At 41.1% G+C, this 69,907-nt stretch overlaps 4 protein-coding genes and 1 long non-coding RNA gene across 7 annotated transcripts; 3 read left to right on the top strand and 2 right to left on the bottom strand.

Annotated features, from left to right (window-relative positions):
* Positions 1-809: 809 nt before the first annotated feature.
* CMKLR2 (chemerin chemokine-like receptor 2) lies at positions 810-1,865 on the top strand (the record flags this gene model as incomplete). The annotated part of the gene is made up of 1 exon (XM_080347224.1): positions 810-1,865. Exon 1 carries the CDS (start codon positions 813-815, stop codon positions 1,863-1,865), a length of 1,053 nt encoding a protein of 350 aa, XP_080203350.1. The 5' UTR covers positions 810-812.
* Positions 1,866-4,971: 3,106 nt separating this feature from the next.
* Positions 4,972-8,692, bottom strand: EEF1B2 (eukaryotic translation elongation factor 1 beta 2). Its single transcript, XM_080346508.1, has 6 exons — positions 8,542-8,692; positions 8,224-8,346; positions 6,771-6,894; positions 6,334-6,400; positions 5,585-5,710; positions 4,972-5,162 (listed from the first exon to the last, which is right to left on the bottom strand). Exons 1-6 carry the CDS (start codon positions 8,619-8,621, stop codon positions 5,008-5,010), a joined length of 675 nt encoding a protein of 224 aa, XP_080202634.1. The 5' UTR covers positions 8,622-8,692; the 3' UTR covers positions 4,972-5,007.
* A 72-nt stretch (positions 8,693-8,764) lies between these two features.
* Positions 8,765-21,429, top strand: NDUFS1 (NADH:ubiquinone oxidoreductase core subunit S1). 2 transcript variants are annotated; one of them, XM_080346507.1, is made up of 19 exons: positions 8,765-9,083; positions 10,145-10,212; positions 10,447-10,538; positions 11,470-11,577; positions 12,749-12,825; positions 12,918-12,999; positions 13,109-13,239; positions 13,749-13,934; positions 14,389-14,523; positions 14,645-14,759; positions 15,740-15,885; positions 16,485-16,613; positions 17,812-17,941; positions 18,401-18,561; positions 18,892-19,046; positions 19,597-19,772; positions 20,363-20,497; positions 20,693-20,765; positions 21,088-21,429. In XM_080346507.1, exons 2-19 carry the CDS (start codon positions 10,149-10,151, stop codon positions 21,177-21,179), a joined length of 2,187 nt encoding a protein of 728 aa, XP_080202633.1. In that variant the 5' UTR covers positions 8,765-9,083; positions 10,145-10,148; the 3' UTR covers positions 21,180-21,429. The 2 variants fall into 2 exon arrangements, with proteins under 2 accessions (XP_080202633.1, XP_080202632.1); XM_080346506.1 differs by having other exon boundaries at positions 8,765-9,252.
* Positions 21,430-27,296: 5,867 nt separating this feature from the next.
* LOC308041826 lies at positions 27,297-29,617 on the bottom strand. 2 transcript variants are annotated; one of them, XR_013922276.1, is made up of 4 exons: positions 29,270-29,617; positions 29,045-29,119; positions 28,771-28,857; positions 27,297-28,260 (listed from the first exon to the last, which is right to left on the bottom strand). It is a non-coding gene; the product is annotated as an uncharacterized lncRNA (long non-coding RNA). The 2 variants fall into 2 exon arrangements; XR_013922277.1 differs by having other exon boundaries at positions 29,451-29,611.
* Positions 29,543-64,176, top strand: INO80D (INO80 complex subunit D). The gene is made up of 12 exons (XM_080346757.1): positions 29,543-29,669; positions 30,885-30,954; positions 38,200-38,295; positions 38,402-38,648; positions 43,827-44,578; positions 47,523-47,631; positions 51,782-52,006; positions 53,968-54,077; positions 55,687-55,820; positions 57,251-57,468; positions 57,853-58,010; positions 58,969-64,176. Exons 4-12 carry the CDS (start codon positions 38,431-38,433, stop codon positions 60,135-60,137), a joined length of 3,093 nt encoding a protein of 1,030 aa, XP_080202883.1. The 5' UTR covers positions 29,543-29,669; positions 30,885-30,954; positions 38,200-38,295; positions 38,402-38,430; the 3' UTR covers positions 60,138-64,176.
* Positions 64,177-69,907: the final 5,731 nt, after the last annotated feature.

The following is a 69,907-nucleotide window of genomic DNA, read 5'->3' as shown; positions in this document are numbered from 1 at the left end:
GTTGTTCTGTCTTTAAAAAAAGGAGGAATGCATATTTTCATCTATAGCTCTTGCAGCGTGTATTATTCTCCTGCAAAGCTTTATTTTCTTTCAACAATTACCTGTTTCTCAGCTCACTAGTGGAAGAAACCACAATTGTATGTATAGTCCCTGAAATAGGTTCTGTATGGTTCGTTCTCTGTGTTAAGGAAATGTACTACATTGAATGCGTCAGAAAATCAGCATTCCTTGATACAAAGATAGATATGTGATAAAGAGGAGTAAACCTATTTAACTTTTGGTTACTGGAGAAATCATTGTTTATGATTTTGTTAACTATAATTTGAGGGGTGTGGGTGGTAATTTTGTAAAAAATCGCTTCCTGGCATTTTAACTGCATTTTTGTTGCCTACAGAGGTGCCTGGTGCTTCTCTAATTTCTGACAGATACAATCCGTAAAACTTGGGTCAAATAGGAACACAGCAGTAAAATATGAAGCCTGACTAGAAAAGAACAGAAAAATCACACTTCAGTAAAACTTTGCAGAAATTTATCAATAATACTGTGCTCAGTGCTCTGTGTTAAGAAGTAAATGCGAGTGGAAGAGTTCCTGGAGATTTCAAGCGTTGTCTTGATTTGAGCATTTCAAAATACTCCATAAGCCTTGTGCTAACACCCGGCAGCTAAAAAATGATAGAGACGTGAAACTAAGTCAATGTTTTGGGGTTTTTATGACAAAGAACTTAAAGAAGTTGCAGGTTACTCTTTTCAACACAGTAAAACATTTCTCCTTTGTTCCATTTCTTTTCTTCCCCAGAAAGCAACTGTGCAACATGACATTTGAAGATTTTGAGAACTACTCTTATTTCTACGACCTGTCTGAGGAAGATGAGTCACCCCAGTCCTCCCTCAGCATTGCCCATATGATTTCCCTTTCCTTTTACAGTGTGGCATTTCTGCTGGGAGTGCCAGGTAATGCCATTGTCATCTGGTTTATGGGCTTTAAGTGGGATAAATCTGTATCCACGCTCTGGTTCCTCAATCTGGCCATTGCAGATTTCATTTTTGTCCTCTTCCTGCCCCTCTATATTACATACGTGGCAATGGGCTTCCACTGGCCTTTTGGGAAGTGGCTCTGCAAAATGAACTCGTTCATCGCGCTACTTAATATGTTTGCCAGTGTTTTCTTCCTGACGTTCATCAGCCTTGACCGCTACATCCGCCTAGTCCACCCAGTCTTCTCCTACAAGTATCGCACTGTAAGGAACACCTTCATTCTTAGTGGGATCATTTGGATGGCAGCTGCAATTATTGGGGGCCCTGCCTTATACTTCAGAGACACAGCTACAATTCTCAACAATGTCACCATCTGCTACAACAATTTCCATGTGAGTGACAGAGAAGTTATTCTGCTGACACATCACATTCTCATTTGGGTGAGGCTTGCATTCGGTTACCTCTTTCCTCTAGTGACCATGGTCATTTGCTACTCATTGCTGATTGTCAAAGTGAAGAGGAGAACTGTCTTGACGTCCAGCAGGCTTTTCTGGACCATCATTGCTGTAGTTGTAGCTTTTTTTGTTTGCTGGACACCGTACCACATATTCAGCGTTGTGGAGCTGTCTGCTCACCACAATGAAAACTTGCACGACTTGCTGCAGGATGGCATTCCCCTCTCCACTGGCCTTGGTTTCATCAACAGTTGCCTCAATCCAATCCTCTACGTTCTGATTAGCAAAAAGTTCCAGGCCCAAGTCAAGACGACGGTCTCAGAGGTGCTGAAGTTGGCCCTGTGGGAGGTGAGCCGCTCGGGGACGGTCAGCGAGCAGCTCTGGAGCTCGGACAACACCCATACACCCGGGCACTATTGTGAAACTGCTCAGTGACTGAGCTTGTCACCATCCCTCTCCAAAAGAGCTGACAGCAGACTTGAAGGTGTTCTTGACTGAACGTCTGACAGTCAGATGTGCATCTTTGCATGTACAAGTTTTGTGTAAACAGCTGGCTTAATTGCACTTGCTGCTTTCCTTGCGAGGTTATTAAAGGACGCATCGTTAGGGTGTGGTGTATTTGCAGTGCACACACAGCCTGAGCTGAGTGTTGTCAGCATAAGTGGAATTGCTCTAACTGGGTTTTTGATGGGGAATGTTGTTGTAATCCTGTTGTTTTGTTGTAGTTCCATACCTCATTGATATAAAAAAAAGCACATAATAATAATATTCCTCCTTGCCATCACTGATGACATGCTTGATCTAGGAATTCTCATCCAAGGGGTTGTGACCATATATCAATGGGTCGATGTCCTTGTTTTGTTAAAACCAGGACCAGTTCTCTTTTAGTGACAGTCTTGACTCCTGATTGTCTCGTATTGCCTTAAGGAGGAATCACCTGGAAATGTGTTTTCTCCAATTGCTCTTATACTCAAAACTAAAACAGGAGAACCCATGTTTTCTGGCCACTTACTCTTGTGATTTTAGCACCAGTTGGATGCAAAATACTGAGCAGATGTTTCATACAGGTATTAGGCTCATTTGAAATGTGCAGAGTAAGGGAAAATGTTTCTTACAGAAGCTGAGATTCAAGGCCTCCCACCATACTTGTTCTCTTTTTATGTTTAAACTTTCAGGCTTAAAAAGGTTCACAACTATCAGTCACTTTTTATTGCTCTGTCAAAAGTAAAGAAATAATATAACATTTTGTTGGCTTTAATGCAAATCTTCTGAAAATGGGCAGAGTGAATTCAACAATATTCTGTTACAAGTCTGCAGCCGTATCTTCAGGTGTATGTTAAGTGGAGTGGACCAGTTTCTGACACAATACCATGTAATTAAAAAGTTGAATGTGGGATAAAACTCCACCGGCAGTAAAAGCATAAAGCTTTGGGTGAATTTGAACTGTTTTTTTTTTCCTTGTTACTGGCCTAGGTATATAGAATAAAACTGCCTTTCAGACAATCTGCCTAGTTTCTATGGCCTGCCAACAGACGTAAGTAGCATTTATACTGTAAAAGAGGCCTTATATGTAAATATATTTGCCTTTATATTATACACATATGCATGCACGAGCCTATCCAGCATTGGTAGGTGTACAAACAGAAACAGCCTGGCTGTGGTTTGTGGCTGTTTCTTTGGGCTTTGGTTTCGGAGTTTGGCAGAGTCGGGCGGGATCAGTGGAATTTCAATGTATTTAACTTCGGGCTGGAAAGTTCCTAAGCAGCATTTTCCTTTGAGTCATTTGCTGCCTGGCACATAGCGACTAATCATAATATTTTGGCACTGTGCTGCTGAATGTGCCTAAGTCAACCGTTTTGAAGTTTTTCTTCACATGTTCCCTGACGTCTTTCTAAGAATGATGTATTAGTGCTACTCTCCTGACTGTACTCCAGGTGAAGTAATAAAATGTTGTTTCTAAAGAGTGTTCATTTGCTTTTCTCAGCAGCAGTGACTGTCTAGGCTTAGAACAGCTCTTTCCTAAAGATTCTGGAAGGTGAAAGCAAGCCCTGACTCTCTTTGCTACAGGAATTAAGGTTTATGTCAGCTATATAAAGGGCTTGATTTTCAAAGGGGCGAACATACACATCTTGCATAAATTATCAGAAATCATAACACTGTGACTGAACTGCTAGAATTGACTTAGCAGAAGCAACAGCTAAAGAATTGGCACAGGCAGGATACTGTGCATTAATTACAAGATGAAGCAGGTCCTTTAGGAGTTAAGTTTATGGACAGTGCGGATGAAGCCCATAATTGTACTTACTTTGAGTTGTTAAATCATCCTTTAAACCTCCAGCAGGCAGATATTACCTTTTTTCTGAGACAAAGTATAAAATAAAGCACTGCAATAAACTGAAGTTGGCAGGTCTTTAAATGAAGAGGGCCTGCTGTGCCAGGTAACCACATACAGATGCTTTATGAAAAAAAAAAAAAGGACAAAAAGAGTCATTTTAGCTGCTACTGTCAGGCTTTGGCACTGAGCGCCTTCATCTCAGAGGGACCAATGTGGCATTTAAAAAGCTTCCACTTCATTATTACAATAAATTCTGTATCTCAGTCCAAGAGAAATCTTATAAATGTGACTTTGTCTAACAGCTTGGCAACTTTGACAGCTTTTAAATTTGTATCATTCCTATGGATAGTTGTTGGAAAACAATTTAGTTCTGATAGGTTCTTTACTCTTAAAAAAAAAAAAAAAAAAAAAAAAAAACAACCCTCAAAAAAAATCAATCTAGAAACCAACCTCAAGCCAAGTAAGCAGATCAAACTGCTGTTAATTCTGCTACTTTGCATATTAATTGAACACCTGTTATTTTGTTCTTTAGCTGGAGCATGCTTCAAGTAAATTCTCCACTTGCATGAGCTGTAGGATGTGTTACCCGCACCCCCAGGCTGGGGGCAGGACAGCAGATGCCTTTGAGCTCTTGTGGAAGGTCCCTGCTGCCCCCTGGTCGCATCTGAGCTCATAGCACCTGGCAGGGTCCTTGGGATGTGAAAGCAGGAGTTTTTATCAACACCATAATTTACTTTACTAGTTAAGCAGCCCTAGAAAAAATGCAAAATTACATTGCACACTTTGCCATCTTTAGCGTATTGCAGCTGCTTCTAACTTCACCTATACTCCCTCACAACAGCCAAGTTTTAGTTTTCAACTAAAGCCACAGTATATTTGGTTAGTCACCACCCTTACTAAACAAAAGGAAAATACACTGTTCAACTGCTAAAAAGTTCCTTGCACTTTGCCTGAGCTCTGTACTTTTCCCTTAAAGCCATCCCTTCTTCTAGAGGAATTAACAGCAATTTCCAAAGATGCAACTTCCCCCAAAATGGAGTAAAGCATTTCAGATTTTTAAAGCCAGGTAAATGTTAAATCTGGATTGACAGCAAATTTCCTCTGGTCAAGCTCTTGGGTGCTACAGTGGGGTGTTGGAGCAACCCTCAAATTCAGTTTTAGCTTCTATCTTACCCAGATTTTGAATTAACCACAAACACAGCCCAATTTTTGCAATTACATTTATTCTAGATATATCAAGACTTAAATCTTATTGAAAGCAGCTACGTCCATTGATTGTACATAATCTTCAAAAGCTGTTATTCTCTCTTCCAGCATATCTGTTCCAACTTTATCATCTTCAACAACACACTGGATCTGAAGCTTTTTGATACCATAGCCAACTGGTACTAGCTTGGCTGAAAAAAAAAAAAAAGAAAAGAAAAAAGAAAAAAAAAAGACATTTAGTACTCCTTGATTGGTAGAATCTCTTCAAAATGCAAATCTAATATAAGCAGTCTGCAGGAATACATAAAAACCATGATTTGTTGCATATTCTAGACTGCCCAATCAAAAACACAGCATTCACTACAAGGTGGTCAGAAAGGATGTTTTTGTGGACCCCCTCAGTGATGTGGGTGCACGATAAAGTTTTAAAGCCCTTAAAATCTGTATTTGAATCTTAACCTGGCCACTGCACCAATGCACCTCTTCGACTGTTTCAAGATCCTGAAGTACTGTATTTTTTAATACCCACATTTTCGGATCAGCAGTGCCCACAAGGTCTTATTAATGCATTAAGGGACCGCACTATCTCCCCTCTGCCTGCTTTTCTACTTACAGGATCCCCAGACCAAGCCATCTGCTTGAATGCTGCGAACGCACTCCTCTAGCTTGGCCATGTCTGTCTCATCATCCCAAGGCTTCACATCAAGCAAGAGCGATGATTTTGCAACAACAGCTGGTTCTGGGGGAAGAAAATCACCATTAAAAGCTGGGAAATTTTCAAAAACTTATCAATATACTTGCCAACTAACTTTACAAAAACTTTTCCAAATTCATCAAGAACCTCCTCACATAGCTGTGACAGGCCTCTTGTAGCACCATACATTTCTAAGTATTTAAGCTATACATATCCTAACATTCAAGATGCAGATATATGTCCTTGAGAAATAAGGCTCAGAAGAAAACACAGCTAAAGAAGCTAAGATTGTTTGTTACATAGTAAGTCCTGCTCAGAGGATCTGAGAAGGAGCTTAATGCTGTGTAACAGTTTCTCTTCCACAGAGGGAATACTGCAACTGTTACAGTTCTCAACAGTTCCAGACCAGTAGCTGTGGAGGGACTGGCATATTGCAGCTTCTCTCAACGTTCAAAGAAAATCCTGGTGTTTTCTCAATTTATACACACAGCTCAGCCTCTGGGTAAGTCAAGCAAGGGTGTATTAAGCAGGACAAAAATGGCCAAGCTCACAGATAATTCAAGTGAAGCTCATTACTTGTTTATCTACTACAGTTAATCAGTGTTTCCAGCCATCTTGTTCAAATATAAGAAAATTAACCTAAGCTTAAAAGTTCTTGGTAGACATACTTTTGGACTTCTTTGATTCATACTGGGCCAGACGCTCCTCCCTCAGTTTCTTTGCTTCTTCACTTTCCTGAAAGAGAATTCCAATATCACAGAAAAGCACCAAAAGCCCGCATCTTTCAACAGTTACCAAAATGACTGGCTCAGGCAAAAACAAATCATCACAACTGTCAGCCGAAAGATGGTGATTTTTTGTTTTACTCATCATGTAACCAGTCAAAGTTAAAGTAGACAGTTCAGCCCACTGCAACACATTCCTTTCTAACCCTGAGTTTTGACTTTCTGAGCTTCTCTGTTCTGTAAAAACAGCTGAATTTGAGAATTCCAAGCAGGATTTGGTTTTAAGGTCACAAATTTAAGTAGCTTAAACTAGTTAAGGCAAAAATCTTCACACCTGGGTATTTCTCAAAACCACAAAAATACAAAGCAGTCACAAGTACCTCCTCATCATCGGATCCAAAAAGATCAATGTCATCATCATCTTTGCTATCTGTGGCTGCACCTGTTGTGTCCTCAACATCAGCAGGGCCGTATTTCCCCAAAGCCTTCTTTACTCCTGGCAAGCTGAAAGGAAACAGCAGGTATTATGAACCTACCCAAATGCCAATTTGTCAATCAACCTACAAGTGCATTAATAGTAACAATGCTGTGTTTAAAAAAAAAAAAAAATCACTAATTCTGGTACTTGAAAACAAAAACTCCCCAAATAAAATCTTCAGCGCTCCTGACAATACGCTAGTTGAGATTACAGCAAATCCCCTATTCAAACATTGCTCCTCTGAACTGACATGATCCTGCCCAACACTGCTGCTCCACCTAAGTATATAGTTAGAAAAAGCTTTCTACTGGAATAATTTATCTGCACTATATTCTGTGTAGGAAGTTATCAACTTCTTGTTCATGCTTCCCTAAAAATGTTTTCATTTGTTTAAAAACTGACACTGACAGAAAACATGTTGTTGCAAGGTAACTCTTTGGAAGTGTCAGTGAATGCTTCTCTCAGCTCTCAACAGCATGGGAAGGACCAGAACCCCCAGAATAAATCCTCTCGTATAGTTCTGTGGTTTTAGCATTAACTGTTTTTCCTCTGAACTGCTGTTAGAAGAGCCATAAAAATCAACTTTAATTTTCAGGAACTAAAAGCAGTTTCCACGGAGTGGACTTGGTGAAGCAAATTAAAGATCTCAGTCCTTTTTAGTATTAAGAGCTTCGTAAATGGACTCGTGACTGAGCCACCCAACTTTATGAGCTCCCTCCAAACAGGACTGAGGCACACAGAGGAGGCAGTGTAGCGATACTGACACTACCTATGCTGTACCTTTTTAGAGAGGCCTGCAGTCTCCATGGATGTCAATACAGCACCTTTCATGAACACTAAAATCACTAAAAAAGAAAAAAAGATAACATTTGCTTTCATATTTCCTCTTCTTTATATGTTTCTGCATTGCAGCCAATTGTTTAATTTTCCAGGACTAAAAACCTGAATGAACTATTCTCCTTAGTTATCATCTATATACTGTATAATTATCTTAAAGACTCCTATAGTACTTTCTAAACCATTTTGGTGTTGCCTTAACGCAGTTTACTGGCAAGTAACTTCCAGCTTTCACCATATTTATCTGTGTAAGTGGTAGCAAGAAAACTCAAACCTTTTTTATGAGCTTCAGCAGAAATGTCAGCAACTGGACAGGGACGTAACCTGGTTGCCTAAATTCTAAGTGAAAAGTGTAATGTGCCGACAGAAGTTGGCTCTGCTTCTAGAGCAGCTCCTGTTCCAATGGCAACACAAGATGCCACGTGGTGCCATTGAAAAACACTTTTGTTCAAATTTAAAAAAAAAAAGTAACCCTTCATAGTCAGCACTTTTATTCCAAATTTGCAGTTCAACCATACCTTGCCTTTTGCTTTTCGTATGACTTAATATGATTGTACCACCGAAGAGCATGACACAAGTCTGCAGGAGGTGGGGTGGCGATCGCTTCGAAGACTGCAATATCAGCCTGAGAAGGGACGTACCTGCGGAGAATAACCCGAAATTAACCCCAGTTCCTCGGGGCACACAGGAAGGCGAAGCAGCGGCTACCGAGGAGCGAAACACTCCCTGTGAAGGGCCCCCCGGCCCGGCCCCGGCAGGCCTGCGGGCCTCACCGCGGCCTGGCCGGGCTCGGCTCGCCTTCCCCAAGGCCCAGCACTCCCCCAGCCGCCTCTCACCCCTCGATATAGCTTCTGTCAGCCAGGAAATCATTGAGGACCCGGAGGCCAGCGGCGGACTTAAGGTCCCCGAAGCCCATGACGACCCAAACACGAGGCCTCGCCGCCGCGCAAAGAGGCCCAGCACGCTCTGCGCCGCCTTTATATAGCACTGAATCCCTCCGCGGTTGCGCACGCACACTTATCCCTCCGCAAGAATGAGCCGTGAAGTAGTTCCCCACGGGTCGGCTGCTCTGGCACAGGGCGTGCGGCGGACAGGACATCAGAGGTGCGGGGAAGGATCGGAGTGCTAAACGTGAAGTTAGCGATAAAGCCCAAGGAGCCCGTCAGTATCACAAGGGTACGGGGACATTTCTTGCACTGTCCCCCCCCGCCCCGCAGGCACCAGCGGAAGTCGTCGGAATTGGAGGACGAAAGGAGCGGAATAAGACGGAAATTGCCGATTGTGGCGTGTGTGACGGTGGCCGAGAGGGCGCTGCTGGAACGGCGGAAATTGCCGAGTTCCATCGTTCGCCGATAACCTGACGGAAATCCCCGAAGCGGTAAGTCCCGAAGATTGCCGAACGCGCACGTCGGAAAGCGACACAGGTCGCTGCGGCTGCCCTTCCGGAGATTGCCGAAGGAGGCTCCGCGCGGCGGCGGAAAGCGCCGAGCCCGCCGCCACAGAGGCCGAGGCGGAGCGCAGCCCGGGCAGCGGCGGGGAAGGCCGAGGTGAGGCGGCGGGTAACGGCGGGGGCGCATCCGCAGCGCGGGGATCTCCCGGTGCCCTTGACGGGCTGGGCGGCGGGCCGGGGGCTGCTCGGCGGCGCCTCCAAGGTGACCCCCCCGCCGGCCGTGCCCTCGGCCCCGGAGCCTCTGCGGGCGCTGGTGAACACGGCCGGTTGTGGTGGAGCTGCCGCCCGGGCTCGGTGGGTTGGTGGGTTGTGCTGGGCCGAGCTGTTTGTCACCGTAACCTTCACTGTGTTGCCTGTAAGGTGACGTGTGTTTATATCAATTGTGGGTAGTTATAAAAAGAGAAGCATATCAAATGGCTTCTTATTTCTCCGCACGCATGCCTTTTTGCAACTGGAATTGAAGAGAAGCTGCCGAATTAATGTATACTGTGATTAAGTTTTAAAAGACGTACCCATCATTAACTAATTGACAAGGGATAAATGCTTTCTGACCACCACGAGGGGACGTTTTTCAAGTTTTAGATCCTTCTGCATGACAGGAGGGAGAGAGAATATTTAAGTAATACATTGTTTAGAGGCAGAGTGCTTAGTTTGTATTTACCTAATAATTAATAGATGTATTGTAAGTAAGAAACCAATTATAACTAACATCAATTATTCCTTAGTACAGATGTACGTCAAAATTTTCAAAAATTGTAATGCATATGTAATAATTATGTAAATATAAGCAACACAAGAGCATCCGGTCCTTGGAGGATGATCCCCAGTGTTCCCCAGCGCTGATAGAATAAAGAATGCTGCTTAACAGTATAACTTACTTCGCTGTTCAGTTTATTTCTTTGTTTCAATATAGAGGTTTTTATTCTGCCTGTTTAAAACCTGTCAGCAAACTGATAACACCTCGGTGCTGTTTTCTCTCCCACCAAAAGCACGATGCTGCGACTGCCGGCTGTCCGCAGGGCCTTAGCTGGGGTCACCCAGGCCTCCAGAGTCTGTGGTGAGTGTCTCTTTTGATACTTGTTTATATGATGATAAAATCCACCTATATGTAATTGACTTATTGAAGAGCATGTATGAGTGCTTTGTTTGCAGCCCTGGAATTGTATATTACCCTGTTTATGGAATTGGAGTTGTATCAGTGCTGTATAACTGTACGATAAGGAGCGTGGGGTCTGATGGTTTGCGTCTGGTGTAACTGAAAGTTTTTGTGTTCTTTTTCCGTGTCTCTCAGGACGTACAACTGCAACAGCAGCCAGCAACCAAATAGAGGTGTTTGTGGATGGCCATCCTGTGTTGGTGGACCCAGGAACCACAGTACTTCAGGTGTGGGGAGTAGCATATGGAATTTTTCTTGCACTCCCCATCTTGCTTCTTGGCAGCATGTTCTACATAGAAAAAAACCCCAATCCTTTGCATTGTTCCTTGCAGTTCTTTCGGAGTGTTTTCACTCTCTGTGATGCAGTTTCCCATGGGAGAAATCCTTCAGGGAGTTCAGTGTTTGAAAAAGAAGCATCTGCTGCATATTGCCTAAAAGTAAATGCACGTGACATGAATGCCAACTTTGATAAATTCTGGTTGGAATTCTGTAAATTTTGTCTTTTATTAAAGTGGTGTCTCAGCTAAATGAGAGATTGTCTCCTTGATTATTAGTTTTTATGATTCAGAATGCGGATCCTTTGCTGCTTTTATTCTTCTTGATGTGGGAAGAAATGGAAACTGGATCTTCCAGCCCATACGCAGCATTGTTGCTTTTCAGGCCAAAATTTCAAGTAGATCTTATTCCAGTCTTCTTTTTAAGAAGCCATTAAATGGGGACATGGTATAGTGAGTTAGAACATTAAAGTACATAGTGTTTATTTCAAAATATATCCCTCATTCTTTGGATATAAGTTTTCAAATCTTCTTTTTATGCACTTCAAAGAGTGCATGTGTTCTTTAAAAATATATTTGTATTGTTAGTGTCCTATCTAGTAGAGAAAGTTGTTATATTCTTGGAGGAAAGAATGAAAGATCAGTTCTTCTTTCTTCGATCAGTTACAAATTTTGGAAAAAATATATTTGGAATTGATAACTTGGCATATTTCTGCTGGAACACAATTTTTAAATTTATGGTCATTTCTTAAGATGAAAGGTTGAATACGCTATATTCCTGAGCACTAACACTGATTCTTTGCAAAGCTGAATAATGTTTTATGAGGTGGAACTGAAAGGTCTAACTAAAATAGAATTTTCCTTTGTTTCTGATCCTTCTTAGGCTTGTGAAAAGGCTGGAGTTCAGATACCTCGTTTTTGTTACCATGATCGTCTCTCTGTTGCTGGAAACTGTAGGATGTGCCTTGTGGAAATAGAGAAGGCTCCTAAGGTATTGTATGTGTTTCATAGGAATTGCAGTTTTCCACTGTGCTTAGGGCCTAGTTTAAATCTTGTAATTCATTGTTTGTGCTATCATTACCGCACAAAGTGGTGTCATTCAGCTGCTCAAAGTGGTTTTTTCCCTTCTCCTCGCTGGACTACAGTGATTGCTTATGGATCAAAGTCACGTCTCAGTATCTTACGGATAATCCTGCTCCTGGACTGAGCATTTGATAGCTTTGCTTTTTCAGTCGGGTGTATTTTCATGTTCTGTAATTCAGGCTTCAATCACACACTTTCAGCTGATATTACACAAACAGTAAACTTCAGATAATGTATGAATTCAGCTGTATGATTAGTGTCTGCAGGTTTGCTCTAGCTAAGAGAGATTGTTGTTATTTCTTAGTTTATGCTTTAATGCATTATGTACCATTGATGTCTGTTGTAAAATAGTAGTTGACTCCTGGACTGAACGCTGTCTTCAGCAGTATTAAGAAATCTATGCGGTTAGTTGACACATTAATTTGGAGCTCAGTCTTGGATTTCACCTTTAGTTTCACGTATAAAACTCTCTAGCTCACCTCAACTCAAATTCCATAGTTTGTGCTTTGTGTCTCTGGAAACGGGTTATCCCTAAAGGTGATCATCTATCTCATAATGTGATTGAAAGTAGAAGGGATTCATTTTCTGAGCAGGAGTTTTTGCTAATTTTGGAGTAATCTTGTGAATAATTTTATTCCAAGACTCTTTATATAGGCATCGACCAAATAAATGTCTCATAAATGATGCATACTCTGAACTTCAGTTCTAGAGGTTTTGCAGATCTCTGCTGAATCTGTTTGATTTGCCTTTATGCCTGTTACAATTGACTTTCTTCTTGCTATAAATACTTGACTGGGAACCCAGAAGTGTAAAATTTTCAGCTTTGAAAATAAATAAATCGTAACTAATATAACCTTTTTATATAGCAGATTATTAAGAAACATGACCTCTAGTGACTTTATTGGTTAGATTTCCTTCTGTTTCTTTTTTTTTCCTTGCAGATACCTTTTTATTTCTCCAACATGTTAAATTAATAACAGATGCCTATGGAAGAATTTGGGGGGAGGGAGAGATGGGGGTTTGTGCCCATGTTGAAAAGAATTTGTTGTGTTAATGCTTGCTTTATCTGATGAATGCAGCCAGTTGCTGCTTGTGCCATGCCGGTTATGAAGGGCTGGAACATACTGACAAACTCGGAGAAGTCCAGGAAAGCAAGGTACCTTTCTTTGAGTGTCCCGTAGCTGATTAGTTGCACTATCTTTTAGATGATGTGCAGTTAATATTAACTTTATTTTGTAAACACAACAGAGAGGGTGTGATGGAGTTCCTGCTTGCAAATCACCCGTTGGACTGTCCTATCTGCGATCAGGGTGGAGAATGTGACCTACAGGTACAACATCCAATTAAATTGTGTAGACTTATGTATTAATACTCTTGTCTTAGATGAAATTGTGCTTTCCAGCAGACTGGGAATATCTGTTTTCTGTTGTCTGTTCTAGGATCAATCGATGATGTTTGGCAGCGATAGGAGTAGATTTAGAGAGGGAAAACGTGCTGTGGAGGATAAGAACATTGGCCCATTAGTCAAAACAATCATGACACGGTGTATACAGTGCACACGATGTATCAGGTAATGTTCTTTATTTTTCACTGCAGAGAGTAGTGAAAACACCATGGCCTCATGGTGTTAGTGCCAGAGTCGATTTTAAAACGTGAAGTGATTTCCTCAGCCACCGCTGCAAGATTTGTTTATTCTTGACAGCCTCTGATAGCGGTACTTATGCTCTTCTGTCGTGCTGAGATTCCATACCAGCTAACTTGAGCCAGATGGCAAAGAATACAATGTACTTGCCTGGCTCTAGAAATAACTTGTTAGTTAGGAGTAAGCTTGGACTCGGACTGTGAAATTCAATGAGCGCTGAACGGCTGTTTTTTGTTTTAAATCTACCTAGTTTTTGTAGCCACATCTGAATGGAACCCTGCAGGTGTCCTGACTGATGTATCGAAACAACTGCTTTCTTCTTTGAGGTGTATAAACTAGTGTTTTATCTTCAGAAAATGAGATAAGGGTTGAAAAATGTGCTGTGTTGCTGTTGGACATCCCAGATTTGTTTTTTTCATTCTTCTTGCATCTACCAGGTTTGCTAGCGAGGTTGCAGGGGTAGATGACTTGGGAACAACAGGAAGAGGAAATGACATGCAAGTTGGTACTTACGTTGAAAAAATGTTCATGTCTGAGTTATCAGGAAATATTATTGACATCTGCCCAGTTGGTGCTCTTACCTCCAAGCCATACGCCTTTACCGCACGCCCATGGGAGACAAGGTATGTATGTTAACTCATACTGAAGATGCAGCTTTCTCTGCTTCTGTCATACTCTTTATCTTAGAATATGTTCATCTATGATACTGTGGGTTTTGTCTGATTTTTATTCTCCGCATTTTTGTTGTAGACTTTCCAGAGGCTGTATCTAAACTAAATTCTGTTATTGACTCACAGCTCATTCAAGGAAAGGAAGAATGTTATTGTTTGTAGGCTATTCTTCCTTTATTTTTACTCTAAAATGTTTTGGACTTGTAGGTTGTACTGATTGCTCAGTAGAAGATTCAAATTTATTAACTCAGTAATTGTTGAGGATAGTATTTAAAATATCTTGTGAAACTAAGCTCTTGTGTATATATAAAGCTAAACCTATAGCCCTTTGTTGTTATTGTTGGTTTGTTTGTTATGTAGTCTGCTGCTTGTATAATGAAAACTGCAAATTTGTTGTACTGAACAGGAAGGTAGAATCAATTGATGTTCTTGATGCAGTTGGAAGCAACATTGTAGTGAGCACAAGGACTGGAGAAGTGATGAGAATTTTGCCAAGGCTGCATGAAGATATCAACGAGGAATGGATATCTGACAAAACAAGGTGTGTGGGAGGTTTTTAACACTATAATTTAAGTCCTTGTAAGCTGTTAGAAAGCTCAGTCCTAGAAAAGAGTACACACAATTATCTTTGCTCGTTAGTAATATTAGTAATGTTCACTCAGGTTTGCTTATGATGGTCTGAAGCGTCAGAGACTTACTCAGCCCATGATCAAAAATGAGAAAGGACTCTTTGTTTATGCCTCATGGGAGGATGTCTTAACTCGTGTTGCTGGTGTGGTAAGAAGAATTTTTGATATATGCAGCGTAAAATTAGTTTCTAAAGCTGACATACTAAAATGATTAATATGAAAACAGTCATATAGTAAGGGGCTTTTTTCCTTTAAGGTCAGAAGGGAGCATTTGACTTTTAATCCATTGTATTTCCACTTAAATGTATTCTTTTGAATATTATTACCCTTTTTGTGGATTAGACCATTTGAGGAACTTCATCTTATCATGATTTCATTTGGGGCATTGGGAGAGAAATTACTTTTATTTAAATAGGAAACTAAACTGTTCCTTCAGAAATCTAGGAGAAGGCAACTTTCCTGAATTAGTCTGATGTATCTGAACACTTATTTAAACTGGGCTATCACCACTTTTGCATCAAAGCCATTAATTCTGTATTAGTTATATCTGAGTTGTGCCTGCCTCAGTGCTTTCTCTATGTGGTGATGGATTCTGCTGCTCAAATGAAGTGCTGCATGACTGCTCTGTATTTTGATTAAAAATTTGATGTGGGACAAAGTAGAATTGAGTCACTGTAATTGAACTTTCCTCAAGGATGTTTTTGTCCATGGTAGAGCAGCAGGGTTTGTTAGGAAAGCTATTGCTTCTCAGAGAATACCTGTGAGCTGAGTTTACTCCCTGAGCTTGTGTCACGGGAGTTTGTATTCTATCTGCACTGTAGCTTCATTAAAATAGGAGCATTTACCAATCCTCCTCTCCACACCAAATGAGAATTGGCCACATCTGAGCAATAACTCAAGTGCAAGAGAGCTGCAGAGAATACAGAGAACTGTTCTTTGGTTATCACGAATTCTGAAGGAGCTGGAGTTGCTGTCTCGCAGGAGTCAGACACCGCTGGGCAGTTTGTGCTACTCCAGGTTGCTCTGCTGGCTTGGGCACATCCTCATGTAACAAACATTCACCTGGGCCAAATGGGAATTTATTTCAATGGTTTCTTTGGCTGATGTTTATGGTTTCTCTTTCCCCAGCTACAGGCTGTCAAAGGTAAGGAAGTAGCAGCAATTGTAGGAGGACTGGTGGATGCAGAAGCGCTGATAGCTCTGAAAGACTTGCTGAATAGAGTAGATTGCGATACGCTCTGCACCGAAGAGGTCTTCCCTACTGCTGGAGCTGGGTAAGAGTTCGGGCAAAGTTTGGCTGTAATAGTATGTTACTAAACTTTCCAGCCTACAGATCATCTCATAGTAAGATTCTGAAATGACCAAGGAGAACAATTGCTGATGCATTGAGCAGGTTTTGTTTGAATTTGATGTTAATTACTAGAGAGTAGTTATGGATTGTGAGTGGATACACAGTCTCTACTACAGCAAGGGTTGCACACTTTACTGTGTGTTGAGGCTACTGCAGTTTAACAGGAGGCTACTGAAAACCAGTTACACTCCGTTGTAAGCTGGATAATTGAGTTTGTTTCTATTTGTGTTGTGAAAAGAGTGGTACAGTTATGACCTTGTAGACTGTAATAGCAGACAAGGCTGAAGATAAATAAAGGAATTACAATGTGGATATTTTCTACATTTAATGTTTTGCTGTGTCTGATAATCACAAAAGAGCAAAGCTCTTTTAATTTGGGTTAGTAATTTGGATTGAGAAATCTCTTATTTCCCTTCCTCTTCCCAAGATGAAAGAATATTTTGAGCATCTAGAATCTTCACTGCATCTCCATTCCTTCTCTTTACTGAATTCTCATCCTCTTCTTAAACCTTTTTGTCACAGCACAGATTTACGCTCTAACTACCTGCTTAATACCAAGATTGCTGGAGTGGAAGAAGCAGATGTCCTGCTTCTGATTGGCACCAATCCGCGCTTTGAGGCCCCACTTTTTAATGCCAGAATTCGGAAGAGGTTTGTATTCCTTGGTGGTGAATAAACACGCAAATCCATCTGGATTTGATCCAGCGCTCAGGTGGAGCTGCAGGCAATTGGTTGAGAGCGTTCGGCCAGATGGACGTGCTGGATTTAGTTCACCTTTTAGTAAAGGGAATGATGTTACATGTGTAGAAAGATGATGTCGCTTCTCCCTGTGGTGTATAGCTGTGATTTGTTCATTCTCGCTCTGACATTTTGTGTAAGTTCATATACACAGACATTTTGTTCCTTTGTTACATTACACAGACACCTCAGATTTTCTCTCTTGTAGAAGTTCTTAAAGCATATTCCTTAAAGAATTATTTTCAGCATCCGTTTGCTGCTTTTCCTATTGTTGCTGGAACAAATCAGGCTTGCCGATTTTAGAAGCAGTCAGTCAAGTTTGTTATTTTCTTTGGCAAGTAATGTGTCTTTCTCAAACTTCTGAATGTAGCTAATTCAACTTTAACAAGATGTCACAACTGAGGTTTATAACAGCCTTGTCCTTCCTAATGCTGGGATCTTCCAAAAGACATCAGTTAAACAATAGTGGTCTTAACTTTTTTGAGAGGAAAAAATGCAATGAAATTTTTGAACCATTTATGCATTTTTATAAGTATGTGGTATGAGAAGCTGCAGAAGTGCAATGTTTCTAACCAGCTGTATTTTTCTCTGTTTATCTAAGTAGATCTCTAAAACCATGAGCACTTGTCAAATTCAGAATGATTTTCTCCTGCAAATGACTTGTAACTTAAATTCTGAAGTAACTAAGAGTTAAGTCAAGCTAAATAAACCTAAAAGTAGCTGTAGGTGAGGGTTTTTTTGTTTGGTTTGGTTTGGCCTAACACTTGAAAAGATAAAGTTGTAGCACCTCATTTATGCAGGTTTTTTACCCACTGTACTTGAAAAAGTTTGAGGGGAGGAGGGAGTTGATATGAACTTGTCATGTATAGTATGTTGCTGCACTGGTCCCAGGACGTATGTAGAGAAAATGTCCTTCTAAAAAAAGCTCAAGCTCGCTTAACAGATAGAATAATGCTAAATTGCATGTTACCAAAGCAATGAATGCCATTTAAATTCCTCGGAAAGAATTTGCATCCTATTTCAAGTGATTGCTAAATTTATAAGGAGTGGCTTTTATTTAGTAAAGCTCTGTATTTCTTTGATTTTTCTAAAACGTTTGCTGTCTTTTCAGCTGGCTTCACAATGACCTGCGAGTGGCCCTTGTTGGCTCCCCTGTGAATTTGACGTACACATACGATCATCTGGGAGAGTCCGCACAGATACTTGAGGACATTGCTTCTGGAAAACACGCGTTCTGCAGGGTACAGACAACTTAAGAGCGTGGCTGTTAAATATCACATGTATTGAATAAGAATCCGAATGCCTCACAGATAGATTCCAAGTACTGGGTTGTATAGGGGGTTATTTGATGAGGTAATGATTAGTGTGCACCTGTGTGAACTGTTAAATATATTCAGGTGTGTAAAACTCTGAAGTGCAGGAAACTCCTGATGTATTTCTTCATATAAAACAGGTTGTTTCAGGCACCACTGTTTCCATATAAATGTCTGGTTATCAAGAGTATAGTTCTGTATTGACAGGATAGAGTATAATTACAGCAGTTTGTCTTTGCTTTATCTCTAAATGGAGCAATTACCATTTCAAAACTGGAGCTTTCCATGGAAGACTTATAGTAGAAATTACAGGTTTTATTACATTATCTGCACCAAGAATTGTCTTCAGAGCCTTGGAGTGGATTGCTTGGTTCTTCATTTGCACAGGTCCTCAACCAGGCCAAAAAGCCCATGGTGGTGGTGGGTAGCGCGGCTCTCCAGCGCGGCGATGGAGCCGCCATCCACGCTGCGGTTTCCACCATTGCACTAAATGCCAGGACTAAGAGCGGTGTTGGTTCTGATTGGAAAGTCCTGAACATCCTCCACAGGTTTGCTTTAAAGCTTTTTTGGGAGCCACTTTCATTTAGGCTGGGCCTGCACAAGTTGTGCAAAACGTGTACAGATTTTGTGTACACACAAGCAGCTTATCAGGTTAGAACCTGGAGGGAATATAAAAAATAGAAGTACAAACTAGGAGAAACTTTCTAATAGAAATGAGTTTCTTGACCTGGCAAACTTTTCAGGCTCTCTGTGAGATTTTATTAATCTATTATATTTAAATGCAGAAATTAAAGTTTAAATTTAGAGGTATAGAATATGAAAGAGAGATGGGAGAGGAAGAATTCTGAAATAAAGTCGTGATGTGTTTGTTCCTACAGGGTTGCAAGCCAGGTCGCTGCTTTGGATTTGGGTTTCAAGCCAGGAGTGGAGGCAATTAGGAAAAATCCTCCCAAAGTATTGTATCTCTTGGGAGCAGACTCGGGTTGTATAACACGTCGGGATTTGCCAAAGGATTGTTTTGTCATCTATCAAGGTAATTACTAGATGTAAATTAAGAAATGTTGTGAACTACTATCTGGAGAGAAAGCCTAAACAGTGGCCTGTTCTTACAAACGTATCTGATCCTTTGATAAATTCTAGCGTTATTTTCTGCTAAGAAATAGAACTTCCAACACGTAACTGAGATGCTGGTTACCTATTTCTTAGCTAAAAATGCAGAACTGTTGATGAGTAATAAGGGAATATAAAGCAGTGTGGTCTTCTGGGGCGTAGCTTCAAACCTGGCAGACAAAACGGTGTCGGTTCCCAGCTGGTCTATCATATGAAAACATGGTTTTATTTTAATTCACTAAGCATCGTGGTTCCAGGAGCACCCCAAAGCTGAGTGACTATAGAGACTGAATTAGCATTTAAAACTGCTTGCAGTCTGTTCATTCTCTCCAAAGTATTAGAAAAGCATCTTAGAAACCCCTGTTTTCTGGGAACACAGGGACTCTGTAATGTGTTAGTCAAGCATTTATCTTTATTTGGACTGACTTATGTCTTACGTGGTTGTGTCCTGTTTCTTCTTTCCGTGTATTTAGGCCATCATGGGGATGTGGGAGCTCCCATGGCTGACATTATTCTCCCCGGAGCAGCATATACAGAGAAGGCGGCCACGTATGTGAACACTGAGGGTCGGGCCCAGCAGACGAGAGTAGCAGTAACCCCACCTGGGATGGCAAGGGAAGACTGGAAAATTATTAGAGCTGTCTCTGAGGTACTGTTGCTGTTAGAAATTGCTCCTAATAAAAATACACTGAGAGGTTAAGTTCCTCATACATGGAAAACTGCTGGAATGCATAATGGGTGAAGTCTTGTCTGCAAATTCTTCTGTTCTTCATGAAGTGTTTTAGAGGAAAAGGGTTAGAGGATGCAGTTTTTTGCTTTTTAGAAAGAAAACAACGTGAACTCTGAAGACAGGATCTGGTATCATTAGATAAGGTCAAATACATGCTTACTAGTCACTGGGAAAACATGCATTGGTAATTGTGTCAACTTTTATCTCATGTAGTGGTAAGCTAGGGAAAGTACAAGGGACATCTGTGTGGAAGGAGAACAGTACTTCTTGTCTCTTTTCCTTTATATAGCAGACAGGATAGCCTTGGTTTTTAACACAGGGAAGTCTTAACTGTAGGCATCAGAAGTCCAGCAGCATACTGTGACTTTGCGTCCATTATAGCTGCCTGTGTTTTCAGGAGTGTAGGTTTTTCCTGATTTTTCCTTTAGGTATGTTAATGAATTGGTAATCTAAACCACGGTGTACTAAATCCCTAGACTTGATGGCATTTCTTTCTGTGAATCTCTTAGCTGGCTGGTATGACCTTGCCTTACGAGAACCTTGATCAAATACGGAAGCGTTTAGAAGAAGTATCTCCTAATCTGGTGCGATACGATGATGTGGAAGAGGCTAACTACTTCAGCCAGGCAAATGAATTGTCAAAGGTAACCAGACCCGGAGTATCTGGGCATGATTTAGTGCTGGTATATAGCTTGATGCTTTTTAAGGAAATGGACCTTCTTCGTATGTAGTACTACAAATATACTTGGACCTGCACTGAATGCAGAATTGACTAAACAGATGCTTTGGTAACAAGTTCGTGTCGTAAAGCTGACTTTTTTTTTCCTTTCCTGTTGCAGTTAGTGAAGCAGCAGCTTCTTGCCGATCCTCTTGTTCCACCTCAGCTCACAATAAAAGACTTTTATATGACAGGTATGTGTAGTAGGGCCTTTCCATTCTGCCATCAGCAACACATTTTACTTGGCTTTACAGTAAGATTCTTACAGGCATTTAAAGCTTTCCACTAAGATATGTAAGATTTGGGTCTTTTGAAGAAACAAAATTTTCCAGTAAAATGCCTTTGAATTTGCATAAAGCAGAGACTATTGAACTACATCTTCAACTAAGCATTTTTCTTTATCCTGTTTGTATGCAGTCCTGTGCTAAATCTGTGTCTGTGTATCATTTTGAAAATGAACAGTTAACTGACTGACAAGTGTTTATTTGGGTTGTTTTGTTGCTTTGTTTTTTTCAGACTCAATCAGTAGAGCATCCCAGACAATGGCCAAGTGTGTGAAAGCCGTTGTGGAAGGCGCTCACGCAGTAGAAGAGCCAGCCAGCTGCTAGAGCCTAATCACACTGCAGCCACCTCCATCCAGCTATTTGTTGCAGTTAACCGCCGAGACTCATACCTTTTTTCCCAAAACCCATTTGCTAGGCTGTTGTATTTTCTTCATTCACATTTTCATATGTTGAAATAGTCCTATAACATTATAGGACTGTTGTGTCTGAGAGGACATGCAGCACTCAACGTTCTATACCCAGAGGCGGAGTATATAATGACTGTACACAAATAAATTATAATACTAACCAACCATTACCTATGTAATTCATACAGCTCATGTTTCTTGCGTGAAAAGAGCTCGGTAAGCGACTCAGGAACAAGTCTACATGGCAAAAATACTAGATTGTAACCTTTGTCCAGCATATCCAGGTATCAAGCACTGGCAAGTGTGTGAACTTGTTATTTATAATGCAGTTTTGGAGCAACTTGTCCCTCTTTTGAGTCAAACAACGTGTTTGTTTGTCAGCGTTCAGACCCACCACTGCTCTAGCAGAAACATAAAGATCTAAGAATAGTTTCTCTGTGCACTGATCTTTTTATAGCAAAGTGGGGGAAGGGCTTGTGTGTGGGTTTTGTTGGGGTTTTTTTAAAGCTTTAGTATTACTTCAGAACAGTGACTTTCTATTATGTTGGTTAATGTAAGTTTGTATATAATGTAGCTTTAGATTAATCCTTCCAGGAATCATATAAATGGGAACAGTATCATAAAGCCCTCACTTTCTTTAAAATAAATTAATTTTGCATGAGGAAATAATAATGAGTTGCATGAGAACGGTGCTCTTCTGGTGGTACAAAATAAAGACAACTATTTGCTTTATTCAAACATAGTACTATGCATGTTAAGGAGACATCTGGAAACACTGCAGTGTATTTTTAATGTGGCAGTTCACAGGATTTCATAGCGTGTATGTCCACGTGTGTCCAAGTACAGCACAAAAGCTTCCTGTTCTTGTGGAATGTTGGGAGGATGAGGGATTCATGGCAGGGACATAGCAAAAGAAGAATGTGTGTGAGAACATATGCAAAAGCAAGGCAGTTGGTTTAAGAGCAAAAGGTGAATCCTGTATTCACTAAAACATTTGCTTCTCAGGTTCCTAGGATGAAAACCTTATTTTTTTTCCTGAAAATCCACGTTGTACAAACACAGATTAATTGTTTCAGCTGTGGAACAGGTCAGGTATCACTTCTTCAACATTTATAAAGGTTCAAAAGCTTTAGCAAAGGGGACTTTTTGCCTTAAGTATTACAGCATTATTTAACTCGGGGAGATCTGGCACACATTACCTTTTATATTTCTGAAAGCCCTGCATCCTTCAGTTAGCATATATAGAAGATCCTTATTTCCATTCAAAAAGTGTCCAGTCCTTATCTTGAAAGACAAAAGGACAACTCCATGTGCTTTTACCCTCTTCCCCACCTAACTAGAACTTCTCAGCCAAACTTGATAATAGCAACAAAGCTCTCTACAAATGTGACTGTTGGAAACTAGACGGTAAAGAGCAATCTATGTTAGCACTCTCACCAAGTTTATGGTGTAGCCCTTCCCCTATCTCTTCTGTTTGTTCTGGAGGCTGGACAGTCAGTGCTCAAGTGCACTTTTGCCCAGATAGCAATAAAAGGGGAGTCTGCAAAAGAAAGGAGGTGATATAGCCTGGGCAAAGCATCGGAACAGAAATCTACAGAAACAGGGCTATTCACACAACTTATTTTTGTTTATTTAAAAAAAAAAAAGAAGTTAACAATTAGTGCTGCTACTTGCTGATTCTGAAGCTGCGACCTCAGATTAAAGCAGAACATGATGGGAAGAAGGCAGTGAAGAGCTGGGATGATGGGAGATGGATGTGCTCCAAGTGTTGTTCTTGACTGTGAAATACAAGGCAGGTGATACATGGCCTGAGCAGCCAGTTCTGCTGCTGCAGGAGCCTCCCAGTGCAATGTTGGTGGCTGCAGGGAGCTGGGCAGGGGATTATTGCACTTCACTTGAAAGCAGCGAAGACCAGAGTCCCCAGATGCAGCCCTACTACCACCTGGTGGCCAACTGGCAGAATTTTTCACTGATTGCAGCACCAGTTATGGCCCAGTGGCCTTCATCTCACTTCTTATTTACACTGCTGCCTGCACGAACAGCATGAGAAAGACCAGGTATGTGTCTGGGAGAGAGATGGATGGGTTTAGTTATTATGTATCCTCGCACTGCAGCACTGCGTGAACATAACTCTTACATGTGAGCATTTAACCCCAACGTGGCTTAGATCAAACCTTGCCTTTATGTAGTCTTGTCCTCAGCAGAATACTGTGGCGAGTGAGAAGGAAAGGGGTGAGTTAATTAAAAGTAAAACCCTACTAAACACTTACATTTACAAACCAGATTAACACCAGCAGTCAGAATAAGGAGAAAAACTTCATTAAAATCCCACAGGCAGATTTAAGCATCTCAGTCTAAAGCTGTGATTTTAAAACAAGCAAAAAACCATTTTTTTTAATAAACCCCCTGTTCAACAGCCACCTTTCTGGAAGCACCAGCATCCCATGGGTACACCCCTGCTGTTCCAAGGGAGACTGCTTTAAACCCTGGCCAATTCAGAGAGCTGCTTCAGTAAAAAGAAACCAGACAGTGTGGTCCCAACTGGAAGTCAAGTCAAACTGAGGTATGTTCTCAGCAAGATTTGAAACAGCCACCAGAACTAGGGCATTCCTAAAAATAGTTGTAGCTGTCTTTTTTTTAATGTCTTTTGAAGCATGACCCAAGGCAGAAAAGGAAGTGGCTGTAGCATTGCCCCAGGAAGTAAAATATTTGGGATGGATGCTTCTCTGAGGCTGACAGATTCTTGCAAGACAGTGGCTACTATCTGCTTGGGGATGCGCTGTATATTGCTGTTGAAGCTGATAGAAAAGAAGCTCAGATTCATAGCGCCAAAGAAAAAGCAGAGCAGCAGCCTGGTATCAGTCTAATTTCAAGCAGAAAAGGGAATAAAACCTCATCTCCATTCCTGTCCTCACATGCCTGCTCCTCAAAAAATACTCTAAGCCAAAACATCCTCTCCCCAAACAAGACACTCTCTTCATAATGATTTTTGTGTTGTTCTTCGAATAAGCAGTTAGTTGAAATAACCTTCAGTGATGATGACGTGATTGTCACTACCATCATGGGGAATAAAAGTAGCAATAACTCAGCAGGGAATGGTGGAAAGCAACTAAAAGTTAAGAACCACACTGAGAAGTTAATCGTGTTTTATGGGATAAGTTCTCCCAGAGTTAACTGAGAAGTTGCCTTGCTCAAGAAGCAGTTTTTAAATTCCTATTAAAAAAAACCAAAAAAACCAAAAACTGTTATTCATCTATTAATAGATATTAACAGATAATTATTATTACTCATAAAATGTCAAATGGGCACAGGGAATGAAACACTGAACTTTGAAGAGAATCACAAGGAAAACTGTTCAGAAACAAACACGGAATCCTTCGCTGTGTGTAGGGCTTTATACAAGTCACGGTCTTATCCATCACATAAGGTTTTACCCAAAAGACATTTTACAGTAATAAATATTGGCTGAATATGATGTCAGTGACATGTCCCAAAGTACCTGAGTATCCCCTACCAAAACTGAGAGGCCTCTGTGTAGTAAGATTTAATAGCTGGTAGAGACATCTCTTCACTCTGATGCTAATACTGAATTTTTAATATACTTAAATAATATTTCCAATCAATAATTTTATTTCTTGTCACCTTCTGGACACCTCTGCCTATGTTTGCAATGGATCAGAGACCAGAACCATGCATCAAAAGGAAACGTACTGAGAGCAAAAAGCTTTATGTATAACAAATAACTTTCAAAATCCACAGGAATCTCACGACCCTGGGCACTAATTAAGCCTCATGCTTTGGTGTTAGCTCAGCTCCAACTATTTTTGAAAGATCCTGTCCTGCATGCTTTTCATCTCTGAATTATCCATCGCAGGATATTCCACACCTTGAGCATCTTACACTGGCTGCTTGCAGAAAACTGAGCTCACTGATTTGGTCCGGAGTGGCAATTCTCATCTTTCCAATTTGCAGTGATGACCAAAACCCACTCAAACCTGAACGTAGAATGAAGTAGCAATAGACAGAAACAGATAATAAAAATACAACAGTATACTTTGAATTAACAGTGGGTTTCCCAGTAAAATGGGAAGCTAAATAGCTAAAGCAATCTTCACAGATGCCCATCATGTACGCTGGACAACCGTCCCACAATTAATAGTCTTATTATTTTCTTTTTGCTGAGCTTTAGGAAGACAATACCATTTATTTAAAGGAGATTAAAATACACATTGATAATGAGGAACAGATTAGTTAAGTCTTAGTTAATTACTATTTTCAGTACAGTTTGCTATCAATTAATTATATTATCATGCAATAGCGAGCATACGTCTATTCCCAATTGGTTAAATACTTCTGCAACTACACTACTGAAATCCACAGCAAAATTCCCGTTGCTCCAGAAAGGTTTAACGAAGCCCCTAACGCTCAGGAAAACGAGGCCAATCATCTCTACTTTGTATTGCTCCGCTCGCATTGATGACTTTAAATGAAGTAAAGCAAAGTTACTCTGTTCTACGTATGGTTTGTCCTCTACCTTTAGCTGTGTGCACTAAAACATGGGTTCGATGGAGTTTAGCAGGTGAATTTATGCCATAAGTTGGGTGTATTTAATAAAGAAAAGTCCCCAGATGGTAGACAATGCTTTCAGTATTGGGACTCTGATGTTTGGAAAAGTGGCAAAAAGCACATTGGTTATCAAACACATACTACTGCAGCAGACAGGGGAGCTGAAGTTCAGACAACCACTGCAATAACATTTCCATGTTAAAGAATTGTTGAAAAACAAGAATAATCATTTTTCAATAATACTGTTAGGCTGGGCTTTAATGGTTAGCTTGACCCCAGGACTTACCACAGTTAAATGAACCAATACCACGTAAAGCTGCTGCTCAAGAAGAAGAATACGTCTAATCATAATTTTGGTTATTATTTAATGTCACTGCATCTGTCTCACTACTAATACCAGTGAGGCACGTCAGCACTGCTCTGCTCTATCAAAATTATGCATTTCCCAACTTAAAGAGTCCTGTCCATAAAGATTAAAAAAATTTCTTTTTAATTTTCTTTTAATTTCGCATTACTAAATTCTCAGAATTCGCTCCTTTAGGGTGTTATTGTGTAACGTTCTGTTGTCAGCAAAACAAATAATATTTCCAATTTTCAGTAAGTTACTAAAAAGAGAATCCTTTTAATCCTCTCAGATAAATAAACAGAGTTTTGTTAAACAAATTTCTCCATCCATAACATACAGATTTTACTTTCTCTGTTGAATTATTACACAACAGTCCACATAACTAAGATCTAGTTATTTTTTCCTCTTTGTCCTCTCTTTCTTTTTTCTGGTAAAAGAAACTAAAAAATATCCCATTTCAGTTTTTGTGCTCCAATCTAGACTCAAAATCTCCCCTCAGCGTTAAACTTCTGGCTTCGCAATTAACACACATCAAACAAATCACAGGATGTCACCAAAATGTGTAATACTACTATGGTGCGTGTTTAAATTTAGGCATGCAAGTAATCCGATTAAAGTCGGTATCTGCAAAGCCAAGCACATAAGCCGAAGAAAGGGTTTAATATTGTTCCTGTGTTCAGGTTCTCAAGTGCTTTCAGAGCCATTTTGTTAACATGTTGGATCATCTGCATCCCATTTAAAAAAATACTAAGATACCCCTTAGTGTGCTGGACAGATGTTCAAGAACACCAGAGAAACACTCTGTTGTTCATGGGACGCCTCTCTTTCTAAAGCACTAAAAATGCCTTCGTAATGCAGTCAAAAGAACTAAATTGAATTATAGTTGAATTATACTGAGCTACTGAATTACAGGTAAAAGTAGCAATGCTCTCATTTAATAAAATACTGGATACAAGAAATCACTTAGCGCAGAAACTTGAGTTTGCAACTCTAGCAAAGCCCTATGGACTTGGTAACGAGTTCCACGCAAGTACTGAGTAATTCCTCAGACACTTCTGACTCAAGAACTTGCAAACCTAAGGTCTGAGAATTTAGTCCTTTATTTATTTAGAATAAAGGAAATGGAAATATTAGTTTACGCTGCATCTGTTGAATTTCTGAATCCACTGATTTCAACAAATTACATAATTTCAAAAGGGTTTTTTAAAATCATCCTACATATGGCCCACATTTGTAATCCTTGTCATTCCGGTAATTAATTTTAGGTATAGAATATAAGAGTATTCTTTATATAAAAATCTTACAAAAAGGATTATTATACTTCATGCTCCAAAGCCCACAATGACTGGTGAGGTTATGAAGTACCCTAATTATCGCATTACTTCTAAACAAAATACAAAATTTTTTCAAATACGATATAGGAGGAACATATTTTATTTTTTTTTGTTTTTCTAATACCAGAGCAGAATAATGCATTTAATGGATTAATAATCTGATACAAGAAAACACCTCCCATGAAATAACTCCACAAAATACAACACTCTGGATTATTAAAATGTACAATGTAGACTAACCATAATTAAAAAAAAATCCTGCTGAACAAAACTCATGCAGTTTGACACAAAGACCAGCTGACTTTTAACTATACTTTCATTAAAACTAATTTACATCAATGAAACCCCCATTATAAGCACAATCTACGCTCACTAGACTAGATAGGCAAGCTCAGAAAGTGTGTTTTGAAAAGGGAATGTATCTAAATTCAGGATTTATTTTTTTAAAGTTACAGCAACTGAGCTAAACCAACATATTTCAGATTTGACAGAGGAAGGGGAGAGGCTGATAACACCCTCAGTAATTCAACACCTGCATTCATCTGACTGCACTTCAAGTAGTCTATACCACCTGAGTAATTTTTACAACAGAAAAAACTTCAATACTTATTCTTTAATGCATAGCTCATTAGTTTCCTAATAATTTCCTCTTCCTTCAGGACAAATAAAAAGGCCTCTTTGCAGTTCATCTCTCATCCTGCTGCAAGAAACATTATCACAGGTCTGCTGAATACAGTGATCAGTGTCTTCACCTATAGATACACCGTAGCACATCACACTGTTTTGACAGCACTTCATATATATTTTTACAGTCTATTAAAAGCATCCGCAACAAAGAAAAACACAATGACTATTTTATATTACAAGATACAGTATTATAAATTAATAACATTTCTTAACTCTGTAAAGAAGCCCGGAATAACAGTATTCATAAATATAACGAGCAAAGGCCCCCGAATCACAACAGTAACTTAAAAATAACCAAAACAGATTTTAGAAGGCTGCAAAGTGCTTTGAAAACATTAAAACCAAAACTCGACTGTTGACTCCAAATTTCTTGCCATAAGCTTTACTTTTTCACATCCCATCCTGAGGGGCAGACAAGGCTAAATTTATGACAGATTAGCAGAATTTCTCAGGTATATATCACAGGTTCCACCCATATGCATTAAATCCCCCATGGCTTCTCTACATGACATACTCTAGGAAAAAAATAAATAAAATAAAATAAAATAAAATAAAAATAGTTGTTTTTTTCCTACCTGTACATCCAGTTTTATTTACAAAGTCTTGAGAAGGAGAAAGACGTGATGGTGCAGTCGCAGCAAACTATCCCACATCAATCGCAGCTGTTCGACGGAGAGTACAAGCACCAAAAAAAGTTACACTAACTTTCACAATTACGCATTAATTTTTAGAGCTATCACACAACAACATAAAAGTTACCAACTTTAAAATTGCATGAAAAAAATCCGATTTTAAAATTTTTAAATAAAACCAAAGCTACTAAAAAAAATATATATTTTTTTACCGTACCTCCTTTATTTTTTTTTTTCCCCAGAAAGCTGGTCTTAACAGGTTCTAAAGAAAATTAGTTCTTCAGCCACACGCCTTTGCATTTCATTTTTATTTAAAATAAAAATCACATAAATTATTAAAAAAAAAAAAAAAAGTTTTGGCCATTTGGCTCCCTCCTCCAAATTGACACTTTATAAAAACCTTCTGTACTTTTTTCCCCCTCCCTCTCTCCCTCTCTACTACCTCCAAGATGGTAGGAAAGTTGTTGTTTTGGAGGGCAGAGGAGCCGCTCTCTGATGTTATGTACTCTCAGTGCCTGTAGTGGTGCTGTAGGAGGCTGCTGGCTCTCTTCTTGAGCAGCCCCAGCAGCCCTGCCTTCTTTGCTGGAGAATATATTCAGGGATTCCCCTTAATAATCACCTACCCTCTGAGCACTTTGTAGTTTTAAAATAATAAAGAGCCCCCAAAGCTTCTTTCCCCACAAAAAGCAGGATCTTCTCAGAGCCAGGGGGGCAGCAGCTTCTCAGCACAGAGCCCGAGCCCATTCCCAGTCCCTCTGCTGGGGAGGAAACTCTGATCTGTCAGCCCAACAGAGGGAAAGGGGGGAGAGGAGAGAGAGGAGAAAAAAAAAGCAGCTGGAAAGGTAAGCCAGGCCCGGCCTGCATCCCCGGGCTCGCGTAGCGCGGCAGGCGGTGCGAAGGGTGCAGGGCGGGCGGGGAAGGGGGCTACGCGAGGCCGGGGATCGGCCGGGGCGGTGTAGGCCGCAGCGGGGGGTGAGGGGAGTTGGGGGGCTTTTTGGAGCTTTCGGGCGCCGAGACGAGTGCCGAAGGGGTTGAGACGGTGGCCGGAGCCCAGCGGGAGGGTCGAGGCGCGGCGGCGCGGCGCCTTTGCCCGGGAGGTGAAGGACGGCGGGGGAGAACGGGGGCGGGGGGGCGCTAGGCCTCAGCGCGGCGCGGCCCGGCAGCTCCGCTCTCCGCCCCGCCGGGCCCCCCGCGCCGGGCCCCGGGCCCAAAGCGGGCCGAGCCCCGCCGCCGCCGGAGCTTGGCGGCTGGGGGGAAGCAGCGGGGGCGCCTCGGCCGGGACCGCTCCCCCCGCTCCCCGCACCGCGGCGGGGCGAGGGGGGCCGCGGGCTGGGGGGGGAACCGGGGGCGGCATCAATTTGCCGAAATGACTTTTAATGAGCGGCGGCGGTTGGGGGGGCCGGGGGGGCACCCCGTCCCCCAGCCCGGTCCGGGGCCGCGGCGGCGGAGGCGGTGCCGGTCCCGCGGGGCGTGCGGGGCCGCGGCCTGGAAAGTTTGGCGGCTTTTTTAGGGGGCTCCTTCCCCCGCGCCGCCGCCGCGCTCCCCGCGGCCCTGGGGATGGGGCCGGGGGGGTTCGGGGCGCCCCGAGACGCAGCCGCGGGTCCCCCGGCCCGGGGTGCCCCCGCCCGGGGTCCCCCCTCGGCCGGGCGGGCGGCGGGGGGTGATTCGCCTCACAACTTTTAGGACGGGGTGGAGGGGCGGTTTGGGGAGGCCCGTCAGCGTTGCCCTCCCCACCCCGTGAGCTGCGGCACGTTGTGGGGGTCCCGGCCCCCGAAGCCGGGGGTGAGGGAGGGAAGAGAGGGGCTGGCTCGGCCTCGCCGTCGCACCCCGCCATGTGCCGGGGTCCCTCGGCCGCCCCCGCTGTCCCCGGCTGGCGCCAGCGGGACAGGGGCAGCAGCAGCCCCCACACAGCTAGGGGACGGGGCTCGTCCCTCCGTCCTGCCCCCGCCGGGGGACCCTGGGTGTCCCTGCAAGCCCTCTGGGACAGGGGGGTCTCTGTGAGGTGTCACCCCCCCCCCCCCCCAGGGCTGAAAATGAAAGGATGCTTGTTTTCCAAGGATGAAGAACGTCTGGTAGTTGTGAAGTGAGTCCAGTGGAAACCCCACCAACGCGCTTCACCCCGCACAGGTGAAGTAGCTCTGCTTTCTAAGGTGGGAGGTGTCTACTTTTGGTCAAGTGTTCCTTAATGTGTCTTTTAGCTCAAAATGCTAATGTCTTTGTACAAGTAACCTCAAATGAATTTTGGAAATGACAGTAATGCTTACCTTAAAGCCTTCTATTATGCCATATGATTAAAATATGTAGACCTATAGTTAGTTCTAACTTTGTTACTTAACAACATACGATGAAGGTTTTATTTTAAGGCTGCTCTCAGTTTTTGAGGATTGGTAGGCTTAAAAAGAAAATCGGCAAACTTTGGGCAACACATCATTCGCCCGTAGTTGAACGTGGGCACCCCGGCAGTGTTTCGCACTAAGGCTGTACCAACCGGGTACCGCTGCGCTCCTGTTTGCTATGAAGCTATCACATACAACCTGGTGACACTTTTGTATCCATCTTCAGCCTTTTATGTGGTTTGTTTCTAATATATATGTACACCAGGCAAGATTTATTGATTGTAAAGCTAAATCACCTACAGAAAGCAACCCGAAATTTACTTGGTGGGAGTTATTTTGTTGTTTCAATATTTTTATGATGAGTGAATGAATTAGCACATAGGGCCTGGTCCTATGGAGTTGCATGTACTGTATTCTCACAGTGTGGTAAATCCTCAGGAGGTACAAATTTATTGTAATACCATATTGAAACTTTGATAGCTTATAACTGCTAAAAGGCTGCTCTGTGAGAAGCTGCACTACTTTATGTTATTTATCGAGTATTCCCACTGAAGCAAGAATAATATTCCTGTATTGTGTGGTAATAAGCTTGTTGTCTTTGCAGCATTGGGGCTTAAAATAAGACTAAGGTATTTTGTTTAACCTCATATGCAAGCGCAGGTTATCTGTTACTTGAATAAAGAAAAGTCTTGGATTTGCAGCTTGCTTTTTTTTTTTTTAAGTACAGATGCAAGGTATGCTGTGCTATGCTTAGTCTCTTCTCTTTCTCAGGCTCATAGTTTAGATATTTTGATACAGTGTTTTACAGCGCCTCTCTGCGAGGTTGCAGTGGCCTGAATGTTCCCTCTGTTGCTGATCTGAAGGCTGCCCTGGCAAAACCTGGGTCTGTTTGTAGCCACCCTGAAATCCGTGTGCATCTGTGCAAGCGTGAGAATCTGCTGGTGAGGATGTGATTGCGGGGCTGGGGCCTGCGACCTTCTGCTCAAATAAAGAAATCCGTGTTCAACAAACTTCCAAAGATATGGAGCCTGTCTTGAACCTTAGGTCAGGAATAGCCATGTTTAGGAAATTATTTTACAGAAATCTACAGGAACGTGCTTTTAGCAACAGCTATGAATCTCCCTGCTTAGCATCTTTTCTGAAATCCTTTGGAGTTTCTAAAATTCCTGGAGTCTTACATGTTAGTTGTTTTTTAGGCTTTGGAGTGTCTTTGTCATGTTTTCTTTAAGGTATTGTTTATCAGATGAAAAGAAGAATCTGTTTTGTTTTGGAACAATATGAGTTGTTTTTCTTCCTCTTATGTTTTCTGCTGTTGATTGAAACTTCTTACAAATGTATAAACTTTCTAGCTGCTGATAGTATTATTAGGTATAATACTTAAATTTTGTTCTATATTTATTACATTATATTCTGAAGCATAATTGGTATTACCAGTATTGCCTAAGATATACTGCTGCTTTTCTGTTATGTATCCTTATGCAATATAAACTGCCTTTTTGGCAGAGCTGAAGTAGAAAGCTTTTTGATAAGGCAGAATGAGGACAACATTGCTGATGCTGCTGTCTTCCTAGGTAGATTTTAACATATGAAAAAAAATAGTCCAAAATATAGTTCCAGGTGGTATCTAAAAATGTCTAGTAAGATCTTAATGTGTTAAGTGGCTTGATCTGTCAGGTACTTGCATGTGTGTGCAGAACCTTGAGTTGTGCGGGGCTCTTCAGAGGTCTTATTGAGTAAAGATTGTACTCTAGCTAATAAAGATGTTCCCTACAGGAATTCTCATACTTTACTTTGGTTGTTTCCCAGTGTTTTCTGTCTCAATTTGGACGCTTTTACTGACAGAAAGACTCTTTGTTTCCAGAATTGTAGCAGGCTTGGTTTGATAGCTGAACATAGTAGAGAATGGAGCTGTTAAATGAGCAGAAATAAGCCAAAGTTTTGGTTAGATCACACAACGGGGACAGAAGTTGTAAGTTTGTGGTGTTGATGTCGACCACAATTGGATGTGGTGCGGCTTCTCTTGGTAGAACAGACCACTTCACAAGAGACGTACTAGTTGCCTAAGGTCTCTTAGCGTGAAATAGAAAAAAAGGAATGTTTTTGCTTTGTCTCTAATAATATCGTTTTTACTAATACTACTGAAAGGTTTTACTGTAAGATGGCTTTAAATGCGAATCTTTTTGCAATGATTTTATGGTCTCTGTTCATCTCTGGGTGGATGAAATTCCATGTTGCTCAAACATCTTAAAAAAATCTATGTTTTCCTGTTCAGTCTCAGCAAGAGGGTCAGACAGTGGCAACGCAGGGAATTGTTCTTTCTTGGTCAAGTTGAGCCATCAGCAAAACTGCTGTTTATGCTGTTTGTGTTTGTGGAAAAGCTGAGGTTCTTGGAGATCCGTATTCTACTTCTGGCACCAAGCTGGTGATTTTGGAAGCATATGTACCTTGTCTGTGAGATGTCATGAACACACCAAGCAATTTAATGTGAAATCTGCACTAGGATTAGCAGATGCTAAACAACACAGTTCAGACCTCTTTAATCGTGGCTTTTGTTTGGATGCAATGTGTGAAGCTCTGAGCTCAGTCCTCTTAATTATACATCTTTTAACCACTGACATGTAATTGCCTTGCAATTTACAACGCATTTGGGGATTCCATTGCCTAAAAGGGTCTTATGTATATTGAATGTAAAATTCTGAGCAGATGTTTAAGAATGTATCCAGCCCACATGCTTTAAAATATTCTAATATTTTCAGCATGGTGTTTCCTCAAAATTACCGGTTGAGTACTGGGGCTATAATGCTTTTGGCTTTCTAATAGTGACTTGGCTGTCAGCGTTCCTGTAGACTACAAGATGATGTCAGGTACCAAATTTCTGTATGATGGGAGAGGGTATATGGAGTGCAGAGCTATGGCTTTGTTCTCTTGGAGCTGGTATGCGCTGCAAGGGAACTGGTGAGGCCTCCTTGCCGGTACTAAAAGCAGTTGGGAGCTGTACCTGCGTGTGTTTAGGTCTTTCATTTATTATTATTATTATTTTTTTTTCACAGTCACTTTGCAAACCACCTTCTGTTGTCTTGTAGAACGTAACAAATACCTTGCTGGGTCAGATCAGGAGTTGATCCAACCTACTGTTCTGTCTTGGGCAGTAGGAGTGAGTGATGCTATTTAAGAAGAGCATGAAAGCCCAGACACTTTTTAGTGTTTTCTTCTCTTCTCCAACATCCATATTTGTTAAATTAGACGTGCTGGCAGGTACATCACCTATGTTCCCGTTTCCTGAGAACTTTTCCTTGGTCTTTTTGAACCCAATGGTACTGTCTACTTCCATAGCCTCCTGTGACAGCAAGTTCCAGCAGTAATGCGTAGTAAAAAGGAAGAAATACTATTTTAATATGTATTGTTTCAGTCTCTTTACTATCTTCATCAAGTACACCTAGTTCAAATATTGTGTGATGTGGTATATGGCCATTCTGTATTCACTTTATCCCCTACAGTGACTTTTTAACCCTCAGGCAGGTCTTACATTATTTGGCAATGGCACACTTTTGGGGGTTCACTTCTCTGTTTTTGCCCCATTGCTTCTGACTAGCTTCAAATCTTTTATTTAGAAGCAGTTGTTTAAGGAAAATAAATCTGTGTTCCTCAAGAAGCACCCTCTGATTTCTCATTCATAGGTTGTGGCAAAAGCCAGTTTGAGCGTATGCAGGTGTGAACTGTGCTTCTGTTAAACCTTTCTGCAGCTTCAATGTAGAGTATAAATGCAAAACCCAGAACAGTTTCCAGAAAGTTTTGTACCCTGGTATTTTTGCAGTGAAGTACAGCTGCTTTAGTGTTTGATTTTTCCAGGGGAAGTCCATGTTTCCGTCATCTCTTACTGAATCCCATGGGACAAAAATAATTTCTCCCCCACCCACTATTTAGCGAAGTGTAGTTTCAGTTCTTTTCAGTGGAGTGACATGAGCCTATTCCATGCTTGTGCTACTTTTTATGTAGCAGCAGCAGAACTCTCTTCAGAACTCCTGTATATTTTGTTCAAAATAAAATGCTGCATAAGACTAAATCAGAATCAATAGACTTAAATGTCTTTGTTATATACATATGTGGCATGCTATGGAAGTAAAAACAAAAAGCTCTTTTTAGCTTAAATAGAGCTTCAGTCTCTGATCCTGGATATGTATCCACATAGTTCCCCTGTCTTTCAGGGACTCTTTCAGAATCTACCAATAAAGATATAATTACAAGTTTGAGAGAGTTGCTGTAGGGTTTTTTTATTATAGAGCATTGGCTGCTAGGTATATTACCTTTCTTTTTGTTCATTGCGCTGTAGTTGCACTAATTGATTCCTATCAGTTTTTTTAACATGATTATATTTGCATGAGCTTCTCTTAGTGTATATATAGGCCCAAATATTCCATGTTCAAGCTCATTGGTTTCCCTGGGGATTATTGTCAGTATTTTTGCTTAAATGTTTCATATGGCATTGTGCTTGTGCCCTGTATCTTTCAGAGAAGTGAGAAGTAAAATAGTGTGCCTGCCTTGATGCAGTCAAGTTAAATGCAAAAATAAGACTTAATTATGAGTTAAGTCCAAAAATAAGACTGGGGGCACAAGAATAAATCCAGGATTATAGTGGCTGGGAGCTGTGGAGCGGTTTCTGTACAGCAGCTTAACGGAGGCACACCAGGTATGCATTTCTCACTGTTTACTTTGGAACTGTCCTATGGAACTTGTTTTCTCTGGTCTGTCACGTGATAATCTTCAGAAAAGAAATATTACTGGCTTGTGGGAAAGAGGGGAAGGTCATTGATCCGTCAAAAACTCTGCAAAGCATGATGGTAGTCACTTAGAAGAAGGTGGTAAATAAAACTGAAAGGAATATGGAGTAGCATGTGAGTCACCCCAACTGCAAGATTCACTCCTTCGTGGAAGTTTTTCAACCTGTCCAATATGCCACCAAATACAAGCTTTGGTTAGCTGTTGAGAGAAGCCAAGTCCAGGGCAAAAGGCTTTCTGTCAGCTTCGTTGTGTGTATGAGATGCAATTAAGAGTTAAGACTCATTTGATTACCTTTGCTGCCATAGTCATGGAGGGGGCTGTCTCCCAAAGCGAGGTCACAGCTCCCATAGTGGGCATGTCACCAAGGGCTTTATGATTTTCTTTCACATTGTTGCTGGATAAACTGAAGTGTAAGTCAGTATCTGGCATAACAAAGATGTCTGAAAGGATTATTTGTTGCTCAGCGTGCTAAGGAGGAGATAGTTCCCTCTTCCCATTCAATCTTTTTGAAGGGCACAGCCAACAATAAACTTTTTTTGTTCTTAGGACTGGTGTGTTGTGAAGGGTCAGTGATTAGTTTTCAATATATGTAGTATGTGCTCTGTACTTTCCTGTGCTTCCTTGCATTGAGTGAAGTTGGGAAAGGTGATTGAAACTGGATGAGATGCCGGTGCTTGTGTTGTGTTGATCCGCAAAGCAGGAGGCCCTTGCCCCTGGGGGTGTGTGCATGGAAAGGGAGCTACGTGTATAAAGAGGAAATACAAAATCATCCTTAATATTAATGATTAACTACTAATTAAATGATTAATCAGTTTGCTCGCACTTGTGCCAGTTACATTTTATAGCACGTGTCTCCATTCTGTATGCTGCGTATGCTGCACGTGTGCACATACAACTCTTTCAAGAATTTTAAGCGTGTTTTTAAACGTTTAGTAGTCTTCTGTCCCGCTTCTACAGCTAAATACGTGCTAATGAAAGGCCTGGGTTTTGCAGTTTACTGTTAGAGCTGTGACAGAGTGTTTTGTTTTGCCCTGATGACTTAAAGTTGATTTTCTACTTGTGATTTCTCAAGGTGCTTTCATACAGTGGGAAGAGCAGATTTGTACCTTCGCAAGAGGAACCTGAGTCTTTCCTGCAAAGTCTGTGCAGGCTCCGTCCTTGCAATCATGTTAGTTGGGGTGGTAACCTGTACATCTGTCACATGCCTCTGATTTATTACATATTTCCTGAATATCACCTCTATGTACGTTGCTTTGCTTGGTATATAACACATATGAAACTGAACCGAGTGCAGAACATACCATGTTCAAAAGAATTTATTCCAGTGCTTCAGGATGGCCTTCCTGAATAAAAGCTGCCTTTTACAGCCGGAGCTGGGCGTAGCAAAGTAGCTGCAGAATATGTGTAGTGTTAATTTTATTTGAAGCTGCTTTGGGGTGGAGGGTTTGGTTGGTTTGTTTGTTTTAAAGATGATCGCTGAAGACTCCGTAGTGTTAGGAAATGAAGAAGTACCTTGTGATTGCATGGATTTGTTATTTTGTTGCACTGTAGGAGTCTATTTTAAGGGGTCAAAAAAACCCCTGAGCCTCTTGCTGAAATCACATTTCAGCCCTCGTGGCATTGATGGGAATACTACCTCTGACATTATTGATGCCTGCATTTACCTAAAATGAGTACAATAAGGTAGGAAAAGCTCTTGAAGAACCACGATGACCTCAAGAAGGGCTGTATATTGATGCCTGCAGAAGCTGTGGGCAGCTACAAGATCTGAAGACGGTTCGTCAGGTGTGGTACAGCTTTTTAGAAAAAAGCTTTCTTACACTGTCTGATGAACTTAAAATTTTGCAGAGCAAGGACAGTCGCCAGTGTTTTTGTAAGCAAAGATACTTGAAGTAAAACCTCTGCAAACAGATGGGTTAATCATCATTCAACTTGGTTCTTGAAAGCAAGTTATCTAATCTGATGCTTAACCTTTTTCAGCCTGTAGCTCCTAATTGCTTTCTGGTAGATGAGCGGGGTTTTGTTCAACAGGTTTAAGTGTGTTGGCAGTAGAACTCTGTTTTTTTCTCCCCAATAATTTCCTTTCAGTGTTTCTAAAGATCTGTGACTACTGATGGAAAACTACATATTGTGCTAGTGAATCTGGCTTATTGGGTGTGAGCTGAACTACAGGTTTTGTGGCTACATCTGGCTGCCTACTTAAGCAGTAATAATGTCTGTTTTATTCTGACTTTGACCTTTTTGATGTTTTCCTTAGACAATCTGCTCCATCTTGATTCATCATCATTCCAGGATAGTGGTGTCCTTGGGGCTCTCTCTTAACACTGATATGGTCCAGAAGATTTAAAATCAGGTATTGTTTTGGGTCCCTCTTTCCTGCCAACATGAAACACGCAACCTACAACTGAATGAAATTCTTTTTCCTTATGTGATTTACCTTAATATTTTGGTTCTTTCAGCTGATGTTCACAAGGAATAGAGTCACGTGATGTATGAAGGCAAACACATACACTTCTCTGAGGTTGACAATAAGCCCTTGTGCTCATATAGCCCCAAACTGTGCAAGCAGAGGCGACTTAACGGCTACGCCTTCTGTATCAGACACGTTCTGGAGGACAAGACCGCCCCCTTCAAGCAATGTGAATATGTGGCCAAGTATAACAGCCAACGCTGCACCAACCCCATCCCCAAATCTGAGGACCGTAGGTGAGTTGTGGTTACGCATCTGCTAAGCGGGAAGTGTCTGGCATACAGGCATGAGTTTTCTTTTAAGATGCTACCTGGTCTCAGGATGAGGGAGGAACTGGCCCGAATGGGTTGAATTTCAGGATGTTCCTTTGAGGGTTTTATTTTAAGACCAGTCATCTTTATTTTATTTTCTGTGGGAGTCGAGTACTCAGAAAGCAGGCAGTAACTTACTCCCAAGGAGGTTTTCAGGAGAGTTCATTGCTTTTCTCAAATTCACTATAAACTGTGGGTCCAACCTGCTGTTCCATACCTGCTGTTCTAATTAATTTGCTTTGTCACTTGCAGTATATGCTCTTAAAAATGCCTGCTGGTTTGGCCAGCCGTGCCATAAACACGCTTCCATCCACTTTTTCTGGACAAACAGTTGAAAATGCGTACTTTCTGGGCTTAGGGAGTGGTGACGCTTGGGGACAAATCCAGAATTACAATTTAGTGGTTGTGATTTGGTACCGATCTGTAGTTTTGTATTACTGGAATAAAGTAAATATTGAGAACAGATGAACCAGCTGGGAAAGTGCTGTCCAGTCCTTTTCTTCTTTGCTTCCCCAGTTCACTCCCGCTCCCTGCCCAAATGAGGGTGCCTGGGTATTAAATGCCTTGCAAGAGATAGTGCTTGAATTTGTTGGAGAGATGGGAATTCAAATCAGATTTCCTGAATTGCAGCCCATACTGTAACCACAAGGACATTCCTCCTTGCTTTTCGAGACCTGAGCACCAGTCTCATTGGTGTTGCTTGGGCTAAAATAGCAGAATTTGTCTGCAAGTTGTATGTTGCTTTAATTTTTCACAGCCATTGTTGCCCATTTTGCTGGTAACTCAGTATTTAGTTAATGTGCGTGTTAATTAGCTGAGGCTGTTGCAAGCGATTTTTTTTTTTAACCTAAAATAGAAACAAAATATGCCAAAAAAGAATCAAACCACTATTCACTGACCTTTCACATTATTAGCTGCTGTTCACTAACCTTTTGCGTTATTAGCAGTGCTCCCACTGAGCCCTACATAGAACTTCTTCCTCAGCTCGCAGCTCCCTCTCTTGTTTGAAACAACAGTTGGACCGTGCTCTAAATTAACTTGCACTTCACCTGCCATTTCAGTTGAGGAGACTGATGAAGTGAGGAAAAAAAACCCCACGAATGTTTGTCAAAAGCTGTAGGGCAAACGCTTAAATGGCATGAGATGAATAACTTTAAGCTATAATTTGACAGTCGGTGACTGTTTCTTTGCTACTGTACAATTGAGGCTCTTTGGAAATAAGCTCGCCGAAATGATCATGGAAATTGGTAGTGCAAATTGTATGCTGTAATTTCAGATGCAAGAGCTGACTGAGCCAGAGTTGCTGTTTACCAGGGGTCAGACTTAAAAACAATAGAAATAGTAGTACTTAATGACACTTTTAAAAGTCTCATATGTTCTCATGGAATTTGAGATTTTTCTTTACACCTTGAATTGAGTTCGCACTTGTTCTTTTTGATTTTTCTCAAGTTAAAGTGAAGTGTGGTCATGACATCTGGTGTATGTTATATTAGAATAATTCAATTGCCTGGTGAGTGTCACATTACAGTACTTGAAGAGGACAGCAGGTGTCTGAAGGAGAAAATAAACTTTTAATTTCAAATGAGAAGATGTGATAGTTTGAAAGAATATTTTGAAAGACTGCTTCTCAGGGCAGAGTTGGATTTTAACAATAAAATTTAATGAATGCTAATGATAAGACTTTGCCTTCTCCAAACTTATTTTTTGGCAGGAAAACCTGTATCTGTTTCTTAGGAGATTTTTTTCACACTCCGTTTGATATAAAGATGTTTGCTATGTTTGAGTCCTTAACTTGTAGCTTTTAATTTTCTGTGTACAAAATTACTGTCAGATGGTCATTTTGTCACAATTTTCAACATGTAACTGTACATGATCAGAAGCAGGCTGTATGATGCTCTGACAGCTGTCTTCTTATATGCTTTTAAAGATAAAATGTCTTAACAAGTCGCATGCATTATATGCCAGAAGCTTCATAGTCTGTCCACAGATAATTAAAAAAATTATCACTTGACCCTAGACAAATGAGATGCTACCAGCCACAAAGATGTTTAATATGCTGCCATATTATGAGATTTCTTATTAACCATTAGCATTCTACTACAAATTAAACCTATTAATAGTGCATAGCTTCGTTGCCTGATTTGAAGTGTAGTTTCTCTATTCATTGTCTTGTTTTTTTAAAGAACATACACGGGATGATACAGACATGGATTCTGTGTCTGTATTTCCTCTGAATACATCTCCTAATTATTATCCAAATACACACTTGGATAATGAAGTTCAGCTTAACTTCTATATATAAGGTTATTACAATTTAGCTGGTTTAAACACCATTTTTTCTCTAATTCTCCTCTTTCAAGAGAATCCTTAAATATTTTGTTAATGTGCAAGATGCTCTCCAGTTTATTTGGATCTTCCTTTAAACAAGTGGCAGAACTTTATACCAGTCAGGGATGTACTGGGAAGCAGAACGCAGTAGTAGGTGGAAAACCTCGCTGTGTGGATCCTTACCCTTCCAGTCATCTGGGAAGGTTTCCAGCTGAAACCATCAGAGCCCATCACCCTTTGCGTGCCTCACGTTATGATAGTTTTAGTGGATATCAACCCACCGCTCTTACCTTATGTACTGACTGCGTTTGACCTCACTTGCGTGGTGCTGAGTAAGGAAGTGGGGGGAAAACTGTGTTAGATACTCAGCTGAGAGTAACTCACAGGCAAGTTATAGAAATGACAAATTGTGCCACTAAGACAGGGCCATCAGAATTGGCTCTTGTAGGGCCAGCTTGACCCTAGGTGGATGAGAACCATATGAAGGGAACTGTGCTCATTGCAGGTGCTATTCCAGTCTTCCCAGTAATCTGTCTCCATGGAGTAAGAACTACTAATGCCTTCCCTGGCCTTACGCCTCATCCAAGGAGTTTATTGCCTTAACTCAGCTAGTTCTAGACTGGTTCCAGCAGAGCCAATGTCTGCACCAGGCTCTGCACATTGCATAAAGTTGGAGCCAGTTTGGGTCAGGACCAACTAAAACGCCATTCTGTGGGTTTGTGTCTAGAGGTGATGTCTATGTTAAGATATTGTTGGCTTTCCGTGATGCAGTATGATCAGTTGTAAGCAAGCTAATTGCCTTTTAATGGATTTATTCACATTTTCTGTGTTTTGCTTTCTCTTTGGTTTTCACAAAGAAAACAGCCTGGCCAGTTTTACCTCCTTGCTCCTGCACAAGGTAGCAATATTTAAATTCTGAACAATGTAAAGGCAACATTCACATTGAGCAAACCCCTCTTTTTATTGGAATAAGAGGGGGAAAAAAAAATCCCTTGAATTTGTCTTGTCTGTATATTGTTTTTTCTTCTGTCATACTTAAAGTGCTGTTCTAACTGATCTCCTCAGTCTTGTTCAAACAAAGTATTTAAAAAGTGCTTAATTTTAATTACGGGAATAGTGCTGTTGACTTTAAGGGAAGCTTTATTGAACCCTCGTTATGGAGCCCTCATTATATAATTTCATTTTTAGAAGTGCATCTCTCAGTATGAATTTACAGTATCACAGTGTATTGTAATAAGGACTCCACACGTTGCTGGCTTCCAGCTTGCCTCATTTAGATTTGTTTATTACTTACAACTTAATGTAACAAACAAATTATTTAGACAATAATAAGTAGCAGTACTTTTCAGCCTTTTCTGACTTGTGAATCCTTATGGATGTGGATCCCTCGAGAAACTACATGTATGGAAATTGTTAAGGAGCACATATGAATTTGCTTTTTCTTTTTCACCTTTTATGGCCACTGTAGAAGCAGTTCACACATTGCTTCTTCAGGGGTGGAACAGCAAGTTGAAAATCACTTAAACTGAAGTGTTAAACCTTTTGTGGGGGTTTAGTTTGGGATTTTCTGTTATTTTTGCTCCATGAAGACCAGGAATAGTTTCATTTTAACCTATTTGTTGAACAAAGCTTACTTTTCTGAGATTCATACTGTTCATACCTTCATGGTGCATTTCCATATCTTGTCCTTATTCATGTCCATAAATACATCATGGTTATGTCCTTAGCTTGTTCATTAACACCCCAATGTAGACACCACGTTTTCCTCACCTTTGTTTTCATCTATAAGCTGCAGGTTATAGACGGGATGCTGAAAGGGCAGCAGTCTGGTTGCTGGTGGCATTTTGCAGGGGCAGGAGGGCCTGTCTGTGTGAAGCAGGCAAAGGATCACATATTGGTTCCTACATTTCTATCACCTGCTTGTTTTAATCAGACAAAAATTGTTTACTTCTTAGTATGTTATTTGTGGCTATGATTTGTAACTCTTACTTTTAATGAGCAACTTTCAAAGACTTTCTCCCCACACTTTTTGAACAACATGACTTTCAAAGCTGTTTTATATTAGAAGAGCTTAAAATTTGTGTTTGTGGATTGTATGTATGATTCCTGGCATTATGGTAGCATTTTCTATCAGCAGAGAATTTCTTTTAAACTAGATTTTTGTTTGAAAAACACACAGCTAATCCTCTGGCTACAAAATTCATTATGTTAAACTACTAAAAGAGAACTTAAATATTTATGCTACTTGTTCATTAAGTGCAAACAGTGACCCATCTCAGCAGGTATCTCTAGTGAGAGTGTCCATATAAGAAACTGCTCCCCACTACAGTGGAATTCGTAATAACATTTTAATCAGCACACGCATTATTAACTACTTCCAATGAAAGAACAGCCAAATGAAAGGAAGCAGCTTTCAATGTACTTTTTCCTAGGAGCTTTTGAAATGAGCAGAGTTAATGGCTTGAGTTGTTACAGTTTTGTGTATCAGACAGTCCATTGGAGTAAATATTTTGAATGGTTGTGTGTGAATCTCTTATGAATAATGAGTGAAGACTTTTGAGACTGCAAATTGTCACTTGTATAAGTTTTTGTTTTCTGTTACAGGTTGGGAACACCACAGTTATCTGTTGTGTACACTTCTTATAAAACCTGTTGTGTTTTGATCTAAATTCATGAGATGGGTGTGCCTGTGGGTTTCCCTTTAGTGATGTCTGTTTTCTTCAGCTTTTTCTTACAAGAGCTAGGTTAATGACTGACTCCTTTTACTTTCCAAAGGTACTGCAACAGCCACCTGCAGGTACTTGGCTTTATACCGAAAAAGGAGAGGAAGAAGAAGAATGATCCCATAGAGGAGGTGAAGGTCAGGCATCAGATGGATGCTATGCCCTTCAGTCTGACAGTGCCCACCCTGGCCTTGAAGATGCCCAATGGACTGGACGGGATGTCCCTGTCCCCTCCAGGGGCTCGGCTTCCTCTCCACTACCTGGAGGCAGAATTAGAAGACCCCTTTGCTTTCAACGAGGAGGATGATGACCTGAAGAAAGGGGCAACAGTGAGGAAAAAGTTGCAGAGCAAGTTGGCTCAAAACCGGCAGCGCCAGAGAGAGACAGAGATTTTAAAAGTTCGCCAAGAGCACTTTAGCCCCCTTCCTGCACCTTTGCAGCAGCAGCAGCCTCTGCAGCAGCAGCACTCCCATCTGCCACCTTCATCAGCTTCGTTAAAGCCGACGGGGCTACCGCAGGGTGTAGTCTGCAAGTCACCTCAACCTCCGAACACCAGCCTACCAATGCAGGGAGTGGCACCCACCACACACACTATAGCACAAGCCCGGCAGTTGTCTAACAAGAGACCTCTGCCTCTCCTACCACCCTCTAGGGCTCCTGTCGCGGACCCTCCAAGGACTGATCGGGTCCTCATGAAAGCCACAGCCTTCTCTCCGCACGCATCCTGCGTGAGCCGGCTACAGAGACTGGTGAAACTGTGCACTCGAAAACAGCAGCTGGATGCTGACCTGTTTCCGCATTTAGGTGGGTAGATGGTCGATGTGTTGCCTGCTTATTTTTTAACCTGAAACCAAAAGACCAAAGGGGAATGTCTCACTAGCCCTGCCCTGCTAGCTATGGTCCTTACAAAATAACCCTGAACTAGGTAATCTCTTGGTGATTTCTTTAGCCCTGTTCCCTGTGAAGGGAATGCCTGGACCCATCACATACGGTTTATGGCATTTTCGTTGTTTATTCTTCTTAATGTCCTGTTAACCATCTGAGAAACCAAACTGAGGTGTAGGAAGCATTGCTTGGATGATACAGATATCCTACAGGTTTGCAACTTGAGTAGTACAGGTGGTGCCAGCTGTTAACCTACAGGAGAAGACAAGGTTAGATTCAGTGTTAAATATATGACAAGTGCAGGTTACAAAATGAGTGCAGGTAGAAGCTTGGAGATGCGGCCCATCAGTCTCTGCAGATCCAAGCTTCCAGTTGACTTGACTGGGAAAATGGGAGCACAAGAGAGTTTTTCTTGACTGGGCCTATTTGTGTCCAGAATGCGGGTGAACAACAGCAACAGGCTGCTGCAGGAGGGCAGCATCGCTACAGAAGGTAACTGGAGTCATGGAGACTTGTCCACGTACCAGTGCAGAAAGTCTCCTCCTTCCTTATTATCTAGAAACCGTTATGATCAATTGCCACTTGCAAAAATGTGGGTGAGTACAAGCAGCTTTGCTGCTACAGCAGTACAGCTCTGTGAAGCTTTAGCTGAGCTTGTGGCTTGTTTGTCTGATTGTGAGTACAGACGTAGGTGCACTGAGCTGTCCTTGTGATCTCCTTCACCCTCCAAAGTTACCTTACTTTTCTGCTTAGTTTTAGATCATATTTTTCTAACAAGTAAAATACTGACAGGAAGAAGGGAAACAGGAGTCAGTGTGTGCTACTAGAGTAGGAATGCCATTTATGATCTTAAGAAAATAACCCCTTCAGATAAATCTGACGTTTTTCATATAATATCTTAATTGCAAACATCTGTAATTTTTGCAATTTCAATTAACCTTCTAAAATTTGCTATTAAGATCTGCCCTTTGGCACTCATGGGATAGCTTGACTATTTGTTCACAAGATATTAATAATTAGCATCCCATAGGATGTCTCCAAAGGACATTGATCTTCAGAAAAGCACTTTGATGGTCCTATATATAATGCAGGTCTTTTGAGGAATGGCAACTCCAGAGGCACTTGCGAGTGTCATAGACCCCAATAGCTTAGAAAGTGACCTGTGTTTTGAAAGACTGTAGAAAAATCGCTTTGTGTTTAATGTTTGACACTCTCAAGGGGTGAAGAGAATACATTTTCATAAAGAAGAGGCATAGTAAAAGAAAAAAATAGACCTATAAATGTCCTGTTATGCAAATGCATAACTATGTGTATGCAATTAGGACATTTTATATTTGGCAAAGTAATGGAATTCACGTATTAATCATGTGAGTGGAAAATCTATTTGCTATTCATACTATGCCTTTAATATTAAAGAGTAGTTATGCCAGTTCAGAGAACTTCAGGATTTCTGTTTTATGTTGGAGTAGCACTAGGAATGACTGCACAGAATCTTTCAAAAGATGCAGCCAGTTTTATGTGTACCTGCATCAGGGCCATGTAATTGGATATTAATGTAACTGCAGTGTGAGTATAGCTGAATCTGGATTAGATTTTGTTCCACCATTTCTGTAGTGCCCATTAGAAGCAAAACAATCCAACCTCTGATTTTATTTTAAAACTTTGAGTAGATAATTGGCTACACTGTATCCATTGTGGACATCTTAATCCAATAATTAAGAGTTTTTTGGTTCCTTTATGGAAGCAGCAAGAGTAAAAAACGAAATACATTGAAAGTATCATTCTGGCATTTTATCAAATGTCTTAAAACATCTTAATTTAGTTCAAATGCCTGTCTTAAAAATAGAAGCAAGAATAGAATTTTCAGGATGCTGAAATTCCTGAGAAAGAGGGTTTCTGAGATTTCTGGTTTGTGTTAGTGTTGCTTCTCAATGCCGAAGGCACTCCTGAAGATTGTATTCCAAGCATGTGTGTTTGTCTCTCAAAGTAGATACCCAAGTACTGATGCATTTCCCAAATTTGAAGCATCTGACTTCAGAATCATCTCAGATATAGTATAGTTTATTTTTAGCAAAAATGAAGTTCTCCTTAACTCCCTCCCAACTGCTGCTTCGTTTTCGAGAAGCGCACAAGCAAGTGAAAAAGTAATAACACTGGCTTGTAAGTGCAGTGACGGGGTTTTGTCCCACCTGCTGCAAGGAATGGTCAAGAATTCCACTGGATGTAGAAAAAACTGCAAAAGATCAAGCTCCAGATAAAATGTTTCACCTGAGAACTTACTGGACCCTGTTTCTGGCTGTCCTGTTCAACAATTGTGTTCAGCTTGACTAACTGAGGCTGCCAGTGCATAAAATAAGTTGATCCTACTGTATCATCACTTATAGTTTTCCTCTTCTGCCTGTGTTCTGCCACAGAGCAGGGGTCAGAATATAAACAGACATGGAAGTGGCCTATTTAGATCACATAGTATTAAAAATTGCCAGGCAGTGAGTTCTTCGTGGCAGGAACTGCTCTCTTACCTTGTCTCTAAAGATTCCATGTGCTTGCTGTGAAAACTTGTGATGTTTTTCTTTGGCTAAGAAAGCTGATGATTTTTCTTCCACTGCTTATGGATAAAGAAGCCAGTAAGGATTTTAAAAGGAAAACTCAAATTTGACAAAAAATCAGTGTGTGCTATTTGCACACTGTAACGGAGCTGTTGCTGTAAATTTTCCTGTGTCATTGAGAATATTATGTGTTTTGATCAAACATAATTATGCTTGTGACTCTACTACACACTACTCTTTTGTGCCAGAGGTTGTTCAGAGAATTATATGACATAGATAAATTTTTCACCCAGCTTTCATGTTTTCAATTCCCTTAGGGTTGGACTGGTCTGAAGACAGTGGAGAAGAGTGGGATGATTCAGAGCAAACCTCCCCTTACCAGGTTGCGTGGTCTATCCGAGAAACCCTCGGCTATGAGAGACATGAGTGAGTATGATCCTTTATTATTCATGCTGGCCTCAATGGAATAAATCATGTAAATGTGAGCTTCACTTCAAGTGGAGTCGGTGGAACCGAAGCACTTGCTTTGCTTTACTGAAACAAAGGATTGCTTGAGCTCATTTGTTTGGAAGATCGATGAACCAACTTGTCTTCTGTCCCAGTTTCCACCAAACTTAGAGATCTTTGTGCAGTCTGCGATCAGAAGGATGCATCGCAAAGAATTTAAGCTTATTTGCCTAAATTTAATTGAGTTTAGTGGGATTTATTCATGAATTTGTGTGCCTTGCTGAATAGAGGCATTTCTTGAGTTAGAACCAAAAGAAGGGAGTTGCTGTTGGTTTCTTGTCTTTCCTACTATTTGTGAATAACATTGTTAGGAAACTTACTCATTTAATGGTAATTGTGCAGGATGATTTAATGTGTGGGGTTTTTTGTTGTGTTTTAAGGGCATGGCATTTCTTTTCATAATTGAGTATTGGATAAACCTCTGTCACATAGTTGGGAGCATTGAAAGGAAGTGACGAGATTCAAGGGATAAGCAGAGCAGGTATTAGGGGCTGGTGCAGAAAGGCTTATGGTGTTCTCCATGAACTGCTATAGCAGGATCATCTATAAATGTAAATTTATTTATAAGTGCAAAGTTAAAGCATCCCAAGCATAGTATTGTAACAAAACTAAGGCATGTTGATAACAAAAGGAAACTGGGGTCTCAACGGAGTTTAAATGTACATAGTTTCTATAACACGGTTCACTATGCGACTGGATTTTTTCATGCCGCAACTCTCTCCCATTTGTTTAATTTTTCAATATCACAGTTAGAGTAATGATGTTAAGGAAACATTATTTTGTTGTTACGTGGAAATTCTAAAACTTACCAGAACTTGTTACCATCCCTAAAGATTGTCCACAAGGTGAACACCAAAGCTGTATTTGTCATCAGGACAGACACCAGGATACTAAATACTGGAAGCCTTCAGTGAATCAAAGCATAGTAGAGTGTGTAGACTTTCCTTGTTTTTTTAAAACAAATGCTTTTTTTCTGTTATGAATGACCATTGTTTTTTAGGGTATCAGCAGTCAGAGAAGGAATAAGTTTTCACAAACACTTTTAATTTAAAAGGCAACTTTTAAATAAGCTGTTTTGGGAAAACACCAACAGGCTTTCAGACTTTTAAATCATACATAATTTTCAAAGCAGATATATCTATTAAATAGCTTCCCTTACATTCTTCTCTCCTTGACATTTGATCTGGTTTTTCCATAGATCCCTATTTTTTGTCAACTTACAAAGGTCATCTCTGTGTGTTTTGTCTTATATTTGTCTTAACTTCCTTTGGATTCTTCCTACTCTTTTCACATACTGAGAGAAAATAATACTTTGTCTTGACATTTGCGGTTCTATTCTAGCATTCCGTGCACATCAGTTAAACACTGTCTTAACTAATCATGATGGATACATTTTTTTGATGGTACTGGCTGCTTTTGTACTTCCATCAGCCTCCCCAGTGTTAGCTCTTCAGCAACTTTCCTCATTTTGTTTAGGGATAAACATTGATACACCCACTTAATGTCAACCTTCTAAAGCTTTAATTCGTATTCTGTGAGCTTCTGGAGATGTTTTTATTACCTGAAATGTTTCACTTTGACACTTGTGCAGTGTGGTTTGCCCATTGCTGAAGATGAATTAGTTCAGACTATTTCTTGGGTGGTTTGATTTGTTAAAATATCTGATGTGGCCATGCAGACTGGTGGCTCCTGACGTAGCCAACCACTTGTTACGGCTCTGAATTTTGGTGGCTAATTTTACCAGAAAACCAATGGGGGTTGTTTCCTAAAACCTTTAGTTTCTGAAATAACATACCTAAACCTATGGGAATTTACTGACTGTTTTTCATCGTAAAATTAAAGCTCTCTTTTCTCTATTCATTTTTGTCTGAGTTTGCTGGTGTGTCTCAGGGTAGGGAGCACGTTCTGGATGCTCACACAACCCTTTTGCTCTTCCTTTCCTGCTGCCTTTGTTTCCTTCGTGAGCACTCAGCATATTTACACACCACGATCATGAAGGGAAGGGTTGGGAAGCAGCGTTTGAACTATCAAACAGTTTGCATACACTTTTAAAAAATGAAATGCCGCACTTCGAGTCGAACTTCAGAAGTTAAATACGCAGCTTAAGAGAATAAACGAAATAAAAATTAGTAAACTTGTTTACGAAGGGACAACAATAAAAGTACCTTTCAGTTTCAGTATTGCCTAGGGGGGAAAAAAAAAAAAGGTGGTTTTATTGTGATATTTTTAGGTTTCTTTGAACATATAAATTTGCTTTGGTTAATCTTATTGGCCTGGAAACAAAAGCCTGAAAAAGCTTTTGGAAACTGTTTGCCTCAAAATAAGCCCTTATCCAGTGCAGGCGTGATTTCTTTCTACATCCTGTGTGTATGTCTTCATCTACTTTGTAAAAATGATCTCATAAAGTTCAGTTCTAAGTATTTTAACACAGGGCGGCTTTTTTCTGTCTGGTTCAATGGGAGAGAAGTGGAGTCTCAAGTACAGGAACATTTACATTAGAAAACCACTCCATCCAAAATAAACACTTTTTTTTTTTCCCCCCTTAGAAATATTCCTGTCTTTTCTTAAAGTTCATTAGTAACTATATTTAAAATTAAATCTGTATGTCTGCAATGTTGTTCAAAAATTTTGCCCCACAGTAGTAATGAAATATCTAAGGCCTTAGACCTGCCTATATCTAACTGATCCCATCCACGTATTCCTGTTTTCTATTAATACCTTGGGAAAAGGAAAATTCAGATAGCACACAAATTATTCTAAGCATTCTTTCCCAAGAGATTTTAAAAGTGTATTTTATTTTCATATTCAGTGTGAAAATGTTTTAAACGTTACATATGATAAGCATTTCTAGCAGGTTGTGTTTGCTGATAAGCATTTAATTGCAGAGATTAATTGCTTGTAATTCATGCTTCTAGAAAATAGTCTGTTTTAACAAACAAAATGCGTGGTATGATTGACTTTACATAAAACTTGATAAAAATGTGCATTTGTGTCAAGGCAGCATTTGTTTCTGTGGAGTTTCTGTGGGCAGCCTTAGTGGAGGTGGATGCAGCCTCTTAAATTTAGCCTGTGCGTGAATGGAACAAGGTTTTCCGGCACGGAAAGTAGTTTTTAGTCATATTGCCTTTCAGGACAGCTATTCTGCCTGCATTTCAGGATCATACTTTATTTAGTAAATGTCATGGCCAGTATTTTGCATTTCTTGTGTCATCAGCTACTTGTGGTCAGCTTTGTGTCCCAGTGCTGATTTTAATATGTTTCATAATTTTCACTTCATTTCACTGAATGTGTTGACATGGTTCGATGGTCTTGTCGACATGTGCCCAGACGTTCCAAAAGCCAAGATAAATAGGAAAAGACTTTCTTAAGCAAACAAGGAATTGGATCGGTCCTTCATCTGGTCATTGCTTAGCCCTGGTCTGATTAGTTTTTTTTTCCCCTCGATATCTTTGGAGTTAAATATTAATTTCTTCTCCATGGTTGTACTGTAACTCAACTTTAACTTGGCAGCCAGGGGAAAGAAGTATCAGCTGCTGGCTCTACGTGTATTTTGGTTTAGGAAGGAAAACACCACCTGGCAAAGTAAGAGGAATTGAGAAAGGTCAGCGGTTTTGGTGCTTGTCAGAATTTGACCGTCTTCTCCAGCGTGCCCTTTCTGCAATAAATTTCCACTACACAGTTCCCCACCCTGGTCCTCTCCATTAATTGCACTTTGATTTAAGAGTTTGTCTCATTTGCTGAGACATTTACAGTAAATAAAGGTTAACGGTATAGATTTTTTTTTGAACAGCAGGCTCCAGACATTTAAATGTGTCAGACTTGATGATAAATTGATGTAATCTCTAATAATGACATACTAAGAAGGGTAAGTACCTTTAGAATTCAAAAGGGATTGTGCTTTTACCATTTCTTAAGCATCCCTACCTGATTTCAGCCTTTGGATGTTTGTGGGGCTAGAAGATGGATGCCAACTTCATAATTCTATTAAAATAACAAATTGGTTTCCTTGCGAAAAAAAGAAATAAATGAAAACTTAAAGCCCATTTGTTTTTTATTTCCTCTCCTTCAGGTCCGACGATGACAATGCAGATGACAGGAGTTCCAGGGTGACCAGACTTTGCACTTACTTTCAGCAGAAATACAAGCACCTCTGCCGCCTGGAGCGGGCAGAATCTCGTCAGAAGAAATGCCGGCACTCGCTCCGGAAAGCCTTGCTGCAGGCGGCCAGCAGAGAGCCGGAGCGCGCTGGGCAACTCATCCAAGAACTGCGAAGAGCTACGTGTGCTTGGACCAGGTTAGACCGGAGACTTGGGGTCTGGGCAGGGTGAGGTGGGCAGAGAATCCAGCCACCGAAAGGCTGGGCTCTGGTAGGCGTGCACAAGGCAGAAAAACTGTGGCATAGAAATCCCTGTCAGTGGAGTCAAACGAACAGTGTTTTCCGTGAAGACAAGCATTCCGCAGCTTGTTTTAAAACATGGATTGCTTGTTTGGCCGTATCTGGGCCTGATTTCTTAAATGTCACAAAATAAGTTAGTGGCCTCCTAAAATTTATCCTAACTAATTAACCTATATATTTTGGCTGCCTTCAAACATTTTATACTTCACAAAGCCCAGTTCTTTACAAGGTGTGCAGTCTGGTCTGCGCTTCACTGCTTCGATTCAGATTTCAATTTTCAGACAGCTTTTTTTGAAAAGTCTGGACCTCCTCTTAGTTCTTTTCCCAGCAAATCAAACTTAAGCTCATGTTTTTTGTTAGATTTAACTCAATCTAACATGAAATGAAACTTGGCAATGAAATAAATATCTTCTAACAACTCTGAAGGTTACCTTCTGTGGGAATTCTTTCTAGCTAATGTCAACATCCCTCCAGCTCTCAGCATACTGAGAGTTGGTTGATTCATATTTGGGCAGAAACGGAGTAAATCTGAACCCTGGCATTACGTCTGGGGTGCCAGCAGCATCCTTTACCTGTTATGGTTTTGTTTTACAGGATGTGTGACTGTGGGGATTAGGGGGGGTTGACATGAGAGGCAGGCCGGAGAGGGTACTGAGAGTATATTACGGTTATGGGATGATTTTATTCCTGGACAGTGGGCTATGGTTCATAACAGTGGAAAGTTTTATTGTTGGAAGGGCAGAGTGATCACAGAATCACAGAATGTGATGCTAAAGAGCTGCTCAGAGGTGTAATGTAGAGGTACGTTACTGGTTTACGGTGTTGTGTAAATGTCTCCAAACTTAAACTACAGCAAAATCTTCCCAGAACTGACAAGCTCTTGCAGTTTTGTGGGGTTTTTTTCCACATTGTTTTTACCTTTTATTACACAAAACCGATTATATTGTTTTGGGTTGACTGGCAAAGCCAGGTGTGCCTGCCATCACTGCTTTGCTTGATTTAAGTAACCACAGAGTCTTTTCGGTTACGAAACTTTTCACAGGAGTAATATTGCTAACTAAAACTTTGCTCAGTCAAAGTGCAGTCGATGACAGAAATGGCTGAAGGAAAGCAGTCAGGCTACAGACAGCTTTTTGTCAACCTACAAAACAACGTGTACAGAGGTGAAATTCAGCCCTGGAATCGCCAGCTTTGTCTACATTAAGGTGACAAATGCCTGGAGAGCAGGCGAACACCAAGCGAGCTGTGTAACGCTTGCAGTACTCATCCACACCGCTGTCTGCCCTGGGCACCTGCTGGTGAATTGGGCTGTAGGATGTTGATGGAGAGGAGCTTTTACCCATGTTGAGCACGCTCAGGCTCTGCCACTCCAGAGCTCAGTCTAAGTTTGTCTGAGCACATGCTTGCATGTAAGCTCTGGGGATGCTCGGCATGTTTGGATTTACGAGCAGGCTTGGAAGTGCACTTGACTGGCCATGGAGGCATACCCAGTACATAGTAGTCTAAAAATTGACCTCATTTTAAGGGTCACTTGCATTGACACTCACCTACTGCTGCCCTTGGCTCTGTTGCAAGGTGGTGTAACATGGTAGTAGCACACAGCACCTATCATTACAATGAAAGCCCTGTGAAATAAACAATAATCCTGTAACCGTGGCTGCACCTTCACCTGCCATTGTCATTTATTCTGTATCCTGTGTAGAGTGCACCCATATGGACCATGTCACATGTGTGTGTGTGTGTGTGTGTGTTATGATTTTTCATCCTACTGTGCCACCTTCAGTGCAAGAGTTGTGCTAAGTAACCACCTGAGACTGAGTTTTTTTTGTCCTTAAACTCTTTTATGCTTTTTTTTTCAGCACAAGCCAAGCGAGGCAGAGAGATGCAGAACCAACAACCTGTAGTGGGACTTCGAAGGGAGAACAGTGCACTAACAAGGCCCTTCCATTCACCAGGCATTGTTTTCAGCGTATCCTCTTAACCCTGTCTGGGAATCGCACTTAGGCATGGAAGCTCTTCTGTTTTTAGGGTTTTTTCTTTGCTTGTTTGATAGGTTTTTGCATAGACAAATACGTTTTCACAAAGAAATACCGATTTGTTAGTGTATCATCAAGTACTTAGGCAGTGAAGGTAAGTAGTTTGCCACTGGTATCTATTATAGTCACATCATTTTACCTTGTAAGCTGTATTTAGTGGATGCAGGAAGCATTACAAAAATCATCACCTTTCATGGATGACTTGGTACAAACCCTGTGGCTTTCAGCCTTATGACTTTCATATAGTTCTTGGAAGGTTTCAATAGACTAACTACCTGTGAAGGGTTCATGGGAATAAGTTTCTACACATAGTATTAAAGGATGGCTTACACTGACTAGAAAGATAGAAATTTGACACTTTGGGTTGTTTAAAGAAGCAGAATAGGAGGAGTCACAGCATCCAAATTCTAGATGAGGAAGAGTTCCCAGGATTTCAAGCAAAGCCTGAAAAGGATGTTAAGAGTCAATGAAAGGAGGGAGCACATTCGGTGTGAGGTTTGATTCTGAAGACTATAAACAGGCAGACTCCTGACCTGGAATACTTAAGAGTTCTGCAGACTTTGTATTTTAGTTTTTAGCTGAAGAATTGTTGGTGCTTTTGTTGGAGTGACTCCTTTTTAGAAATTATTTTAAAGTTTAAGTGGTCGTGCTCGTTGGTGCGTGTAGAGCAGAGGAGTCAAGATTAGTGATTTTTGCATTAGTACCCATTTTTTCCATCTGTACTTTTCTTCTCAATGGAAATGAGCAGGGTCTTGGTTCTGACCCATCTGTCCAGGTTTGCCATCTGGACTGTTCTGCACATTTTCCTTTTCCTTTGTCGTTTCTTTTGTGTTTTAACATTTTCTGAACATATATAGTGATGTTGAAGTCTGAGAGCTATTCAAGATGGAAGGAGTGCTTCTAATGTTGTTTGAAAAAACACAATGAAGTATCTGTTTGATTTGCTCTGAGTCTGGAAACATTCTGACTCCTGCAGGGGATTTTTCTGAAGGAAATCTCAGCACGCTTACGTTTGGATTTACTTGACCTTTCTGTCTGATTGCACATCTTTTTTTCAGAGGAGCAGGAAGGATCTTGAAACTTCTTTGTCTGTGCACTAAAGATAAATGCCAAGAATGTACCTTAAAAGATTGAATTAAGAAATACTCTTTCTTTAATGTTTCAGTATGGATTGTCATTAGTCTGTAAGGAAATAGTCCTGTTGACTACACTGTTCCAACTGCTACTATTGATCTATTGATTAGGACTCCAGGAAAAGGCTTCTTTTTGCTAGGAACTCATTAGTGAAATGGCTGGTTCCATAAAACTATCTCAATATATAATAAAATCATTAGAGATTCTGCATGAATGCAGCTTTTCACTTAAAAAGTTGGGTTTGAGCCTTACCTAGCTTTGAACTCGAATAACAAAGTTAAGGTACTCATTAAAAATAACATCTATGGACAGATAGAGTTGAAGGCTCTGATCTTCATCAGATTGATAAATCAAAGGGCGTTCCTCCATTGTTGCCTCGTGTGTTATTCCTGATGCAGAAACGCACAGATATCTTATTGAACCGTTCTCAGCAGCTCTTCTCAAGTTGCACAGCCAAGTTTGCGGATGGTCAACAGTGCTCTGTGCCAGTTTTTGACATTACACATCAGACACCTCTGTGCGAAGAACATGCCAAAAAAATGGTAAGTACGAAGCCAAAACTGTAATTATTTGTGTATTGGGATGATCAGGACTTTTAACCGCCATCTTTCTGTGAACTCTTGCTTGACAAGTAGCAAGTTTATGAGCTTAAGAGCTCATTTCCTTTTATTTTTCTTAAGTGGGTAAAACTTGCCAAGCATCCCCAATTAGCAGAAAGTATGTCGTGAAAATCTTTTACATACTTCTGAGGATATAATAAAGTGTACCTGAGAGTTTCCTTCACTGGAAGAAATTTGATTCCCCTCTTGAATCAAGAAATGGAAAATCATTGTGAGACATCCTGGGGTCATTATATTTGGACTCACTCCTGGCCCTTGGATCTGAATATAGTATGAGTGTGGTATAGTAAGAACACTGCATCTCAAGCATTCTCAGCATGTGGGGCCCGAATTATCTTCTAGAGGAAGTGTAGATAGCAGCTAGAAGCATACAAGTAGCAGTTTTGCTACTTCATTTACTTTTTGGTGACTGTTAGAATTTATCTTTAACCTTCATCAGGGATCTGTGCATCCCAGAGAAAAAGCAATGGACTACTACAAGTTGAGAGAATGCAGAAATTAAGATGGTATCCTCTGCTCTCCTTTTATACCTCCCATCCAGAACAAAGGTTCTAGGATGATTCACAAACTCGCTTTTGTCTTGCCCCTCCTTCAAGGCATTAGGAGTAAACGAGCCCTTTTTCTTTGTTCTGTTGCTGGGTTGTTGTGGGTTTTTTGTTATTGTTTTTGTCCAGCCTTTCCAATATTTATGAATTACAGAGTTCTGGATTAAAATGTGAGGGTCTGGGCTGCACAGATTTGTCTGGGATGTTACCCGTCTCCCAGGTAATCTGCAGCGTGCCTCTCAGGGTTTATATCTGTAGCACATACAATCCTCTGCCATGCCCAGTATGTTGTCAACTGAAAACTGATGATGGTTTGATTTATTTTTTAATCGGTCAGTGACTTCTGTTCAAAAGCAACGAGACCTTAGTTGTTTGCCCACATCCTACAGCGTTAGTTCAGTTTCTTAAGTGACGTCCCTCTTTAACAGCAGTGGGCACTTAAGACGTGGCTTCAGCTGCTGCACATGATCCTCATTATCACCACCTCACAACAGTGTTCTGTCTTTAATACTTACAGGGATGCTGCCAAAGGTTACATTTTTGTGCTGATTTAGTTGGGGTTTGCTATGATGATTTTTCAAGTGACACTGCATGATCTCCTATTCAGCATCCTTGGTCTATGTGGTTTTTTTTTTCCATTGGGATCAATGGGGAAGGAAACAGCTTAATTTTCATAACCTTGCCTGGGTGTAAGTTAGCAGTGTCTCTTGCATTACATGTGAGTGTCTGGAATGACCAGGGGAAAAAAATCAAAGAAAGTAGTACTTGTTCTTAATATGCTCCATTGCTATTGTTTTATTCCCAAAGGACAATTTCTTGAGAGGCGACAGCTCCCGTAAAGTTCAGCACCAGCAGCAGAGGAAACCCAGGAAAAAAACAAAGCCGCCTGCACTTACCAAAAAACACAAGAAGAAGAGAAGGCGAGGCCCACGCCGGCCCCAGAAACCCATTCCTCCTGCAGTGCCCCAAGGGAACCTCACCATGCCCACCAGTGTCTCACTGCCAGTAGAGATGCCCCACATACGGTCAGTGGTAGCCCTGCCCCAGTTTGCCCGCTGCAAGACCTTGTCAGTGAGCGCTGTGTAAAGGTGTGATGTTGCCGTGCTGATCGGCAGCTGGAGCGGGACTAGAAATTGTGCCTGTTGAAAAAACCTTGGAGTGGGTTGTTTGAGCAGTTCTTGAGGTTGATAGATAAAATGTCTTGCTCCTCAAGGCCCATATTATGTATTTAATGAATAGGTTAAGTGTAAGCTTCCTAAAGAAACTTTCGGAAGGCTTTTTTTTTCCTAGATGATAGAGAAAAAAATAAAAGGTGTGGGGAAACACCCATTACACGTGGATATGCATTCATAGTTGTCATTTGAGGAATCGGCCTTGAATGTTGTGGACTAATGGTACTTTCTGCCCAGGAGCCCCTCCACACCAGAGCTGAGTGCCGATGAGCTGCCTGATGATATCGCCAACGAAATCACAGACATTCCACATGACTTGGAATTGAATCAGGAGGACTTCTCTGATGTCCTGCCACGGCTGCCTGATGACTTGCAAGATTTTGATTTCTTTGAAGGTACTATTTTATTTTAGTTTATGCTAACACGAACGTAGTCAGTGAACTGAAGAAGTGAGTGTTTCTAAAATGCATTTTGAAGGGTTGCTTCTTTTCCTACAGAGGTAATAAATTCTAGACAAGGGAGTTTGCATTTGCTTTATTGTTTGTTTGTGAGCTCTGAAGTAAAGCAGACTTAAAAAAGGCTGGTGTGTGTAGTTCTCTACTTGCTCTTATAATTACTACTCTGAAAATCCTAATTGGTTTAGTATTTTAATAATTCATTTTGCGTTTTTAGTGCCTGTCAGTGTTGCAGTTTTGTCAAGAGTATTCTCAGTAATGGCATCTTTCTGCCATCGAGTGGGGCTGGAATCACAGTCAATGTTGGCCTTTGATAAAAGAAGAGAGAATAAAATCTTGGAATATATAAGCTAGCTTTTGATCAGAACTGTGCCTGAATTTCTGAATTCTAAAGCTCAATACCTATCACAGCTAACCTGTTCTAATTTCTATGTTATGTGATTTCTTTGGTCATTTTCTGATATGATATGACATTAGACTGCATTAGAGTTGAAATTAACCTAAATTATACTGACTGCTTGAGCTTTAGGCTCAGGCTTTAATGAGGTAAGTAGAATGGAGCGTGTGGACTATTTGTGGTGGTGTAACATTGAAGAAAATCTTATGTAAACGCTTTTATTTTAAGTCTAGTGAGTTTGAGAGGCACACTACTTTTATTGTAGTATGTGGAAGAGAAGGGTGGAGAGAGGGAATTCCTTTGAAGAGGAGAGTGTAATTTCTTTTTTCTTACCTAGTGAACACTAGGGAGGGAAATTTTCTTTGTAGCGCCAGCCATTCTGGAAGGCTGTGACACACTGCAGCTGTGTGCTGAATTGTGTGTACATCTGCATCTTCAGAGTGCCAGTGCTGGGCTCACCGGAGAGGAGCACGCTAACTTCTGCTGTCCTTGTTTCTGCAGGTAAAAATGGAGATCTCCTTCCGACTACAGAAGAGGCTGAAGAACTGGAACGGGCCCTACAAGCTGTAACTTCTCTTGAGTGCCTGAGTACCATTGGAGTACTTACACAGACAGATGGTGTGACAGTTCAGGAGCTGTCAGATAGAGGGATAGGGGTGTTCTCTGCAGGTGCTGGAGCTCCAGGAATGCAGTCCTTGAGTCGAGAGGTTAACACAGATCTGGGGGAGCTGTTGAATGGGCGTATAGTACATGATAATTTCTCCGGTCTGGAGCTGGATGAGAACTTGCTCCGTTCTGCTACCTTGTCCAACCCACCTACGCCCCTGGCAGGGCAGATCCAAGGGCAATTCTCAGCCCCAGCCAACGTCGGCCTTACTTCTACCACTCTGATAAGCCAGAGTGGCCTTGGGGAGAGAGCCTTCCCAGGACAGTTTCATGGACTTCATGACGGCAGCCATGCCTCCCAGAGGCCCCACCCTGCCCAGCTGCTGAGCAAGGCAGATGACCTGATCACCTCACGACAGCAATACAGCAGTGACCATTCACACTCCTCACCCCATGGAAGCCATTATGATAGTGAGCATGTGCCGTCTCCCTACAGTGACCATATCACATCCCCTCACACCGCATCCTTTTCTGGCGATAACTTGGCAGCTACCTTCTCAGCAGAGATGCCCATGATGGCACAGCACTTGCTCCCAACTCAGCTGGATGTGCCGCTTAGCGGGGTGGTCAACCCCAGAACTCACTGGGGGAATCTTCCTGTCAATCTTGGGGACCCCTCTCCGTTTAGCAACCTTCTCGGTGCAGATGGACACCTCCTGTCCACCTCCCTGTCCACACCACCTACCACCTCGCACTCAGAGACCACACAGCCTGCCTTCGCCACTGTGACCCCCAACAGCTCCAGCGTGCTGCCGGGGTTACCGCAGACCAGTTTTAGTGGCATGGGTCCTGCCTCCGCTGAACTCCTGGCCTCCACCTCCCCCAAGCAACAGCTCCCTCAGTTCAGCGCGGCCTTCGGCCACCAGCTGAGCTCCCACAGTGGCATCCCCAAGGACCTGCAGCCCAGCCACAGCTCCATAGCTCCTCCCACGGGCTTCGCAGTGACCGGTGCCACCGCTACCAGTACCAATAACGCATCCGCGCCCTTCACCACCTCCAACTGAGCTTGTCTGCCTGGCTCTCTGCAGGTAGATGGGGGACCTGTGTTTTCTATCTTTCCTTTTTTCCTCCTTTTTTATTTTTTCTCTCCTCCCTTCCTTCCTTTATTTTTTAAGAAGGGGTTGAGAAGAAAACCCCCGCTTCAGTACTGACCAGGGTTAGCCCTCTGTGAACCTTGCTGTAGCGTTCACATGTGCTTGTTACGCACCGGTGCTCATTTGTTGCAGGCAGGTTCACCGTTCCCCCAAAATTCCTTAAGGATACAGCACAGTTATTGGATGTAATTGATCTTAGCAGTAAGACCTAGAAATGGAAAGATACCTCAGATTACTGATGCATGTTACTGTTTCCTAGGGTTCGGATCAGTGCTTGCCATCCCGTTAGCATCTGGTAAAAAGTTTTCCAGTGGACAGAAGTCTCTTGATTATTTTTTTTAAATTTACTTTTTTCCCAAAGGTAGCATCTGGCATGGAAAACTTGGCTGCACGCATTGGTTTGAGAATGGTGCGTTGAAGTCCTAAATCAAGATCATGGTTCAAGAATGAGTTTGGCCGTTTCTTAAAATAATCTTTCGACCTCCTCTGTGTGCGTGTGTTTGGGGTGCAGGGAGCAGCGGTTCCTTTTCTTCTTGTGGTGAAGAAGTGGAAGCTGTTCCCTTCCAGAACTGGTCACTGTTCTTACTGCATGCTGATTTTTTATTTTATTTTATGATGATGATTTTTAATTCATTGAGCAGCAAGGGGATCAGTTGACTGGTTGCCCAGAATCTGAAGGCTGATATGAAGTTAGCCCAGCCAAAAAAAAAAAAGAAAGAAAACCAGAAGGATTGAAATAGATCATGGATTAGTGAAGATGCTTGTGCAGAAATTCCCTCCCTTGCTGAATTACTGTGGCCTTGTAGCGTTGATGATTTGCCTTTTCAAGTGTAGCTTTGCCCAGAAGTCCTTGCCTGACAGGCTGACAGATATTTCCCAGCTGAAACTGGAACAAAATTGGTTGATATTCTGCCCATCCACACAAGTCTAGGTCAGAGCCTTTGGTAAGTTTCAAATGGATGCATTTCTCAAATTATGTCTAGCTACTGAGACTTTCTTGGATAGTTTTTTGCCCCCTGGGGGCCATATAGTTTTTTTCGACACCTTTTAGGTTTTGATGCTCAGTATGGGAAGCTGAATGTATGTAAGGAACTGGCAGGTACCTATCAGCAGCCATGGCTAAACAAAACATCAATCATAAAGCAAATTGGAGAGGTAGGAATTCCTTCTGCCTGCAAGACAGTTTTGCTTTTACTGCCCACCTGCTAAAAATAGTATTCAGGCTCTTTGGTAGTAATTACAAATCTTAAAGGAGTCCACTAGCTTTTAGATTTAAAAAATAGATTTTATGGTTTTTTTAATTCAAGAGATAACAGCAGCAGAAATTCTGAGGTGTTTGCTCGCATCTCTTTATCAGGAACGGAAAAAAGTGTTTTCTCGTGAATTTGCAGGGCTCAAACTTGCTACCGTAATCTGACTTTGACTGTAAAAGTAGCTTCTGTTTAACACAGCAAGTCTCTGCTCTTGGTTTGTTTCTGAGGTGCAGATGAGAGAGAACAGGAAATGCCACATGTCAGTCTCTTACTGTAGAGGACAGATTTCATTCTACCCTACAGTAAAACATCCTGCCTGCATGTATTCTAGTCTCTTTGAAGAAATCAGGAGATACCAAGCACATGTAGTAGGGAGGCCTAATATATTATTTGAGCAAGGGATCACTGAATGAAATTTAGTTGGTATAGTAATTCATGTTGTTAGCAGTCAGGCCCACACCAAAATCTCTGACCCAGACCTCTCCTCCTGTCTTGCTAAGGAACAGAATTTTAACAGGATAGGTCTTGTGTCTTCTTACTCTTGTAGCAATCATACTATCCCTCTTTTCTTGAAAGATTTGTTCTCCTTAAATATAAAGGAGTATGGATGATGCATATGTCCTTTTCTGAAATTGCAAGTGTATGTGGGTGGAGGAAACAAAAATTATTTTCATGCTTCTGTTGTTATGAAGTCCTTATTTCTTACTTGGTAAAATAGATCTTGATAATATAAGCTGAATATTTTTAAGTGGTGATTTATGTTTGTAACATTTAAATGTTTTAAAATCATGTAAAAAGTTGAATTGAAGCCTATGAAATCCTGCTTGTGATTGTCCTGCTGATTGAGGAATGCCCAGTGGTATCGTGACATGAGGCAAATCTGACAAGGCATTTATTTATTTTTGTATTATGTTCCCCACACTTTGTCGAGTAGACAACTGTTTGATTTGCAAATGATTTTTGTTGTGTCCGTATACCTTCTTCAATGTGTTTGGATAACTGGCTGAAAAAGAGTGGAGAACTAGTATACCAAATGGTTAATTCTTTAATCTGCTTGTGTATTCATGTCATTTTAGAGGATGTTAATTTCTATAAATTGGTTTCAGGTCTTTGGTCTTGAAATCATTCTTGTGCCCATCAAAGTCGTTAACGAAGCTGCAGCTAGTGCAGAGTGTGTTTGCCCCACATCACATTCCTCTTTCTTAGCAAATGCTGGGGGGGAAGGGAGGAGAGGAACTGAGAGCCAAGTTCTGCTTGCTCGTCTTGGTGTAAATTACGGGAGAGCTCTTCAGTCTTAGGTCACTGAGTTGTACTGGTCTAAGGCGGAACAGAACCCAGCTCCCAATCTGAGGATTGACTTAGGGAATTTCAAAAGCTGTGGAGGTCCATAATTCCCACTTGAAATCAATGGCTGTTATGTACCTGCATTCCTCTAAGGCAACCTAGGATATCAACTCTCTTCCTCTGCTTAGACTTCAATTTTTGTATAACCCTTGATGACTCTTCCCCAAAAAGTGACTACATAACATTTTTCATTGAGCAAACTAAGTTTGCAATAAAGCTGCACTTTTAAAAATAAACTTCAGTTTGTATACATTTGAAATAGGAATCCCTCTGTCCTGGCTGACACAAGAGTTCCGAAACGGGCCGCCACTCTTGCCTTTTCCTGGTTCACCTCCCGTTTTTTTCACTGCCACCGATTTCATGGTTATAGCCTAACCAAGCAGTTACGGGTCTTGATCTTAGCTTTACCAGGTGGATCATTCCAAGTGGGCTTCTACACCCACACAACATGTTCGCTGAATCAGTATCTTACTTTTGGATGTGAGAGATCCGATCTGAGAGGTGCGTGCAGCCAGAGATGTTTCACACCTCTTCCTCTGGGAAATATTGCAGGTCTGGTTCAGATAGTGCTCGAGGCTGTTATTTATGTGGCTCCCAAGTAGAAACCATGCTGTCTCGCAAAGGTTTTTGAGTATCATCTCCTCACATAGCAATTAGCACTCTAAATCACCCTTTTACCAAAGAGCCAGTGTAGCAATTTCAGCGCATTGATTTGAGATGGTCAATACCTGCCCTGCCCTTTAGGTGTTAACAAGTGGTTTAAAGCTAGTTGAACCTAAAAGTTAATTTCTTTACATAAGATTTGAGTTTTAAAGAACTGAAAAAAAATCAGACTTAGAATGAAATAACAGTATCTTTTTTGGTAATAATAGCACCTCAATTAGTCTTTTTACAAAAGTACTTAACACAGGATGAACTTTGTCAGTGCACAGAGGCTCAGCAGGAGCAGCCACGTGCTGGCCTGGTGTGTAGGGCGTTCTGTCAGACATGCTTTGACATTTCTTTTTGCTTAGGAAGACTTTACACCAGCTTTGAGGGGAGCCATGTGCACTTAGATACCTCAACGTTGATTTATTCTCCAGCCTCATGATTGCTGTGATACAGGAAGATGTATGTGCGATGCAAGAAGATGGGAAAAATACATCATTTTATCTCCTCCTGCATTCCAGTTCCTCCAGGCTCTTGCTCAGTTCCCTTCTTGTTAGTACCATGTTTCTTTCTATGGCTGGGCATAAAGGCTTTAAATCTATACAAGGATAAAAAGTCAAAGGAGAGTCATCCATGATAGCGAAGAGAAGCCAAGGGAACTGGCTTTTTCATTTAATTACTTATTTTGGATGGAGATGGATATTAGCTGAGAAACTGGGGAGTTCTGTTGTGCGCTGTTGGGCACAGTGAGATGCTTGAGGGACATGGCCAAGGTGAAGCGCTTAGCGTCAAACCTGCAAACCAGTTCCCGAATAAAGTTTGAAGCTTCTTTTTTGGTGTAACCACACCTAGCTACAGTCTGAGATTGAATCTGCTTGCCAGGAAAGGCGAGTCTCATAAGGAAGGACAATAAAATGTGGGCAGGGGACTTCCTCAGGGAGAAGGTGGCCCCAGTGGTTCCATTCCTGCTGAGCTCCTGCAGCTTTGTGGCTGCTGTGTTTCCCTGTAGGCATCAGCAGGACACCAGGGGTATTTCTCCCTGGCTTTGTGCCCCAGTGAGTGAATTCTCCAACAGCATGAGCCTTTGGGCAGGGAGGACGGACATTTTTTTTTAGAAGAGCCAGCTACTTGCACTTGGATCTTTCAGGAGGTGCTTTCAGCAGACGAACAATAGGAAACTGACCCGCAGCGATCTTCTGCAGTGAGGCATTGGTGCGGGCGTCTGAGCAGCTTCTCTGGTGTGATGTTTCCTCTTGCCTTTATATTTTTTACCATTGCATGTGAAGGAGTCTCCTGTGAAGGCCTCTTGCAGGCTCTAGTGGCCGTGGAAATATTAACCGAAGGAATAGTTCTGTTAATGTGCTGACCAGATCTTTAGGTCTTTCTGATCATCTGGTCACAAGGTCTTTCTGATCTCCTGGGTAACATTCAATGCTGGGGTGTGGTGGGCTGCTTCTGAGACCTCTTTTATTTCCTTACTCTCTACGTTCTTCATCATTCTTTCTTTTATTCTCCCATTCTCAGATATTTCTCCAATGTAAGTAATGCCAACCAGTAAGTCTTCCATGGTCCTCAGCAAATCAGAGTGTAAAATTAAAAGGAGAGATTCCTGTGATGCATAACATACATTTTGGATTGCTAGAATGACAGTGCAATAGATGAAAGTATTTCGCAGATCGGCAAGTAAGGTGATGTTTTCACAGCACGCTAATATGTCATGAACTAGGTAGGTCCTGAGGGTACAACATCGATCATGGGAGTGCACACGCTTGCAGTGAATGTGTAGGTGTTTTTAGCAAGAGTTTACCTTCTCACAGGTTCCTCTTCTTTTGAGAAGGTGCATCAGTAGAAAGTCATGAAGGAAAATTGAAATTATTCTTTTTAATACCCACAAGCCCAAATAAAATTGAGGAGGGTGACTGGAAAAATCTACATTTGTGTTTACTAAACTTCAACTTGGACTTCAGGAGAGAAGGTCATGAGAGACCTTAGCTCTGTCAGGGACAGTTTAGGTTTTGTCTTTAAAAGTAGACAAAACCACTGTTGTTGGGAACGAATAGTTTGGTGAAGGAGAAGTTATAAAAGCCGTGTCTCAGAACAATTTTCTCACTCATGTCTTCAGCCATTTAAGGACTAAAAAAAGCAACAGTGACTGTTTGGGGAGCTTTCCCCTTTGCCGTCCTGCTGCTTCTCATGATTCTTTGCTTTCCTCTGTTTTATTCTGCTTTAACATCCTCCTCCTCTGGCTACTATGGAGCAAAGCAGCGGAAGTATGAAAAGAGAAAGTGGGCTTGGCTGTAGATGGACAGCAATGGCTGGAGAAGGCTTTCTTTTTCTGTCTCCTTAAAGAACACGTTGGCAGCTTTTCAGTCTGCTCTGGCTTACAGAATTCAGTTTGGAAGCAAACAGGATGAAACTTGGGCTTTTTGGCCTTAAAACTCCGCTTACTCGATGGAGAAAAAAATGCATTCTTCCTACTCCTTCCCCTTGCTAGTCCCCCAAACACACACACAGCGAGGTGTCCAGAGTACCCGCGTGTTGGCTGCGTGTTGAACTTGGTCCAGTATCGCTCGTGTTTTCCCTGCCCACAGGGGTGGGCTCCGGATAGAGAACGTGCCCAGGTATCCTCTAGAAAACTTGAAGCGGGGTGCGGATCGCTCTGGTGTAGCTGACGGCTGATTTACCCTGAAATGACTCTTTTACCCGCGTCTTAAACACAGTGCAGGTAGTTCCGGTGCAAATAGATTCATTCTAAAGTGATGGACAGTTGGATTCTCACGCAAAATAGTGACATCCTACCAGAAGGGGTTGAACCAGTTTCTCTGAACAGTGATGACCTTCACTGTACAGTTATGGGTATGTCTCAGGGATTCCTTGTAGAAATAAGGGCAGTTAACAAATAAAAAAATAAAAATTAAAAAAAAGTACATAGTTTTAAAAGTAAATAATAATTTAAGGTAGAGCGTCACCTAAATGAGAGCGCAAGGAGGAGAAATCTTTGCTCGGTTTTATAGTCCACGGTGTCTGGCTTAGGGACTCTTTCTCTTCTCGGGGCTCTCATCTCAAGTTCAACATACAGAATCTTTTTCATCACGCTCAGCTTTAAACTTTTTATTTAAAGATACCCTTCCCCAATGAGCTTTCAGAATACTTATTGTAGATTTTAAGAGAAATGGTATATTAATTTATGCTATTAACATCACCTCATAAATTATAAGTTTTATACTAAAGCTGTATTGAGTGTAATGAATTATGTTGCATATGTGTTTTTAATAGCTATAAAATTATATACAAGCTTTTTTTGAAAAACAAACTAGTGAAGCACCTTTTTACACTGGATCTTTGCCGTGTCAAGGTGTACAGCTATTCTTTGCTACCTTGCAGATATCTATATCTATATATAGATATATATATAAATAAAATAAAATGGTATCCTGTATCAACAAAGCATAGAGCTCTTTTTAACCCTTATATTACTGTTCCTATAACTGTTTTTAAATTTTATTTTGAGTGTTACATTCTGCAATAATTTACCTGTGGTTTGTACCTATGATTAGAAATTTAGTTACAGGGTAAATAGATCAAATTAAAAAAATCCAACTACTGTAGCTGGAAGTTGTGAACCAAGTTTGTAAGACCTTTTCTCTCTCTTTTGTTTCTCTTTCAATGTATTTATTTCCAGTTAGCTCTGCGAGTTGGAATTTGAAAAGTCAGAACATTAGGAATCTACAGTGTCTTATTCAGGAATTTTTCCCCTCCTTTCCTCACAAAGGAATTCCCACTGTGACTTATAAATAGATTTAGACTGCTTGTGTGCATGTATGTATTATATATACACACAAAAAATATGCATTGGGGGGATGTACGTGCGATACGGATGTGTATATTGTATGTAGGTCATAGTTGTGTAAAGAGACAAGTAGTCAAGAGGTGATGGACTATATTGTAGAAATGTGATTATTTAGTAGGGGGTTGTTATGTCCTCACTGTTGTATAAATAACTGAAACTCTCTACTACATAATCTTCTGTTATAAGGCTAACTCTGATATCATGTCAATTTTCCTTTTTTTTTTCAATGAGTTGCATTGAACCCTGTTTAAAATGCCATGAAAATACCAAGCTCCCAAAGACAGCCTTGAAATAAAACAGATGGGGGAGGAGGGATGGGGGAAATGAGGGAGATTTTTTTCAGGAGAAACTGAAATGGGAAGATCTGCATTCGGTGTGAAGGGGAGACAAAGGAATCGCTGTCTCTTTGCAAATTAATACCCCAGTCTTCTATTGTCTGACTTGGAAAATGTTGTCAGTGTACTTGTGTTTTTGAATTAGGTTGTAAGGGGCACTTGTTTGTGGGGTGATCTCTGTTCTGTAAAAGGATCTCGTCTTCGAAGTAGATTCTTTTCTTTCCCGAGAGTCTTGGCATGTATTAATTTTGCCCCAAAATTGCTATTGTGGGATTGCAGAACAAAATACAATTTCAGTCCAGGCAGTTTCACTTGTGCTGTGAAATTCTCAATTTAATTGTGGCCACATTTATTTTTCATCATTGGAGAAGGAAGTTTTTTCTTTATGGGAGTTCTCACTTGAAACTGTGAGAAGTCAGAAACATTCGTACAGATTGGCTTGCTCTTCATACTGCTCTATTTAGGCTGGAGAAAGTAACCTAATTGTTATTTATTCATGCAGTATCACTTCTAGTGATGATGATCCTGGTGACTTTAAAAATCTGTTTAGAAAAACAGACCTTGCAGTATCGCACAGACGTTTGAATTTTTGAAGGCTTTTTTTTAAGCAAATAAAATTTTAATTCTTTTTTTTTTTTTTTTTTTTTTAAATTAAAGTTTTATATCAGGCATCCCTCCCCTCTTCCTCTCCTCACTATTTGTTTCTGGCACACATGCGTACAAGTAAAAGGGCAGGGAGGTGGAAGTTGTCAGGGGCTTTTCCTTCTGCTTATTTGGTGGCAATGGGGGTCAGCAGCCTAAATCTTTATGCCTCTGTGGGGAAGAATAGACCCATTTTTGTGTATACCTGTACAGAGAGATATATATCTCTATATGAGAGGTTGGTGGCACTTTGCTGAATGTGGACTTGCCCTCATGATGTACAATAAATACTTATGAATGCGGTCAGTCTAGATCTATATATACACGTTGTATCACACATGTACATTAGTTGTAACATGAGTAGGTGTGTGAGCTAAAGAGGGAGACTATCCATGTAACACGTGTGTAACAGGTAAGCACTTGTGCCAAACAAAGTTGCTCTAACTCTTCTGAGGGATTTGGATGACACCAGTGACCGGTCACTTGGCCACCATTGATTTGTGTTCCCTCAGCCCCCGCAGTGGAGTTTTCTTGGTACGTTCCTGCATTTGTTTATTCCATATTAATACTCATTGAGGCCTCTTGCAATGCCAACCTCTTCTGCTTCTCTGCTCCATCACCTCCATCCCACCTCCTCCTTGCCCCGCATCTCCCCAGCAATCGGCTTTAATGGCCCAATCCAGCTCTGCTTACACATTAGGGTAATTAATTGTCTTGGTGGCTGGAGTGGCAGCTGAATCGGGCCCTGAGCATTTGCTTGGACTCCTGCAGAATTTCTCAGCTATTCAATTGTGCTTGAGTAGGACTGCGACTGATTTGCAGATGAACACAAACTTAGAACCCCATGCAAAGCTTCCTGGCATGTTAAAAGGTTAACCCAGCGTCGCGTGCTTGACGTAAATGTTCAAACTGAGACAAACGCACCCACTGAAAACCATCTTCAGTTTTCAGCCCTAGGGAGAAAAAGGGAGTTTGGTTGGTGTTTGGTGTAACACAGGCAGCGAGCAGAAGGCAGCCCTGTGCTCTGTTCTGTTGTCAAACATGCCAATAGAAACAGGGCTTTTACCATTAAACGGACTTCAAAACAAGCTGCAGAGTTGACCATTAACATGCTAGCACTTTGCATCTAATTGTGCAATGAATGATCTTGCTTACGCAACTAAATTGTCGGTTTAAGTATTTTATTCTCTGTTTTCTGGCTAAATGGAGCTTCTGTATCCTTTTAGCAGAAAGCAGCTGTCAGAGCCCTGCTCAGTCACATTTAAGCACTGTTGAAACTCCTGGCTAACTTAGAGTTCTGTTTCAACGGAGAATGAATGCAGCATCCCACGTGTTCAGTATGGATACGGCACCATTTTTCTTGGCCACAATTCAGCCCTGGAATTTGGTCTTCCTTGCATTTCTGTTAGAAAAAAGGTAACTGGTATATCGTTCCATCTGAGCTTTCACGCGATCACACATGACGATTTCTATACTACATATGTTTGGGTGTGTGTATGAGTATGTCTGTGTACTGTGTGTGTATAATACGGATTTATACACACACATATATTACTCTATTTCAGTTTATGTATGTGGAGAACATACCTGTTGGTTCTCTCCTGATAT

The sequence above is a fragment of the Nesoenas mayeri genome (assembly GCF_963082525.1).
Source record: "Nesoenas mayeri genome assembly, chromosome: 6".
Classification (NCBI taxonomy): Eukaryota; Metazoa; Chordata; class Aves; order Columbiformes; family Columbidae; genus Nesoenas; species Nesoenas mayeri.
The sequence above is the reverse complement of the archived record's forward strand: the minus strand, read 5'-3'. Positions and strand labels throughout refer to the sequence as shown.

Coding starts and splice junctions, on each gene's coding strand:
- EEF1B2 (XM_080346508.1), bottom strand. CDS start 8,621: ATGGGCTTCGGGGACCTTAAGTCCGCCGCTGGCCTCCGGGTCCTCAAT. Junction 6,895..8,223: donor TACGAAAAGCAAAAGGCAAG/GTATGGTTGAAC, acceptor GTTTCCTTTCAG/CTTGCCAGGAGTAAAGAAGG. Junction 5,163..5,584: donor TGGCTTGGTCTGGGGATCCT/GTAAGTAGAAAA, acceptor TTTTTTTTTCAG/CCAAGCTAGTACCAGTTGGC.
- NDUFS1 (XM_080346507.1), top strand. CDS start 10,149: ATGCTGCGACTGCCGGCTGTCCGCAGGGCCTTAGCTGGGGTCACCCAG. Junction 11,578..12,748: donor AAATAGAGAAGGCTCCTAAG/GTATTGTATGTG, acceptor TGATGAATGCAG/CCAGTTGCTGCTTGTGCCAT. Junction 14,524..14,644: donor TGGATATCTGACAAAACAAG/GTGTGTGGGAGG, acceptor ATGTTCACTCAG/GTTTGCTTATGATGGTCTGA.
- INO80D (XM_080346757.1), top strand. CDS start 38,431: ATGTATGAAGGCAAACACATACACTTCTCTGAGGTTGACAATAAGCCC. Junction 38,649..43,826: donor CCCAAATCTGAGGACCGTAG/GTGAGTTGTGGT, acceptor TACTTTCCAAAG/GTACTGCAACAGCCACCTGC. Junction 44,579..47,522: donor TGACCTGTTTCCGCATTTAG/GTGGGTAGATGG, acceptor CAATTCCCTTAG/GGTTGGACTGGTCTGAAGAC.